Source organism: Fundulus heteroclitus, chromosome 11, assembly GCF_011125445.2.
Source record: "Fundulus heteroclitus isolate FHET01 chromosome 11, MU-UCD_Fhet_4.1, whole genome shotgun sequence".
Classification (NCBI taxonomy): Eukaryota; Metazoa; Chordata; class Actinopteri; order Cyprinodontiformes; family Fundulidae; genus Fundulus; species Fundulus heteroclitus.
Window position 1 is genome coordinate 1,237,790 of NC_046371.1, and position 70,578 is coordinate 1,308,367.

The following is a 70,578-nucleotide window of genomic DNA, read 5'->3' on the forward strand; positions in this document are numbered from 1 at the left end:
CCACGGCATTTGAGCCAAGTTGTGATGTGGCCTTTGACTGGACCATTACAGAGCTTTGATCCTTGTTTCTATCAGCAGTTATGCTGCAGATCTGCTGCTTTCCTAAAGCTGAAGAATCTCAAAAGATGGACTAAATTTTGGACTCTAAACTACTACTAACCTGACTCCGCCAGATGGATTTGCTCCGCATTTCCATCTGGAAACCTTCCGTTGAAGTAATTTTGGGAAGGGGCGAAAATACTGGTTAGCTGATTGGTCAATGTTGGTGATAGACGGGCCAAATAAACCAATCAGATCAACGAAGCATATGACGTACTAACAGCGACGACGAAAACACAACCACAAGCTCTTTCTGAAACCAGTCGGGAGAAGAGCAAAAACATCTTTTCCTCTGAGAAAAGCCTCCAGAGCAGTGTTTTGCTCTTCTTTCAGTGAAGAAATACTCTGTAATTCCGATAAAACTTGCTCGATAGCCACGCTAACGCTAGTTTCATCGGCTGAAGCCGCCATGTTCTTTAGACTGAACTGTCGCGCTTCTCGTTGCGTCACACCTCAACCCGCCTCAAAGCCAACGCTGATTGGACGTTCGTTTGGTGAACGGCTCCACATTTTCTTTAACGGAGAGTAGCCAGACTGATCTGCGAGTGAAACCTTGAAAGCTCGCGAGATCAGGATGGTCTCACCAGGCTAGAGGAGTTCATGGTCCAGTCGATGTCTGCAAGGTCTCCAAGTCCTGAGGCTGCAAAACAAGCATCTCACCGGACACCACTGTATTTCATAGGATGAGGTGCTGCGTCTGGTTTACTCCACCATGGTTCCTCCATCATGTTTCCTCCACCATGGTTCCTCCATCATGGTTCTGTCCATCATGGTTCCTCCACCATGGTTCTGTCCATCATGGTTCCTCCATCTTGGTTCTGTCCACCATGGTTCCTCCATCATGTTTCCTCCACCATGGTTCCTCCATCATGGTTCTGTCCATCATGGTTCCTCCATCATGGTTCCTCCATCATGTTTCCTCCACCATGGTTCCTCCATCATGGTTCTGTCCATGTTGGTTCTGTCCATCATGGTATCTGTCCATCACGGTTCTGTCCAGAGGACGTTGTCCCAGCAGTCTGGTCCATCATCCAGGGGACTTCAGTCCTGCTGCCATCTTGGTTCTGGAGAGAACAGACTTTCTCTCTCAACCCACTAAGCAGCCATCCTGGTTCAGGGCCATGACCTTTAACCTGCTACCTGCTACCTGAGCGCTGTAGACTCTGAGGTGGAGCTCCTGGGTTCTGCTCATTTCTCTGAGCTTCCAGCTCTGACCTCAGGCTGAAGCTGCTGGAAGTCCATCCTGGAAGCTGCTGAGATGTTCTCCTCTCTGCAGGATGATGGACCTCAGACGATCAAACATTTTGAAAACAATGTTTTATTTTCCTTCCACTTGACAATTATGTACTTGTTTGTAACATAAAATCTTCATAACATAAATTAAAGTTTGTGGTTGGAACATGAACGCGTGAAAAGGTTTAATGATGTTTCTATCATCGTCCACATGCTGCTGGTCCTTAAGCTTTTATATTTATGTGAGTCACGGACATAACAGCCTTACAGTAACGGGTGAAAGACAAGGTGACAGCTGACTGGGAATGAGGCTGGAGATGTTCCTTCAGTCTTTGCTTCCCCGTGTGATGTGAGTGCTGCTCACTATTCATGTTTTCACCTCTTCTCTTAATGCGAGCACTCAGAATAGCCGGCTGTTTACGAATCAGAGAGGACATCAAATACCTGAATCCTTTCAGCGGACACGCAGATGAGCCGTGGATTAAAGACAGCAGCGGCTTCAGATGTTCGCTCTGATTCCCTCTGATCTCTGCTCAGCTTAGAGCCCCAAAGAGCTGAAATGGAAACAGTCCAGCGGTCGTAAAGTGCTTTACAGCTCGCTGTGACGCAAAGCTGGAGGCTGCTGCATTAAAGTCATCTCTACAGACGTTTTACACACGGTTTACATCTGATCCTCTAAATGTTAGACTTGATGTTGTAGAGCTGAGCACAGGCTTTTATTTTGTTGAGATAAATGTATACCTGTGGAAATGTTCAAGCACAAAAAAAAACCTTGAGCTCAATAAATTATGTGAACGTTCAATAACCAAAGGGGGGACTGTGCTCCTCTTCATCAAGCTCCTCTTCATCAAGCTCTTGCAGATATAAATGAAAGAAGCAAGAGTTTTTTATGTAAAGATTTATTTAAAATTTCCTAAATGGACATAAATTAATGAAAGAAAAGAAAAACCTGTTGGATCTTGTATCAATATAACCAATAACTTACTGACAATGATTTTTTTTTACCAATGCTTTTATTTAGTGAGACAGACTCAGATAATGTGGATGCTGAGACTGTAATCTTTGACTACAGGTTAAATTAGATGTTTTATGATTCTACAAAAGGGAATTGCTGTCCAATTCTGACCCGGTCTCTACTTTAAAGGTGCATAGCCTCGTTATTTGACTTTATTTATACGTCAGCAGCTCACTCTGGTTACATACAATGTTTTTATGAAAGATTATTACATCCTGCTGGTGTATTAGTTGTCAGTTTTGTGTTTTATGCTTTGTTTTTGCTTAATTTGTTAGTAAATAAAGCCTTTTTTTTACTATATAAATAGAAGTACGTACTGTGCAGCAGGGAATAAAGCAAGGAAGGGGCTAACGGCGATTAGCATCTCCCAGCAAAACGATGAAGAAAGGTGCAAGATCCCGTAAAAAATAAAGCAAATCTATGTAGATCTTTGACTCTGTTTTAGAGACAGTGGCACTGAGAAGAGCTAGAGGTTGCAGAGATGAAGATGTTGAGGTTCTCTATGGGAGTAACGAGGATGAAGAGGATCAGGAATGAGTTCATCAGAGGAATAGCTCAGACTAGATGTCCTGGAGATGAAGACAGAGATGGTTGGACATGTCCAGAGGACGGATGGTGAGGACATCAGTAGGAGGATGCTGAGGCTGGAGGAAGGCCAGAGAGGAGATGTATGGATGGAGTTAAAGAGGACCTGAAGGTTGTTGGTGTGAGAGAAGAAGATGTAAATGATAAGGTTAAGCTTGATACATACTCTGTCAGAACAAAGAGAACCAAAGTCAGTCCAACGTCACCGGAGATTGATCAGGCGGGCGGGGCACAGAGAGCCGAGCACGGAGCTAGCAGAGAGCTGAAAACTGAGGAGCAGATTTGTCCACGGTGGTTCTGACGCTATTTGGAAAGTCTGAACACCGGGGACGTGCGCTGCTATGGGGGTGGGACTGCCCTGCTAGGATAATTTATAGAGTAAATGCTGCAGGTGAGCAGAAGTAGCATGTTTGACTGCTTAGACCACCAGAGTTGACCTGCTTGACTGGACGACTGCAGTTCCACAGATGTGTGAGAAATTTCTGTTTCTCCAACTTAAAGATGCCATCTGAATCATGTCCAATCACAGTACAGCAGTCAGAAACCCACTGAGATAAAAGTTCTTCCCTGACGTGTCAGGACCAAGCAGGTAGACCCTCTAAGACAGAGCTAGGAGAATAAAATGACATCATTCTCTGTGGGAGTGAGACAAATTCTGTATGTGGCGTTCTTCAGGAGTCAGAAGACTTGTTGTGGTGACACATGAAAGGGAAAAGCTCGAGGAAGAAGAAGAAAGAAGAGAAGAAGAAGCTTACTTTGATGTTCCTGTCAAGTATTTGGTATGTGATGGACGGTTGTAGTGAAACTGTAATTACAGTGCAAATTGTAGTTGACAATGAAGATTGATTAATTGATTGATTGATTGATTAATTGATTGACAATTGTATTTATTACACTTGCTGCTGTCAAGGTAATCAAAAATTCATATTTTGGACATTCTGGGATGCTACATGCTTGGAATAAAGATTATTTTGACAGGACCTGCAGTTTTACAAAGGACATTTATAAAGGACCTGAGAACAGCTGAAAGTTTACAGTGTTACATAAATATATCTCACATACTTTAAAATTTTAATGAAAACATACAAATAAAAAATGGGATAATTTCTTAAAAGGTCTGAGATGGATTTGAGTCAAAATTTCCTAAGAGGAACAATCAAAAAGACATCAAAAAAATAGTTATACAATCTCAAATGTAAGGCTAATTGAAGCAGATTAAATAAATCTAAACATTTTGTTGATTTTGTTCTTATTTGAGGATTTGCCCCTGTGTCCTCTTAAAGCACATCCCTTTCAGTGGTCCCCGGATATGATTTATACCAGAACACACACATGCACACAGGTCAGGTTATATTAAATCAATATGGTAGAAAAATATTTTATTTTGAGCTCTAAATCTGCAGCAGCGCTGAAAAGTCAATCTGAAGCGTTGTAGGTGGACCATCCTCCTCATGATGTGGGAGATCTATTTTCTGCTCTGTTGTATAAGTTCTCTCTCAGGCAGAGAAACTTTTTCTCTGCTTATGATTTATTTCTTTTCAGATCAGACTTTCCAGAAAAACTTTGAAAATTATCTGTTCTAAATTTTTCATACAAATGTAAGATAAATGATCAAAGAAGCGCATTTTGCTTATCAACTGGACAATTATAGTACAAAACATCAAAAGTTAAGATTTCACAAAATTCTACAGTTTTAAAAAGAATTAAAAAAAAGATTACAAATTTTACATTTGGGTCATTGATGGTAAAGGGTGTCACAATGATTGCCGCAGCAGACATAGTTTCAAGGTAAATTGTTGGTTTGAGGAAACTTTGTGACTTTGGACTCAGTCTGACATGGATTCTGCAGCATTTCAGTCCATTCCAGTGTAGACTCTGGTTCTCTTCCTTCACAACAACCAAACCTTTAATAAACTCTCCTAAACGAAGCTCCGTGTGTGGTGTGTGTGTTCGGGTTCATCAGGACAAATCCTGACAAATGTAGCCTACATATAGATGAAGCAGAGTAAGAAATTAAGTTTACGTTATTTATTCATATTGAAACAGTGGGTTCTTTCCGTCTTTCCAAACACCGATAGCTTAATGCAGAAAATATGATGTTTGAACTCTGATACTAAGGTGGATGGCGGAGAAACCTGCAAAACCAAAAAGCAAACACTTCGATTAAACTTCACTGCAATCGGGTAGAAAGAAAACCTACAATCAATCAACACTGAACACTGCAAACCATCAGGTTCAATACAAAGTCATCTGCCGGCTGACAGTATTACTAAGGGAGAGACCAAGGGGAACAAACAAAGACAGACAGATGAACATATATATATATATATATATATATATATATATATATATATATATATATATATATATATATATATATGCAAATGTGAAAGTTTTTATTGACTGATTGATTGACTGAGTGGATTTCTAGAGAAGATTTTAAATACTGAGGATGTTGGCCAAACACAAATGGTAAATAATAATTTTGTTACAGACATTGGACATTAAAATATCACTAGGGATCTATTTAAACCTTACACACAGATATGTAATCAATCCTTTTGGATAAGAAATTGTGACATTTACCAGCTATAGGTTAACTTTTCTGCTTTCTCGATTCTGACTAATTGCATAAAAATGTAATCACAGACTAGAACAATTCCTTGAAATAAACCATCTTTAATGTGATAAACAATTCTAGAGATTAAAGTTTAGGATTTTAAAGAGTTTGCATCAGGTTTTTGAAATAACAATCCACCGAAAAGACAGCAATGTATTATTGAACTGTAAAGAATTAAAATATTCTAATAAAGGATCAAGCCAAAACATTGTTGCATTTTAATGTTCCCCTCATTGTTTCTATCAAGGCAAAAACATGAACCAAAAATAAAAATAAAAAAACAAAACAAAACAAAGCATATTTTCTGTTTTCATCTTTCTGGTTTTATTTTTAAAGCCTCAGGGCATATAGGACTGTTTTATGCAGAGCCTGAGCTGTGGATGCAGTATGAATGGGAATATTTTTATAGGTTATCAGCAGGAAATATTTATTGTTCAACCAATTCCCTTAAATCTCTTTGACAGCGTTGGTTCTTTAAAATAAGGGGCTATGGATAACACAGAATGCAATATGTACTATGAGCTGTGAGTTTTATGGTGCAAGTCTCTGTTTTTTTGTCACAGGTAAATGTAAACAAAATAAACAAATGATAATAAAAACAAAGATAAAGATTGACATTGAGAAACAAATAAAAACAAATTTCTAAATGATTTCATTTATTAAGGTTAAACAAATCTATGCAAACAAGCTGACCCTTATATATAAGGTGAGAAAGTAATTACACCCTGTTCCTCTCCCGGCAGCAACAGCTGCCATAGAGTGTCTCTGATAGCTGGTACTGAGTATTTAACATCTCTATGGAGAAATTTTAGCCCATTCTGCTTTGCTGGAAGATTTTTCTGGATAAACAGACAGTTTAAAGGAGCAATAAGCGATTATTCACCACCAGGTGGAGCTTGAGTCTGTAGACCAAAAGAAGATGTGAATCAAGCCACGCCTCTCTCTACCAGCTCCAGCACTCGGCACTCATTTCCCTTCTCACTCATCGGTTGTTTTACACATATTTACAAAGGATAAAAACACAACAGAACAGCTTCATCTTTCTGAGGAACATGTCTTGTGAAAATGTGATTAACTCATAAGTTTATAATGCAGTTAGCAAGAGCACATTTTGATCCAATGGCTGTTTTCTAAGGTGGCATCACAAAACTATTTTTTGGTTCTTCCTACCTAAAATAATGAAATTTCTCTTATTGCTCATCTAAGGTCAGACTAGAACATCTCAGTTGGAAATGTCTGCCCACTGCAAAACCTTCCTTTTGCTTTTTTTAGGGCAAGGCAGAGCCGGAATTGTTGGTATGCTTTGGATCCATCACATATTGCAGAACCAAGGTGAGTTTGAGATTAAGATCACAAGGTGACTCTCTTTCAGTATTTCCTACCAAAGAGCAGAAACCATGGGAAATCATCCAGGTCCTGAAGAAGCAAACAGGCCCAGATAATCACACTACCACCACCATGTTTGACAGTAAGTCCAATTTTCATTCTGTCCAATCATGGCTTCTGATCTTAACTGAAGCAGTGATGCCTGCAGAACTTTAGATGTTGTTCTGGGTTCTCCTGGATGAATCACTGATGAGCTCCTGGAATGGTTTTGGTTGATCTGCCTCTCCTGGGAAGGTTCTACGCTGTTCTCTGTTTTCTCTGTTTGTGGATAATAGTGTCTGCGAAGAACTGGTGAACTCTCCAGAGTGTTCCTCGCCTCTCGCCCAATGACTGCTGGAGATGGGCAGGTTCTGCATAAGTGATTTTATTTTTTCTGAAGGTCTGGCCTGAGAGTGGCTGTTGAAATTGTGAAATATAATGATGTAATCACAGTTGATTTCAGATTTTACTTTTTAAAAAATAGCACTGGTTGGAAAGCATTTGCTCCACAGATAGATACAATCCTCTTTTAAAAACACCAATTTTAGTATCTCTACAGGTTTTGGTTCTTTAATTTAAAGATATTTTCATCATCCGAAACTAGTACAAAAAAGATAATTAAATCTACAGTATACCTAAGTGATTCCACATTTATCTGTTTTCAATCTTTAAACATATGTGTGTAATAATCTGATGTCTTTTATGACACTAATGATTCAAGCAATGATGAAACTGATTTTTTATTTGTTTTTCAATTTAAAAATTGTGCACATAAAATATAAAATATTAATATTATTGATGTTGCAACAGTACATAACCCACAAAGTAATGATGTACTGCATATTTGTTAATGAGTTTGATGACAGAGGGAACCCCCAGAAACGCTCAGCATCATGTTCCAGGCTTCCAGTAGTGTTGCCAGGTCTGGTTATTATCAGCAACTCTGAGCTTGTTCAGTTACACTGTCTACACTTCTAGTAAGAACTGACTACACTGGCTGCCCACATTCACTCAGTTTTCTGACTGACTTCTGCTAAACATCTCCACATAATCCCACTACTTAATTAGTGGGATGGGCGAGTGTTTGTGTGCGTTTGTTGTCATATGAGCTGAAAGCAGAGGAACATGAAGAAGCATCCACCCAAACGATGACTGAAAAACACGACTTATTTGGTACAAATATTTATTCGCCATGCTAGCTCTCTGAAATTTACTCGCCAAATGGAAAATTTACTTGCATTTGGTCTCTGGCGAGTGTTCATTTCGGACCCTGCCTGCTTCCTTGGGATTTATTTTGTGCTGTAAGACAAAAAGGGGCTAAAAATATATGAGGCCACATTTTTCACATTTCTATTTGCAAAAAAGTTTGAAACTGTGTATAATTTTTCTTCCACTTCACAGTTAAACAGTGCATTTGGTTGGTCTGTCACTTAGAATCCCAGTGAAATACATCTAAGCTTGTGGTTGAAACAGGACAAAATGTGAAAAGGTTAAGGGGAGTGAATACTTAATGATGATGGTCCTCAGAACATGATGAGGACTAACGTGTGTGTGTGTGTGTGTGTGCGCCTGTAGACGTCTTTCTAAGCAAAGATTTAGATGAAGGATTCAGATAGAGATTAATAGTTTTAAACTCTGCAGCAGCCTCTCCTTCATCGTCCACCTGCTGCTGAACCTCACCATCCTCATCTTCTTCACTAAATCTGCTGCCTCCTATTGCCGCTCTGAATCATGCAGTTATGTAAGAACTCAATCTGCTCGACAATCAGAGGAAAGAACTCACCTCCTCTGTTTGTTTCATGTTTAGGCACCGTCCTCTCCCTGTAGCTGCATCCCAACAGCAGCATAAACTTTTAAGCTTTTCTCTTTTAAAGGTTTTTGTCTGTTCACATTTTATCTGAACACCTGTATCAAAGCGTCCTCCGACCAACCTTATATTTGTCTTGCAGCTGAGCTCACCGTGTGGATCTCAGGACGTCCTCCTCCTCCGTCCATCAGTGGTGAAACTCCCACCAGCTGCACAGGCGGCTGCTGAGCGCCGCCGTAACTCAGGTCCAGCTGGAGCGGAGGAGGAAGGCGCAGTGCCTCAGAGAGGAAAACCAACAAACTTCTCCCAAACTCTGAGACGGATGCACTCATGCATTTCACTTTAGAGACGTCCAGAGTACAACTGAGAGGTTCAAATAAAAATAACACGGAGTCTGTCAGTGTTGGGGTCGTGTACGTTGCTGAAACTGAGACCGTGACGCTGATTCTGCTGCTGTTTGCTTCCCAGCTGTCACACAGCCGAGTGTCCTACGCTGAAAACTGCAATCCCAGGAATGTGGTGCTGAAATTTAAAGGGACATGCTGCTGTTTTTAGCTCGGTTAGCAATACTCCAGGGTCAGAGAGCACAGGAGCTGCAGGCGACTCTCAGAGCTGGCATGCAAACAGATTCGTCCCAAAGCGCTGATGGACCCCAGAACAAAATGAAATGTTTCTGCTGCAGCTTTCTTCAGATTGACAATGAGGAAAGAGCTCATCTCTTCTATTTAACTCCATGTTTGTGTCTCCACCTTTTATTTAGTCTAAACCTTCCTTTGGGCCTTATTTCTTGTTTGTGTTGCATTCTGGTATTGCTCCTATGTTCAGTTGTCTTAACTTTCTGAACCCTCCTTTCAAATGTGTTGCTTCTACTCACACTGGAAATCAATGAAATCCTTCAAATGCATTTCAATATTTTCAAACCACTGAAATCTCTAATAATTTTACTGAATATCTTAGAAATTGTTACAGATTTTGCATTGTAAGACACTACTTTCCAGACCTGCTGTTCTTACCACGTTCTCTGCAGCAGAGGAACACTTTGAATTTAAAGCAGGTCGGTACAAACGTCCTTCGTTTGAGGTCAGAAAATCAACGCGACACTGCAGGTGATTAGTAGGTAAATTATCTAAATAAGCCGACTAAGCAAAAAGACTTCTGGTCCACTCTGCTTTCAGGTCGTTGAGGTTTCTCCACAGCTCTCTGAATCTGAATCACAACATTTCAGTCAGATTGAGGTCTGGACTTTAACTGGGACATAATGTTCTCAATTCAGTTCAAAAATACTTTATTAATCCCAAAGGGAAATTAAATGCTGGTGTAACTGGACTTGCTGTGGATGGTGATGGCTGCAGGCAGGAAGGTTCTCCTCTGTCTGTTCTGTTCATGGTCCAGTTTTAGCTGTCAGAAAGATGGACTTATGTTAGAATATATGGACTTATAGGGAATATTCTGCTCTAACAGAGGTCCACCCACTGACTTAAAGGTACACAGGTCCTGTGGCCATCATTCCTTCACCACCGTGCTTTACTGCTGGTAGGAGGTGTTTGAGCTGGACCGTGTTTGCTTCTCTCCAAACATGATAAAAAATCCAACTGATCCGCACTAATCAGATCAGGGGTCACCAAACGTTTTCATACTGAGAGCTACTTCATTGGAGAAGATTCAGAGTTCACCTTACCTTTATGTAAAATAAACAAATTTTTCTTGCTTTGTTATAGATATTGTCATTTTAAAATCTAGATAAATACAAATGTGAATAAACGGGAAGAGTAACGGAATAAAATAAAGTTTTAGATGCAGCTCACTGGTGGGTTGTGCCATTTTTAGAACGGGCTCATGGGGGCCACACGGGGGTCCTTGGGGGCTACTTGGTGCCCGCGGGCCCCATGATGGTGACCCCTGCAGTAGATAATACTTGCAATATTTCTCTGGGCAGTGAACTTAGTTTTAATGCTTGATGTACAATCCCAGTTTAGGATCTGGGACATTTATGTGGGATTTAACTAATTTCCCCACGCCGGTTTTTTTTAGCACCTTGAGTTTTTTATGTCTTGTTATCTAAAATCTTTGAATCAAAATGTCGTACACTATCTATTTATCTATTTATTTTTCTGCTGGGATCACACGTCAGGAAAGCTGTGGTGTGTTGAACAAATTGATGCTTTGAAACACATTCGATGAAGAGCGGCGAGGCAGAGACCTGATCGCTGGACTTCAGCCAAAGACATGGAGATGTTTGTCAGACGGGTCAATGCTTCTGAACAGAACCGGTTTGTAATGGATCATTTGGAGCGTTGGCCATCTGCCGCCGCCAATATGTGTTGCTTTTAAGAGGTTAAATTGGGTAAAAGACATGCTTTGTCAATGCTAAAGCGTAGCATGGCACGTCGCTGAAAGGTGTGTGAATCTGTTTCATTGCCCGGCTGTTGCTGATGAGTAATCGCCTCATATGAGTTTTATAAGTTAACTTCTTGATGTGCTTTCTCTATTTTCCTTTTCTCGTCCATCCCTCGTTTTCTGCAGGAGGAAAACAAACCAATCTGTGACAGCGCTGATGGTTTCAGACCATTCCTTCCTGTTGAGACCTGTGAGACACCGTAGCCTTCACTGGAAATAAGAAAGTACACCCTGTTGTTCTTCAAAATGTAAAGTATCTCCATTTGTTTCTGTAGTTGTTTGAGTACTTGAAGTTAAATTTAACTTTTTTACCTTAGAAAGACCAGATAATGTTACACCATGAAATTCCCATTGAGGGGTATAATATTATTATACCATGACTGTATCATCATATCCACAGAGGTGAAGAAAGTGGTGAACCATCTACTTTCTGATCTCTATCTGTGGTTTTGAGATCTGGATCATGACGAGCAGAACGAGATCCTGGATGCAAGCGGCTGACCAGAAGTTCCCACCTAGGATGGCTGCATCCTGGCGTGGAGCTCCATCATCCAGGAGGAGCTTTGAGTTAGGATCTGCTGCAGCGATGTCGTCTGCAAACGTCTAGAGTTTCCATGTCAGGTCCGCTTTCAGGGAGAAGTAGGAGATGGCAGCAGTTCCTGGAGCTTTCCTCGTCTTCTGACGGAAAAAAATGCTCAATCTGTGGTCTGGGATGGGCGAAAGATGATGGTTTACACTGATTGAATGTTTGCTACTTCAAAACTGATTACTTTTCAGTCAAAGTAACAGTTGAGGTGGCGGTGGGGGGGGGGGGATTACATGCACATGTTCTCATATTGTTGCTGATGTTTTATAAAACAGTGGTGATGTAGCGGAGAAGCAGTAATTAAACTTTCTGCAAACTGCTGAGTGAGTCCATCCCATTTTCTTTGGCTCCGGTCCACATCTGCCAATCCTGCCTTCAGAGTCTTGCTTCTCAGCTTGAGTCAGCAGCCGAAACCAGTCGACTTCATCGCCTGCAGGAATATTAACGGACTGACGCTTCCTTTTGGACTCACTCTGAAACCGAGGGGCGAGGCAGGAGAGAGCCACCCACGCAAGCAAACACAATCCAACAAACAATCCCACGCAGACACGAGCAGCAGCGTTTGAAACTGTGCTGCAGGTCTGAGCTCAGCTCACCAAACTTTTTGTCATGTGGGCCAAAACCGTCACGTCAGAAGGCAAAGTTACCAGAAAAATATATTGTGATTTTTTTTAAACTTGTTCTAAGCATGCAGTATCATAATTAAACAAAGTAGTCAAATGTTTTGAGAATAGATAATAATAGATCATTGTAGATCCCAAACATAAAAAGGTTTTTCACATTTGCTTTATTAAAAGAAAAAAATCCAGTTTGTAAATTCTTACTGGCTCGATTGAAGGATTTAGATCCTTTTTTCTTTGAAAACAGTGGCTGTGTTTAGCCAAGTTTAATAAACTAAATGAAAAGAGTTTTGGGTGCAGAGAGAGGCAGAATGTGCAGGCAGATCCAATAAGGCGAGGCAAAGGTTCGGTTTCCAGACGCAGTCCAGGTCGTGTCCAGAAAGAACCGGAGGAGCCGATGAGGTTTAAGACGACTCAGGGAAATCCAGAGAACGAGAATCTTGGTCAACAGCCAGGCAAGGCAGGCTAGGAACACTGGACATCTGCTCACTGAAGACCTTCAGCAAACTGGCGCTGGCTGACAGCAGAGCTGCAGTATATAGAGGCAGGAGAGCAGGGGAATGGGTCGGTGCTAATTGCTGCTGCAGGACGATCTTCTCAGTCAGAACCATTACAAAAAAAGTAAAAAAAAAAAAAAAAAACAACTGCACTTTTACCCGAAGTTTGAAGATGTTTCGCTTCACATCCAGAAAGCTTTCTCAATTCAAATGTCTGGAGTAGTGTGGCTTTCTAAGCTTTATATTATTGCCTTATTATGGCTTAGATAAGATGCAGATTGAACCAAAACAGGTCCACCCCTTAGTAATGGGGAGTCATTAAAGTCGTTGTTGGCCTGGTTTACCAGAGCGATGTTTTGATCACCTGTATGGAGGTGAGGATTGAGGTGATGATTGGAAGGAATCAACCCTATAACTGTGTTATAAGTTGGAACCTAGGGTAAATGTCTTCCTTCTTCCCCTTTCAAACCATCTGTCTTCTTTGTCCAAAATGTGGACATGTTGGTCCTCACAGAGTGTCCTTTGTCCTTTAGGTGTAGGTGGACAGCAGAGTCTTGTCCTGAGGAGGTAGCTCTCCTGTGTTGAGCCATGCGTCTGTGGAGAGGTTGTTTGGTTTCTCCACCATGAAGATCAGAACATTCCTCACTGACTGAACTGCAGACACCACTCCCCTCATCTTAGGTTTGGGGGTTTTGTCCTTGGGATGCACCAGCCTCTGTCTGAGGGTCCTGTTTGCTTTGAAATGTGTTTAGAGAAAGTCCTCTTGAGTTTTTCAGAGACTCCAGCAACATATGGGATGACAATATTTCTGCGTTTATTCTTCTCACCGTTATGTTCTGCAGCGGGTCTTTTGGATTTTCTTGCTGATTTGACAAAAGCCCATATAAGGTACACCTGGTCTGGCGTTCCGTTAGCTGTGACATCATCAGGGGAGGCAGATCATCCTCTATTACCATCTAACATAGAAAGTACTCCTGGGTCAATGTGAGCTTCTGTGCTTTCTGTGTCTCTGCTCTGTCTTCTCTAAGCCCCAGTGGGTGGAGGCAGAGGAGCGTTCACACTGAGCCTGGTTCTGGTTCTGCTGGAGGTTCTCCTCCCTGTTAAAGGGGAGTTTTCCTCTCCACTGTCGCTTCATGCATACTCAGTATGTAAGGAATGACCATGACCTGGATGACTGAGAATCTGCACCGGCATATTGCAAGCCATTTTGGGAAGGACACCCTTGAAGTAGTGCGTGAGTATGAGACATCGCTTGGTTAAATCTGCATGTTATCTAAACCTTAATAAGGACTTTGTTGGGCAATAATATAAAGCCTGGAGCTCCACACTAATCCAGACATTTTGAATTGAGAAAGCTTTCTGATTGGGAAGCGATACGTCTTCAAACTTTGGAAGTTTGTTTTGTTTTTTAACTTTTTTGGAGCATTAATGAATGTTGGTTGAAATTAAATATAACATGAATAAAATTAGACACAATAATCACACGTAAAATTGAACCTTCATGTTTAGTTTTAAACTATAAATGTGAGGTAATGTTGATCTGGGTTAAGATTCTGACATTTATAACGAGGGTCAACAGGGGCCCGGCTACTTTGCCTCTGGGCCCCTCAGGAGGTTAACGCTGAGACTAAAAACTGCAGTTTTCACTTTTTATCTGCGTGAGACGTTTTCTTCTGGTAACACGGAGACCCCGGAGGTCATGGGAAGAAGCCAGCGCCGCTCTATGCTTAGTCCCCCTAAAACCCTAATAATCGTTTCTATTTGTGTTTTGGATTAAAAGGATAATTGACATGTTTGAGGGTCTGAAAGCAGAGCCCTGAGTGGAGGAGGAGGTCTGCTAGTCTGTAACATCTGAGGCCGCCTCAGTGTTCCCGTTCCTCTTGCTCTCTGTGGTCTAATTGTGTGGATCTGCTGCTGTGTGCGGCTGAAGCGCTTAAGTCTCCCTGCAGTTGAATAATGAGCAGCATCACAACCTTTTAAAAGCACCATCTGCTGACAGAGCGTTGGCTCGCTCTCAGACGGGCCCTGCAGATATTATTGAACTAATCATAGTGCCAAACGCACACACTGCGACATCGCTGTGTTCATCAGAGCGCCACCAGCTTCACCATCAGTCAGCGGACAGCGGCGATAAACAACAACACGGAGCGACGACACGCCCCCCGATCACAGGAGATAAACCTGAAAACAGCTGAAAAATGCAGCAAAGAGGCAAAGCGGGTTTATTTATGGAGCGCCGGTCATCACAGGGCAAATAAAAAGGGCTTTACAGAGGAATGAAATACATAGAGAATATATAACAGCTTAGACATGAGGCATAAAGAGACACTCACCCACATTTCCTGGCTGATAAACTGTTAATATAGATGTTTTATATCGCTCCTGTCATTATGTTTGACAAATTACTGCATATTTGTTGAACTACTGCTGTTAAGGTGTGTCTCACAGTTAAACGTTTAATTAGTACTGAGATTGGCGTAGTGAGTTAGAATAATGAGTTCTACGATATCTTATTGATTTCTTATTGATTTTCAGGTTAGCAATTTATTAGCTTAGCATTCAGTTATTTAGCATTAATTTAGCTTGTTCTAGTGGCCCAGACCTCAACCAGGTCCACCGGGCCCCGCCTCCTTTAAAATATTAAATCTAGGCTCTGATACAGAGGCCTAGAAGGTCTTTACAGGAAAATGTATACAGATAATAAATAAAAGTAAAAACGTTGCTAAAACCAACCTTTCATTAAAGAGTGTCCTTTGTCACAGTTTTGTTACAGTTGTCATTTCTATATAAGTGTTGTTGAAAGGCATTAGGAGCCACAGTAGGAGGGCTACAGAGAACCGCAGGCAGTAAACCAACCATCCGTCTATACAGTCTACCAACCACTACACCTACGGTTCCTGTAAACTGACTGATAAAAACTCGTCAATAAGAGAGAAAGTAAATATGAATTAAAATAAAGTTTTCACCAGACCCAGGTTCAGAACAACTTTAAAGGAAAGATGTATTTCACTCTCTGGAACCGTCTTGACTGTAAAGTTAAGGCATCTGAGTCCATGTATGTGTTTAAAAAAAGATTGTGATATTGTCAATGTTACAAAAAAAATTTCTGCAGAGCAGCGGCTCAACTTTTGTTTACAATAGTGGTTAATGTTATATTATGATATGATAATAGAGCTGCGTGTTAGAGAGCTAAAAGAACTGGAACTGTGAATAATTTTGTGCTGACGGGGCAGATATTATGAGCCACTGCTTCTTTCTGCTCCTTTTCATTCATGAGAAATGCGGCTGTTGCATTTGACTTTTAAATGAATTAAATAAACAAATGAAAATAAATGAATAAACAATAATCTAACCTGCAGAATAATCAAACAAACAACAACCACAGCGACAGTAATGAACAGTTTAATGAACCAACCAATGATTTACACTTTGGATTAAGGCTGGTCGATATAAAATAGAAATCATATTGATCAATATCGATAGTTATCAACAAATTCTAAACATATATTTTAAGTGCAGCCCTGACCATTTTATGCTGTTGCTTAATTACTTATTTTTAGATACAAACACTGTATTCAAACTTAACCCTTTATTCAACCAACTTTTTACCAAAACTATGTGAGCTTTGAACTCTTTGAAGGGGGCGGAGCTTGGTGACGGAGGTTCCTGGGTCTGGGCTGTGATTGGTTGGAAGGATGTAATGATTGTAGTGTTAACCTACATGGCTAGAATGCAAAAAAAAAGGAAAACCTTTATTTTATTTAACTTTTTAGGGTAAACTTTTTTATTGACCCTTTTTTCTATATTCGATATATATTGTTATTGAATTATCATCCAGCCCTATTTCTTTCTGTTTCTTGTTCCCACACGCAGTCAACAGGTTTCTTTAGTGCTTGAATGTTTAAAACACATATAAACCTAAAGTTTTCAGCTCATATCACACAGTCAGAGGTCCGGTAAGAAAGCCAAACCAGAACACGGTTGGGTCGGCATTCCCAGATCCAGTTTCATGCAGAACTGTATTTAGAAATTAAAAAAAGACAAAGAGGATCAAATTTCCTGACCCTGTGTTTGAAATGTGTCTGTAAAGATGTTATAATGAAGATAAAAACCAACCAGAACTGGATGTGTGGTTGGTTTAAACGTCTCCAGAACCAGCACCGTTGTGTGTTTCTGTTCTGGATCCTTCCTCCATGTTAACCTGCAGCAGGACGGCCCCTCAGAACCATTTCACTAATAATAATAATAATAACACACTCAGTTATAGAGGCTTCCAGAGATAAGCCCCCCACCGGGGAATCGATAAGCGACTCAAACGGAGACCATTAAAGAGCTCCAGAGGGGGAACGAAGGACCCCGATGACATGCCTGGTCTTTTTTAGACCCTGGTTCTGTGAATGTTTACCCCCGGCCTCCTCATCCGCCTGTCAGCAGCAGATTTAGGGAGTCTGTGTCTGTGCTGACGTTGTCTCACCTCGCTCTGACTCACACTCCTCTTCCTGCGATTAGAAATCACTCCACGCCGCCTCCCGACACAGACGGATGGCTCCCGTGTGGAGCTCAGGGTGCGTTAACGTCAGGCCGATGAAGACGTTGGAGATCTCTGGGCGCGTCGACGTGATTCATCAGGATTCATCCGGAAGGCATTCTGCCGGCCTCAGAAATAACACCAAGTCAACCTGAAAGCTTCTATAAGCGGACCCGACCCCCCGCGGTGCCCATCGTGACTCTGAAGCCTCCCACCTGTCGATCTGCGCTCTGATTGGCCGCAGCTCTGTCCGTAACACCTCCATGCAGCTATTGTTGTCGTGCTGCCGACATTTCCAGCAGATCTGGAAATAGATCCCACTGGGCTACTTATATCACCTGGGAGCAGGCGACCTTGAGAGCCGGTCCGGATTCTGCTCGTTCCTCTTTGGTTCTGGACCCGCTGGTGGTGGTGGGGGGGGGGGGGGGGGGGGGTCGTGTTTCTGAGTGAACCCTGACCAACAGGGATCAGCATCAGATTGTTCCGGTTGTTGCAGAGAGAAACCAGACACATTAAATCGACCCATTAAATCATTTCTGTGTTTAAGGACATTCACCGCCAGAATCAGCGCTTTCAGGAAATTTATTGGAGTTGTTAATGGAGCCTCCAGGAATGAAGCGGCTGCTGCTGGGTCGGTGGACGAGCCTCCTGGGGGGGCCTGGCGTGACCTCCGCCGTGTCTCCCAACCAGACGGCGCTGAAGTCGGCAGCCATTCAGACGTAAACTACCAACATCTGCAGCTTCTTCGGCTTTAGAGACTCGATCCCGTCGAAGGCCGGCTTCAGTTTGCGTTCATGTTGGCCCCCTGATGATGGATCTGGACTGGCTGTGATAATTATAACGCTTATAACAGCAAGACTGAATTTACCCACACTAATATTTGATTAAACATACCAACAAGCTTCTGGCATCGTTGTTGTTGGATTTCTGACCGCTCTGCTCTGCTGCACAACGCTGGAGTTTAGGCTTAGTTTATCCATTTTTAACACTTAGAAGGAATTCTGGAGGCTTAATGTTCCTCTGCCAGTTTAGATGTTAGTTTGGGGTCATTGTCCTGTTGGAGACCGAACTGTCTCCAGGTTTCAGCCATTAGCTGTTAGTTCCAGATGATGTTGGAAGAGCAGGAAGTGGTCCTCCTCATCATCCATCCCCAGGTAGTAACAGGGAAGCAGACCTTCAACACGATGCCACCACCATCCTTCTTAAAGGTTGGAACGTTGTTGGTGGGTTTTAAAGCTTTACTCTGACTCCTCCAACCAAATATCTGCTCACTGTGGCCAAAAATATGTAAAAAAAACTCTACATGTGAAGCTAAAAATGGGCCAACATCGAGAATCAATCAACTTAATATCAGAAAAAGTGCATTAGGAGTCGTCGACTTGCACATTTTCTTATCTTGTAAAAACATAACCGCCTCTTCTCCACTCCACACCTGCATCAACTTCTTCCTACAGACATATTTATTTATAATAAACGCAACCTCAGGTCGTTAAGCACACCTGTATGAATCTACTGATATAGTAATAGTAAGTAATAGTAAGACAGGAAGGTTGTTTTGCCCCAGAATGATCCATTTATCTGCACATTTATACCAATTCTATCATTCTGACTTATGTAATAATCAATAATAATTAAATAATAAACTAAATCTACAATATATTTAAACTTGTTCATCGGATTTGCATGTTTTTAGTTCTACAATATATAATTGATCCAGCCTGGAAAAATAACCATTGAAATTAAATCGCTAAATTTCCTTAAATAAAATATTATGCCTATGATGAGATGATTTAAACCTAAATAATTATTTAAGTTAATATTTTAGGTGCCTCAGAGAGTATTGAGTTTAGTTTATTCTTGTGTTTCAGAGATGCTTTTGTGACATTTTCCTGAGGGATTGTTTTAAATCTTGAGCAGCTGTTTGGATGCATTTTATAAGACGCCTCAGGTCTAAATATATTATTCAGTAACTTCCTTTATTTGGCTACAAGTGTTTTTATTATAATTTTATGGCAGACATTAATTAGAGAAGGAAATAACTATGAAACACGCTGATGATTAAAACAACTGCATTCAATTAATATAACCTTGCCTGAGGCTGTTGGAGCATCAATTGTCAAAATGTGCATGAATATTAACGCGGCTCGGTAAAAACAACTTTAAACAAATAAAAAGAATGAATCTAAAGGATGACTTTAAATATTAGATGAATTGATAAAAAAACAAACAAATTGAGAATATATTTGAAAGTCTTTGGAGTCGGTGTTGCTGCTCTCTTAGAAATTAAATGAACTTCAGGCTAAATTATTACTTTCTATAACATGATGGAGGAAAACGTTCTCCATCTCCACAGGGGTGATGAGAACATGATTCATGAGGACGTCCCTTCATCCGTTTAGTTGATGGAGGGGAATAGAAATCACATTTTTCCAAGTTAGAGGAGCAAAAAAAACTGCTGTTACTGTGTTTCAGTCATTTGGGCTGAACCACTTAATTAACAGTTTAGAAACTATAGAGATCTGATTTATTTAAGCAACATCTTCATCAGTGTAAATCCATATAAAATAAAGAAAAAGCAAACTAAACCTCACCCTGGTGGCTCTCTGGTTCTTCACCCAGTCTGGGAATATAAGACTCAATAGGTGGTGGCAAAACAATCTAAAAATGAAAGAATTAGAGTGTTAGCAGCAGTTTAAGGCTTTTCTCTGGCCAGATGTTTAAATCGCTATCTTCTTCATCACATCAGTTAACATCATGAGTCTCTTTCTCTGGAGCCAATTACAGTTCCTGAATTATTCAGCGTGTCTCTGCAGAGATCAAACTCTCCGGAACGTTAAAAACAGTTTTTAGGGTAAGACGCAGAAATGCTGGCTGGATCCAGGGATGGTTCCTGGGTAAAGAAACTTTATCACATGCCAGAGAGGAATGCAGCTCATTAAATCAGCGACAGCCAGCGGTTTGATGGGTTGCTTCTGTTTATTTAGGTCTTAGGAAGACAAAAATACGCTATGCTGGTTTTCTGATGCCTTGGATTACAAAGATAAACTTCCGAAAAGGCGCAAAACTGACCGACCTCTGAGCTAAAGCTCCTAATTCTGTGTTTCTCTCAGTTATTGCTTATTTCTTATAAAGTTATCAGAAAACACAAACCTCCACCATAAACCATTAAACACAGCTCGTTGTTTTCTAAAACTAAGCCAGCTTCAGATCTAGCCAGGATAAAACCATCACACATGTCTTGGTGCTTCGCTAACCGTTCATTAGATGCTATATTTATGCAGCCGTTAATTAAAATTAACCTGGACTGCATGTTCTACTTTCATTATCCAGCACCAGTCGTCTGGACACCAACTATACACATACATTTATTTTCTTTCCAGATGAACTACCTTGCAAAAATATTTATTTCCATTAAACTCTGCTTATTTTGTCTTGTCCCAACCGCATATTTTGACGTATTTTAATTGAATTTCATGCGATAGATTAAAGGAACTCAGATGGGTCCCCATGCAGAGGCTCAAAGCAGGATCAGGATTTTACAACAAATCCAGAGTTCTGTTCACTCCATGGTCTGGACCTGCAGAGAGGACCGCCTGCAGCTGAGAGGACCATGGTAACTCTGGAGGAGCTGCAGAGACATCCAGCTCAGGTTGGACAATCTGTCCATGTGAAATCTGTTAGTCACTAAGAGCTGATGTTCTCAGATGTTCTCCATCCAGTCTTCCAAAGAGGAAATGTTTAGTGCGCAGATGTTCAAACCTGTTTGAGACAAACTATAAAAGACCTGCAGCATAAAGCCAGGCGTACACTGTACAATATTTTAATCATTGTACTCAGAGCTCAAACTGTACGATGAAACCTCAGGATTTAAAAGTTCTCCATCTCTGTTCTGTGCGGCCTAAAAACCACGTCAGCACCGTAGAAAGATGGCGCTACTCGGACTCGTCTACCTGGAACTCAAACGTAGACAATAGAAGAAGAAAAAGACGGAAGTGTCGATGCTCTCTGTTAAACATGAGGCTCACTAGAACGAAACGCGCTGCCTTGGTAATATATATATATATATATATATATATATATATATATATATAAAGGAGTTGCTCCTCTGTAGTTGACTCCATGTCACACGTACCGCCGCCATGATTCTCTCCACTCCTACGTTTATATCTGAGAAGAAGAATAATTCCCTTGTCTGCACATGCTCAGTGTGAGGTTGGGGGAAATCGGCTCGTAGCTCTGCTTCACCAGCAGGAGGCGCTCTCCATCACCTCAGGAGGACCGACTGGATGTCAAACATGTTTGATATTCATCCGATGTACCATTCCTGATTGGGGGGCTGAGAGGCTGATCGCCCCTCGTTAAGCCCGAATACGACAGGACGCACCATCCTGCTGAAGCTCGGCACGATCCAAAATAATGTTTGCACGACTGAAGAATCGGCCCAGAAAGAGCAAAGAATGGTGCAGTGTAGCCCGGCTTAAAGGCATACTATGCAACATTTTTAAGTTGATTAATGTGCTCCATACCGTTTTGGATGATTAAATGAGTCATTTCAGGTCGAACAAAGGTTTTCTCGGCCGCCCTGGTGGTCTGTGGGGGAAAATACCGTACTTGCAATGGCGTACCGCGCATGTGACGTCACCGTCTCAAGAGCAACGCCCCTTTTGCCGCTTAGGTAGGACATACAGGTAGAGAACGCGATACGAAACAGCGATATGACCGACTTTGCAGCCATTAAACTTTCCCAAGACGATGTTCCAGGCGCACGGTTTACTGGTCGCACTGTCGAAGAACACACCAACCTTCAGCTCAAACGATGGCTTGAGTGTTGAGGGCTTAAAAAAAACGGAAAATGGGCCGACTTGATCGAACGGTAAGCTTTGTTTTTTTTTCCTGCGCGGCGTTCATGGCGTCGTCGGCCGTTTTTATGTTTGTAATCACCGTCCAGGAATCGGAATATGTTTAATGTTTGTCTCATTTGAAATGTTTTTGAGTAAGCTATCCTGGTAGCAGGCTATCATGTTAGCGCCTGCTACCATGATAGCCTATATGCGATCATGGTAGCAGGCGCTACTTTATTAACATGTCGGCCACCAAAATACTCTTACCTTGACTTGATGTCGCTGGAATTGGGTCAGGATGTTCTTCGGTTGGGCCCTTTCCTCCGACAAAATGCTTGCTACATATGTACTTGAATTTGGTAACTTTTTCCGGGTTGAACTGTTGTGTAGGCCGACCGCCCCGGTCCCAGCGCACACATTTCTCCTTGGCAGTGTTGAAGAAAACATCCTTCATATGCGGTCGATCAGCGTAACTCGAGTCGCTGCTCCGTTTAAAAACCATGGTCTTAGATTTGGAAAAAGCAGTAATTTTAACGAGTAAAACCTAGGCTAACGCACGTCTCTTTTACAGCAAAACAGCGGCGGACTATGCAAGCTTGCCCTACTGCGTACCACGTGATGTGACGTCATCGTGACGTTACGTTTCTAAAAATAGCTCGCTCGCGGTACGCCATTGCAGGAGCCCTCGGCCTGCACCCACAGGCTCAGAAGTCTGGTGCACCGCGAGAGTCGGTCTTGCTTTACGGCGAGAACTGCTACATGCCCCCAGTGAAAGGCATGCTCGTTGCTAGCGCAGTGGCGATATTTGTGCAGTTATCATGGCGGAACCAGCGAGAAAACAGTGAAAGCCCATGTCGGAGCAGGCAAGAAAGAGGAAAAGGGCTCTGGACAGAGAGAGGAGTCGTACACGGGTGAACATCGGGCACGCTTTTTCAGAATGGCGAGAGCCAGAGCCATAGAGAAAAAGAGTTGCGACACTCCCATTGGACTCTGTTGTACGCTTTTTGCCACCAATAACAGCTGAAAAAGTAGTAGGGTGTATATTTATATATATATATTTACTGTTAAATAACGCAATCACTGCTGTCTGTCCCATAGAAGAACATGAAAGCCAGCGTATGTTTTGGAACTATAGTGGTTTACACGAACCACGTGGCTGCTCTGGCGGTGACATCAAAGAGTGTCGCAACTCTTTCTCTCTATGGCTCTGGCAGGAGCTAAAAGAAAAAGAAGCCTGCAAGGCTGACGCGGATCTCGCGTTTCTGCTGATGCGATTGTAAATAACATTGGAATGGTTTCTCTCTCTCTCTGTGCATGTTCATACCTTCACTGTGTTAGTCATTGTTTGTACTGCCGTTTTTTCCACTTTTCGTTGCATTCGCCTGTCTGCTAAGCTCAAAACAACCGCGCCTGGCTTGATGGAGAAACCAGAACAGCTGAGCATCTTTATGACAGTGCACTTTTACTTTCGCCCTCTGGGGGGAGCCTCGCTGGAAAATCAACCCTGGTTGCATAGTATACCTTTAAGCGGGTTCTGCATAGTACTGACTCAGAGGCAGTGGTGGAGAAAGTACTCATACAATGTACTTAAGTAAAAGTACAAATACACAGACAAAAATTTACTCAAGTAAAAGTCAAAGTACCACATTATTATTTTACTTAAGTAAAAGTAAGAAAGTACAAGCTTTTAAAACTACTTAAGTATTAAAAGTAAAAGTACTTGCCAACCATAATACCTAACGGCTTATATAATGTCATTAAGTGTACCTATCGTATTTAGTTTTAATAAATCAGTAATGTACCATTTTAATGAGCAATGCTGCAGATAAAGCATGTTTTTATTGTGTTTACCCCCTGTGACAGTTTAGATTTAGATATTTTATTCTATGCATCAGAATTCCAGGGATCGATATCGACAGCGTTTAGCAACTTAACTTACCTCAATATGTTTTTTCAAATTTGATAGTGAATTTTTGAAAGATAGAATTTCATGCTTTCGGGGAAGGCAAAGGCGGCATTGGAATCTCCAGGAAGCGTTTTTTGACCCAGTTATTTCAAAGAAATCTTTTAAATAAGGCCATGGGTGGGGCAGGTCTTCTGGAGGATGACTAAACTTGGACTCCATTCTGGGAGTTAATGATTCTGCAGGTCCTGCGTACTGTGCTGCTTTTCTTGAGGGAGGGCCTAATGGTTATTTCCCGCTTTGGATTGGTTCAGCGGACTGATTCTGCTCTCGCCATTGGATACTTTGAAACTAATGAACAAATCAAAAAACTGAAATGCGTCTTGGATGTAACGAGTAACGAAACGCTGTATAGAAATGTAGTGAAGTAGAAAGTACAGATACTTACTGTTAAATGTAGTGGAGTAAAAGTAGAAAGTATCCATTATTAAATCTACTTAAGTAAAGTACAGATACACGGAAATTGTACTTAAGTACAGTAACGAAGTACTTGTACTTTGTTACTTCCCACCACTGCTCAGAGGGGCTGAATTAAAAGCACACCGCACTTTTCAGATGGTCTAAAACTGTAAATCACCGTCCCTCCCCAGCGGCTCTGCTCGGTCCGGGTCTGTCGCATAGACTAAAAACATGGCAGTTCGGTTGTGACGCGGCGTGAAGAGCGGTTCTGCTGACGCTGCACCTTCACAGCGTGTCATTTTGGGTCGGACTCTGAGAGAGAGCGACGCAGCGGTGCGTGTTTCAGCGGCTTTGCGTTTCCCCCCCGCATCTTTCGGAACTTTCCCACATTAGACGCGTGGACCATAAAAGGACAAACACATCCGCTTCCTGCGCCGCGGTCTGCGGCTCCGAGCCGAGGAGGAGCTCCGCGGGGCCGGCGGGAGCCTGCCCGCCCGTCCGGAGACCACCAGACCGACCCGAAGCAGCCCGAGTGGACCCGAACGGACACGAGCCTCCACCTGCTGCTGCGCGGCGCGCGCCTCCCGCTCAACCCGAATTCAGCGCGAGCGCTGGGCTCAGCCCGGAGCTTTAAGCAGCCGCTAATTTCTCTTATTTCACAGCTTTTCAGCTGTTTGTTCTCTTATAAAGTAACGGAACCGATGCGGTTTGGACTCTAAACCCACATTTAAAGAGTTTCCCCCCCAGACTGGATCAAAAAGTCCAGCTGCCCCTCCAGGGACCGCCCGTTTCTCCAGCATCTTGCCGGGATGAGTCTGCCGGATAACGGCTCCCTGGCGGAGCTGCCCGCCCCGGACTCCAACTCCTCCAACCGGACCCAGCACCCGCATTCCGCCGCCGCGCCGCCGGACCTGAGCCGGGCGGTGCCGGTGGGCATGGTGCTGGCCTCCTTCATCATGTTCGCCATCGTGGGGAACATCCTGGTCATCCTGTCGGTGGTCTGCAACCGACACCTGCGGACCCCCACCAACTACTTCATCATCAACCTGGCCATGGCCGACCTGCTGCTGAGCACCACGGTGCTGCCGGTGTCCGCCACCCTGGAGGTCAGTGAACGCATCACCGCCGCAGCTGCGCTCCGAAGAATCCCCAAAAAGATGGGAAATTATGTTTATTATAATGTTTTTTATAATTATAATGTTTATTCTGCTTAAAGTGGCAAAATTACAGCGGCAGTGATGATGATAGCATTAATTACAGAAGAAGCGATAACCTGCAGGTATTGATGCTGCAAAGATGTTTAGTTTCCTCTCAGTGTAGCTGAGAAACAAGACTGGGGAGGCAAATTAACACAGTAGTAATTATATATATATATATATATATATATATATATATATATATATATATATATATATATATATATATATATATATATATATAGATAGATAGATAGATAGATAGATAGATAGATAGATAGAAATAGATATATAGCACAGTTTAGTTACACATAATGATAAGGGGGGTGATATGGGCTTGAAATATTATCACGATATTTAGTGGTACTGTTGTGAAAATTATAAAAATGACCATAAAATGTTTTGTAAAGCGTCTTTGAATGTCCAAAAAAAGCGCTATATATGTTTGATGTATTATTATTATTATTATTATTATTATTATTATTATTATTATTATTATTATTATCATCATCATCATCATTATTATTATTATTATTATTATTATTATTATTATTATTATTATTACATCTTGGCTGGGCCTGCATGTCACTGCAGTCAAAGCGCCACAAACACAAATAATAAAACAGATTTGTTATATAATAGAGTTCTTCAGCACACCAGGCACACAGTGTGTGATTTTTATCAATAAACTGCAAACACTAACTGCATATAAACATGTTTGTGAACAGTAGAGGCAGTTTGGGGTGTTTTTAAAAAGTAATTCAGGATGAGATGAATTTATAAACACACACAAAGCCATTAGTTACATCTGAACCACAGGAACACGTTTAACTGAGATGGACCTGAAGGCAACATAAATAAACACAAGCGGGGGAAATAATAATGAAAAGTGCTTTTCTGAGGATTTAGGTCGTGTGAAACAATCCGGAGGCGCTTTCCTCTGAAGCGTCTTCATGGGGAGCGAAGTGGAACCAAAGTTTTCTGGTTTGTGTCACAAACTGAGCGACTGAAGCTGATTTGATTGTGACACCGGTGGCCAATAAAGTAATTAGTGCGTCCAATCAAGGCTTGAGAAGAGCAGGAAAAGCTGCTGAATATTTATTTATCCTGATGAAAGTAGATGTTCTCTGACTCTTCCTCTCCTCGCTCTGAGCGTTTATCAGCGCTGCTCTGGAGTCGCTCCAACATTACAGCATTTTTCACTCAGTGCTCTGGGTTTTATGTCATTTTCTGTGTTTTACTTCTAAAAGCAAACATTTCTAAAATGTTAAAACTAAGGAGTTTCATAAAGATGGCAAAATCCTTGGTACATTTGTAAAGACATCTGCTGTGGGTCTTTCTTTCTTTTGTTTATATCGATATCGGAATTATATCATATCGACTAAAATGAAGAAATATATCATTATTTAAGTTTTGGCCAGTTCTGTTATAATCTACCATAAATTGTCTCCAAGCAAACCTTTGCTATCTCAGTATTCCACATATTAATAATGCAATAACATCTGCATTTCCATTTATTGTGCCACTTTTGGAATAATTACATGAAAATGGATGTAACTGCATAAAATGTAATTTAATACTAATAGATGATATTATCAGCTCTGTAAGGGCAGCGATAATAAGATTAATAAGAAGAATAACGGAGGAAAATAAAAGAGCTGCAGATTTTGGTTCAAACAAGTAAATCAGATTCTGGAGTCGCTTATTTCTGGAGAATTAATTAAAATAATCTCTCCTTGTAGTTTCTCTGGGTCAGATCTGTTCTCTGGTGTTTTGTTGCTGACGCTTTCATCACAGCAGACAGAACAGTTCTGGTTCTGGAACCTTTATTCAGCTTAAAGGTCCGTTTCAGAGTCTTTCAGCTCGGCCAGTTTCACCATCAGCCGTGAAATAAACGTAGTAAACGTAGTAAACGTAGTAAACGATGTTTAACTGAGACGTTACCATGCCAACGTGTTACATTAACACAGAAATAAATTATCTGCACGTGTTTGCTGGTGTTAGACGCATCGTCACGTCTGCTGTGAAACTTTTCCCACGCCGTTAAGATTAGTAAATCTGAAGCAAACAGTGGAGGTCCCTGCTGGATGAAGGAACCTGCCTGTTGGACCTGGTTCTGGTTCTGTTGGATCTTAAATCAGACCCAGCAGAACCGACCTTCCTCCATTCAGCTCTGAGAGAAGGAAAGTTAGCAGGAAGAAGATCTGGATGATTCTGCAGGGAAAAGTCAATTCAATTCAATTAGGTTGTATTTCTATAGCACCAATTCACATCATATCATCTCAAGGCTCTTTCCAAGGTCAGACTCCATCAGATCCTCCAGGTTGGTGAGAAAGTTTCCTCTCTAAGGAAACCCAGCAGGTTGCATCAAGTCTCTCCAAGCAGCATTCACTCCTCCTGAAAGAGCGTAGAGCCACAGTGGACAGTCGTCTGCATTGTTGATGGCTTTGCAGCAATCCCTCATACTGAGCATGCATGAAGCGACAGTGGAGAGGAAAACTCCCCTTTAACAGGGAGGAGAACCTCCAGCAGAACCAGAACCAGGCTCAGTGTGAACGCTCATCTGCCTCCACCCACTGGGGCTTAGAGAAGACAGAGCAGAGACACAGAAAGCACAGAAGCTCACATTGACCCAGGGGTACTTTCTATGTTAGATGGTAATAGAGGATGATCTGCCTCCCCTGATGATGTCACAGATAACAGAACACCAGACCAGGTGTACCTTCTATGAAGAGAAAAATGACAGAGAACAAAAAGTTAAAGGTTGAAATAACAACAAACAATGCAGATTGGAGAGCAGTAGGAGAACTCAGCAGAGAGAGAGAAATAGACCCTGATGTCCTCCAGCAGCCTAAGCCTATAGCAGCATAACTATAGAGGTAGCTCAGAGTAACATGAGCCACTCTGACTAGAAGCTTTGTCACAAAGGAAAGTTTTAAGATTAGTCTTAAAAGTAGACAGGGTGTCTGCCTCACGGACCAAAACTGGGAGTTGGTTCCACAGGAGAGGAGCCTGATAGCTAAAGGATCTGCCTCCCATTCTACTTTTAGAGACTTTCACGGCTACTGGTGTGTAAATGTCCAGAACCAGGCCTGCAGACTGGTTCTAAGAACATCTGTGAGAGAACGGGTTGCTCTCCAGCGTGGTTCTGAGACCAGGTGTACCTTCTATGATTTATATTAACTGAAATTAACCAGGAAGGTAAAATGCTTCCCTGCACCAATTAACCGTTTGTTTGATGTTCTTTAACGAGACACTGGAGGACGTGCTGCAGGGACAAGGTTCTCCGCACCTGCTGCTGCTGCGCACCGCCCGTCAGCTGGCCGCACAACCTGGGTCTCCTAAGCGGTTCTGGTTCTTGTCGTCCGCAGGTTCTGGGCTACTGGGTGTTCGGCCGGATCTTCTGTGACATCTGGGCGGCGGTGGACGTGCTGTGCTGCACGGCGTCCATCATGTCTCTGTGCGTCATCTCCATCGACCGCTACGTGGGCGTCCGCTACCCGCTGCAGTACCCCACCGTGGTCACCAGGAGGCGGGCGCTGCTCGCCATGCTGGCCGTCTGGATCCTGGCCTTCGTCATCTCCATCGGCCCGCTGCTGGGCTGGAAGCAGCCGCCCTCACAGGTACGCCGACCCGGCCGGCCGGCGGGGCGCGGGTCAGAACCAGAACCCAGGCAGCCGGAGCGCTGATGGAGCTTCATTAAGCAGAGACGAAGCTGTTTGCTCAGTTTATTCACCGCCGGGTCCTGGTTCTGGTTCTGCTACCCAGCAGCAAGACTCATGACCAGTTGGACCGGTTCTGATCGGTTAATTGGACTTTGGCTGCTTTAGTTCCTGAGCACTAAGCTCCGTGTTTCATCTCAGAACCCAGCAAAGAACCCTGTCGGACCGGCCCAGGTCCATCAGAACCTCCATGATTGTTCTGAAGTGACTGGATCTTGGCTCCTCCTCCTTCACGCCAACATGTCACCAGGTTCTGGACGGTTTGGACCAGAGGTCTGTGCAGCAGGAGGCCCGGTCCAGACGGTTCTGTAAAGGTACCGATTCCATTAGTGTCAGCTGCTTGACGCGGCGCTACAGAACCTTTACAGAACCCCAAACCGGGCCGCTGCTCCTTCAGAGCCGTGCAGGTGTTTCCAGAACCACACGGTACAAGCAAAGTTCTCCAGAACCGAGTTGTGCTGCAACACTGAACCATCATCCCCTGACGACCAGAACCCGAAGGAACCCGTCCATTCATGACCCGCCACAAGGTTCTGGGTCAGAATCAGTGAGCAGTGTACAGTATGATCCTGAATCAGAACCTTTGTGGGTCGTGGTTCCTGTTTGTTGCCGACATCGTCTGCTGGGGGGTAGACGCTTTGGACCTCGCTGCTCTGGGCAGAACCGGAACCAGAACCTGAACCGGAACCTGAACCTGAACCAGAAACCAGCCAAAAGAACAGAAAGCTTGTGGTGACAAAGTTCTGATTAGGTTCTAATGGACCCGATTCTGATGAAACATCAGCTGCTTCATTCCAACAGAATCTGAGCTCTGAAGTATTTCAGGATTATTTTAATTTAATAAAATTATAAAATAATCTCCGTCTATGAACATCAGAGCTCCTCACAGAAAAGTTTCTACGGGTTCTGATACGTCGTTCCTTCACGTCGGCGCCAGTCCGATGGGTAAAGCGGGTCACTGAAGGCTGGAGAAATATTAATAAGCCATAAAATACTTATTAATTAATACCACAGATTAATATGAGGTCTTGGTATCAGATTCTAACTTTTTAATTTTTAATTCTGGTTCTTTGACTTTGATTCTCTCTGCTGGTTTCCTTTGATTTAAAACTTTGGACCGACCCTCTAGAGATAAAATGTAATTTAAACAGAACAACAGCAGCAGATGAACATATTAATAATAAAAATAAAACTATTTACTGTGTTTGTGAAAGCAGTCAAAGCCTCTGCAGGACAACCCTGATAATGAAGGGTTGAGATGCCGGTACGATTCCCGTAGAAGCCGCCCTTAGGCAGCAGGAAGGATCTGTTTGTCCATCACACACCGAAAAAACTAAACTAAAAATAAGTCAAAGTTTCTAGAAATTAGTGTATTTGTCCTTGATCTGAGCAGTAAATTACTATATAGTAATTACTAAATTACTATATTATTAAATAATTTTTGCCAATGGAGATTTTTACACTTAGAATAGGAACAACTCGTCTCCAGAATATCTAATGATCTTATTTTAGGGGTAAAATCCTCGTTCCTATCGCCGTCGCTGCGTTCCCCTCCACAAGATCTTTCTCTCTCTTAACCGGATGTGTTAGAGTGGAAATCAGAATAAAGTCACAGACACTCCCCTGGATGACACTTTATTACTTTATTATACTTTATTATTAATCTTCTACAGACGGTTCTGCTGGTTTCAGCACACACTGCCAAAACTACATTTTTTCAAGTACATTTTTTCCTGAAATGAGTGTATTTATACTTTATTTGAGCAGGTAAATAAAATAATCTGTCAATGGAATAAGATTTTTACTCTTAAAATAGGAAGAACTCATCTCCATCACCTTATTTCAAGTGCATTATATCTAAATATCTTATTTTAGGGGTCAAAATACTCATTCCATTGGCAGATAATCTTATTTACCTGCTCAAATCAAGGACAAATGCACTAATTTCGAGAAAAAATTACTTATTTTTAGTTCAGTTTTTGCAGTGCAACAAACGGTTCTCCGTGTGTTCCGTCGTCTCTCGGTTCTGGATCCATCTGAGGAGGTTCCTCCTCCCTCACAGCCACGTTCTCTGCTCCTAACTCGTTCTTATTCCACCAAACTGGCAACTGGATAAAAAGTTTCCTCCATCCTCATATTTGCGGTGCAGATAAAGGTCTAATTTTAGAGAAGCGCTCTGGTTCTCCTGCGCTGGATCCCACCGCGCTTAACGTGATTTATGACGGGGAACCACGTGACCTGCAGCAGTTTTCCATCCCTCCATCTCGGCTGCAGACTCGTATTATTTTGGGGCTTTCAGGGATTTCCTAGCGGTGATTTTTCTCCAGGGAGGGAATATAAATGCAGCGGTGATGATGACGCCTCATGTCTGAGCTCATCCACATGGCTCACATGTTTACATACGCGCTGCGATGCCGGGTTCCTTCACCTGTTCTCTGGGTTCCTCCTGCAGGACGACACGGTGTGCCTGATCACGGAGGAGCCCTTCTACGCCCTCTTCTCCTCCCTGGGCTCCTTCTACATCCCCCTGGCCGTCATCCTGGCCATGTACTGCCGCGTCTACGTGGTCGCCAAGCGCACCACCAGGAACCTGGAGGCCGGCATGATGAAGGACAGCGCCAAGGACTCCGGCGAGCTCACCCTGAGGATCCACTGCCGGAACCAGCAGCAGATCCACGACCTGTGCCCGTCCTCCAAGGCGGGCGGCGCCGGCGGGGGGGCGGCGGCGGGACGCAGCGCCCTCACCGTCAAGCTGCTCAAGTTCTCGCGGGAGAAGAAGGCGGCCAAGACGCTGGGCGTGGTGGTGGGCATGTTCATCCTCTGCTGGCTGCCCTTCTTCCTGGTTCTGCCTATCAGTAAGTCCACATCAGCAGCACCGGTTCTGGTTCTGTTGCTGCAGAAAGTTTAAAAGTGAGGCTGCAGATCCGATCTGGGCTCACCTGGAGAACCAGAACCAGAACCATTTGTTTCTGAAGCGCGGTTCAGCAGTTTGGATCTTCATCTTTCAGCCGTTTCTAATAGTGCTGCACAATTAATCGCATTTTCAATATAATCACAGTTTAAAAAAACACAATTTCCAAATTGCAGAGGTCAGCAATTTCTGGCTACGTAACAATTAATGGATCAGACGTCCATTAGGTGTTGGTAAAACGTTTAAAGTGGGTTTGCCTCCACATGGAAGGGAAGAGAGCTGCAGCAGTGAGATAATCTAACTTTATTACTTATTTTAGAGTTTATATAATCATAAATAGCATTAAGTACTGGTCAATCAGTTTGCACTTTATGTTCAACAAGGATCAATGTCCAAATCAGTTAAAAGCTGTTCTCTTGAATAATATTCTGATTAATAGAAACATTGAAAGTTCTTTTAAATAGTCATTGTCATTTTGGTTGAAATAAATCGTAATTTCTGCTCCGATTTGAGACGCTGTGGCTCTTTTAGCACCCGATCTGCACAGCGAGGAAACAGATTTATTTGTTGTTTGTATATGTTGAAAAAGACATGACAAATTAAACTGGGGGGAAAAAATCGCATTAAATCGCAATATTAAGATTAAAAAAAAAATCGCAATTAGATTATTTGCCAAAATCGTTCAGCCCTAGTTTCTAATCAGGACGTCCATGATGCTTTCTGGACCAATCAGAGACCGCCGGCGGTTTTTACTTTCTCGTGTTCCAGATTCTGAAAACGTTGCAATCGCAGAAACGACAAAAAGATTTGGGTTAAAATGTCAAACATGCAAGTTTGATCAATTTATTAAAAAATAAAAACACATCAACTCAGAAATGTTCCGGCGGTTCAGAAAGCAGCAAAGTAGCTCATTTATGGTGCTGATGTGGCTGGAAGCTAATAACAGCTAGCCTGTTAGCTAACATCGACACATTTAAAGCTAACGATGCTAACGATGCGCTGGAGAAACTCTGATGAAGCTTTTAGCTTCTTAGCATCTCTGGTCTGCTTCCATCCTAAACTACAAAGACATTAACACTTTAATTTTTTTGTATTCATCACAATTCAGATCGTTATGTCCACAATGACTAATATTATCGCAGCTCTTCCTAACAACCTGCAGCAAAGCAGCAAAGCTGATGGTGAAGAGATGAAACTCTGCGGCTGATAAACTGCAGTGAATCATCTGAGGAGCAGAGAAACAGCAGAAAGTTCTCACTTCCTGTTTGTTGATGCTTTGCATGGCAGAAAAACACAGAACCGTCGGATAAATGAGAATATTTAACGTTTATTTCTCCACCACTAAGTTAAACACCAGAGGAATTAAACAGACTGAAGCTTTTAGGCATTTATTCCTGTTAGTTATGATCATTTTGTGTTTACAGCTGATGAAAACATTTAATTATCAAATCAGTTTAATAATCAAACATTTTAATGCAAAAATGTCTGTTGCCAAACATGATGGCTAAAGATGCTAAAGCTAATTAAATCTGGTGGGAACATTATAGATAAATTCTTTATTTATGAGGCACATTTAAACTAAAGTGCTTCAGAATTATGCCAATAATCTTAAAACTATTAAAACCTTTCATAAAAATTAACAAAACAGATTTAGGTTAATATTTTAGTGCTTATTTAGCGTCTCGTTCTCAGCTAAAGGCAGAAAATGTTTAGATGTTTCTGCGCTCTGAGCGGAGCCGACACATAAACCTCCATCTTGGTTTAATTAAGGTTAAAACAGTTTAATAAGGTTGTCGGTGCTACGCTGCCCAGGTCAGCCGGCCTATAGAGCAAAAGGTGTGAAGGAGCAGCAGTGGACCGGGTCAGAACCTGCTGATGAACCCAAAAGGTTCTGTTGGGCTCATTCCCTCCTTAATGTTCTGCTGCTGACCGGGTCGATCAAAGATCTTCTATTCGCCCGACGCTCCGCCTGTTTCACAGAAGCTGCTTCTGATCAGCAGAACTCTGGTTTTCCTCCAGAGCTTTATAAGTCGGAACCGCGGCCCGACTAAACAGCAGAACCTGTTTAATTTGATCGCTATCGGCGGCTCGGCGCTCACATCTGGACCCGACGCAGCAGCTGGTCCGGGTCAGAACCGTCACGGCGGATCCCGGCAGCTTCATTAAAGGAGAAACAGGAAATCCAGCTGAAAATCGCTCCGACACGCCGACCCTGATGAAGCCTGAGCAAACAGAACCGTTCTCTGCTGTCAGCGCTGCTGGCTTTGGACCCGCCTCCGGCCCACAGATCTGTCAGAACTCCTCCATGAAACCAGAACCGCTTCTGGGACGGATGCTGAGGAACGGTTAGAAATATTTGGAAGTTTATCAGGGATAAAAACCCGAAAGGCTTCCAGTTTCCTCAGGTTCTGCCCGACCCGGTTCTTTATTTCCCTCAGACCCGGCTGATCCGGCCCGACCCGGCTGATCCGGCCCGACCCGCAGCCGGGCCTGATCTGACCGAGAGCCACACCGCTGGTTCTGAAGAGGTTCTGCCTGGTGGTTCTGAATCGGACCCGGATCCAAACTCAGCAGCAGAGAGTTGGGTGTGACTGGACGGGCTGACTCCAGAACCACGGCTCATACCAGAATGTCCAGAACCAGGATCAGCGGGTCACTGGTTGACTGGATCGACCTTCTGGGTCGGTTCTGACTACGAGCTGCTTGTGTTTGCCACATAAAAACTCCTGAACTGAATGGAAAGGATCAGAACCGTTTCGGTGATGTCATCGACCCAAACCCACTCGGAGCAGAAGTCCAAACTGCTCCCAGCTCTTTCTGTCAGACTGGACCAGAACCTTCATGTTTCTGATGAAATCGGCGACCGGGTCTGCAGGCCTCGGCCCGATGAGCCGGTACCGACACCAGACCAGAACCGGCCCATCTCCAGATCTGTCTGCAGGTGTTTGGTCGGTTCTGATGATTTCCTGCCTCCTGGTTGGATCTGACCGGACCGGACCGCGGCGCTGGACGGTGACTCAGAACCTCCGGGTTTCTGCTGAGTCATGATCTGCACTGCGGCGCCGCTGCAGCTGCACCGGTGCATCAAACAGAGCTGCAGCTGACTCTGTACAAGCAGAACCACCAGAACCATCAGAACCATCAGAACCAGAGCGCTGGGTCAGAAACAGGAAAATAAATGAATTAGTTTGCTTTAAACGTCCTTAAAGGCGTTTTTATCACAAACAGTTTCACTTCTTTCTTTATTTAAATAATCTTTTTTGCTTTTCTGTGGGACTAAAAATCAGAAATTGTGTTTTTTGTGGTTCAGGATTATTGTTCAGAGAGTTTTATTGAGATTATTTAGTCAGAAAACGGTGATTTAAAACATCTCTCCCAGTTAAAGTCCAGACTGAACTTATTTAAGACGAGAACCTGGAGCAGAAACACGTTTTTATTTATTTATTGGGGAAACTATAAGATCTGGAGGTCTAAGCTTCCTGCTCTAACGAGTTATATGCCCCTAACGAGCTGCAGGGGTCTTAACGAGCAGACCTGGCAACCCAGAGCCGCTCAGTGACCTCCTCCCTGGTGTCTGAGCATTCTGGACGTCTCGCTTTCATCCTCGGTTCTCAGACTTGTTGCTGCTGGTGTTGTGACTTCGGTCCTCTGCAGCGGTTCCAGGCAGAGATCCTGGGAGCAGCTGGGAGACGTGGCAGAAAGCCCAACCGTCCCAAAATAACCCGTCCTGCAGGCCCAGAGGAGCATCTCCAAACTTGGGGGGATGTTGGGCTTCGGATGCACGGTGGGCAGGTGCCACGTTTCCGTCCTGCTCCACCAGGAAGCTCCTCATATAAAGGCAGAGATCAGAGCCTCGGGCGCAGGATGGCCTTACAAGTCCATGTGCAGCCGCTCCGCAGTCTGTGGGATTGGAGGGAAATCCAGAACCTGATCCCCCAAATCCACCCGAGTCCAGGAAGATCCGCGGACACGCAGCGGCGAGGAGGAGGCGTTCTCCAGCGGAACGTCTCTCTCCAGGTTCCATCTTTCATTTAAAACCTAGACGTCACACCAGAGCCACAGGTTAGGGTTTCATGAACCTGCCAAAGATCTGCTGACATCAGCCGCTGATCGTCTAGACGGGCAGAAATCAGACATTTTTATTAAAACACAGAGAAAAACTGAATTTTTAATGGATTCTGTTGGAGCTTCTCGTTTCACTTCCTGACAGAAACAAACTGAAGATAATCTTACAGCTGAATGTGCCGGGGGTATGAATATTTCTGGCCTTTATTTGTCACTAAGCAACAGAGCAGCCAGCGTTCATTAGAATAATCACATTCATTTGGTGTTTGAATGTTAGAAGCATTTCTATCAGAACCTCCTCCTGATCTCAGACCAGCTCGGCCTGCTGCTGCCGGGTCAGGACCACCTTCTACGCTCCAACAACGCTGAGAAGTTCTGGACGGTCCGATTCAGACCCAGGGTGTGCTGCGGCGCTAGGCTAACGTTAGCGCCCCTTCTCTCAAACAAACTACATTACGTCTCCATTTGTTACAAATCAAATTTATTTTGTCAATTTACGGTTATTTTCCTGTAAATTAGTCAAGGCATGAAAACTTTTAACATCATTTTGGAATACTTGTGTGGTAGTCTGACAATTTAATCGGTAAATTTAATTCCTCCAATTTTTTTTTTAAAGTTGTGAAGGGAAACTAAACCATAAACTCATTTCATTTTTAATAAAAGTCAGCAGCCAAATTTAATTTTATCACGGCATTCATCATTTTAAAATCAATAACGTTCATTCCTCCTTTTTGTACTGATGTTGTTCTTTCTGATCACATGTTTTTTTATTATTCCAGATGAAATTGTGATGAATTTGATTATTTTTTTATTGTGGTATTTGGTACATTTAAGATATATGCTGGAAAATTAGTCTGGCTATTCCCTTCCATTTTTGTTAACAATATTCTTCCAAACATTGAGCCAATTGTCAAATATTTGTTGATTTTTGTAAAATGGCTTGAATATTTGTTCAAGCTTTAAAAAAAGAAAAAGAAACCGCTAAATTAACTTAATCTAAATTAACTAAATAAAATTTGTTACAAATGCAGACCGCGGGCTCTATGTAGTTTGTTTGAGTGGTGTTGCCATAATGTGACGTCATCAGGAGGCGCAGGGAACATGGAGAATTTCTTCGTAAAATTGTCCGTTTACAAACCGCAATCCCGCTCTAGAATAAAACCTACACCCCGCTATAATTACTTTAGGAATCTGTCCAGACCAATTACAATATTTTGCGCTATTGTGCAAACGTTAAACCAATCATGTATAGTGATGTCATCAGAAGGCGCAGGCCCCGAGTCGATCTGGTACCTACAGCGGCTTCACGGGTCTCACCGGCAGAACAGCAGCCGGTTCTGGAGACAGCGAGTCTGATGGAGTGCTCCTGCAGCCGGGGCGGTTCTGGTGGTGACCCGCTGGGCGGTTCTGGTGGTGACCCGCTGGGCGGTTCTGGTGGTGACCCGCCGGGCGGTTCTGGTGGTAGAACTGTGTGTGGTGGACGTGTGAGGCTCCCTGATCATTTACTGCTGCAGCTTTATGCTGAGCTGACGTCTAGATTAAAGCATTCTGAGGCGTTTACTGACACGCTGAGTGAGTCTGAGGTTAGGGCAGCAGAGCGAGGACCTCCTGACCTGCCTGGTCTGTCTGTCGACTCCTCAGGCTCCTTCAACAGCAGCCTGCGTCCTCCTGAGACGCTCTTCAAGGTCATCTTCTGGCTGGGATACTTCAACAGCTGCCTGAACCCCATCATCTACCCGTACTACAGCCGCGACTTCAAGCAGGTAAGGCCCCGCCTCCTGCTCGCCTCCTGCTCGCCTCCTCCTCCTCCTCCTCCTCCTCCTCCTCACCCCCTCCTTTCCCGCCCGCAGGCCTTCATCCGGATCCTGCGGTGCCGCTGGAAGACCAAGCGTCAGGGCTGGCAGGCCTACTACAACTACCGGTGCCAGCAGGGGTCAAACACCTCGTCCTTCCTGAACGGCAGCCAGCAGACGCTCTCCTCCGTCAGCCACAGTCCCTGCTGCGTCTCCTCCAGGCTCCGCCCCCCGCCGTGGCCCTCCGCCGCCAAGCACCCGCTCCCCGGGTCGGCGCCGGCCCCGGGCCCCCTGTCGCCGCTCACCAGGGATGCCGGGATGCGGCGGGGGGCGGAGAACAGCGTGAGCATCACCAGAGAAGAAGAATGAGGCCGAGGCGCCCTGCTGCAGGCAGGAAGTGATGTCATAGACACTGGGATCCGTTGACCAATGGGGTGCTCGGCCTCGTGGACACACCTGTGGCAGGAGGCGGAGCTCCTCCCCCTCACAGGTGCAGACGCACCTGAACACCGGCTGGGTTCCAGGAGGAGAACCGAGCCGGAGCGACAGAGCAGAACCGGGTCTTTGCTGACCAATCAGCTGCCAGATAATTTACCAACATGTACATATTTACACAGATTTTACTTTTATACCTTAACTACAGATTCTGCTGTCGTTTATTTATTGTTTTGTTTACGAAAACTGTTCTTTCAGCTCTTATTGTGAAGGGCTGTGGCTTTAGCAGGACTTTTATTGTGAAAGTCTCTCCGGTGTTCCTGTCTGGTTCTGCTGAGCCGGTCTGTCAGCGGATGATGAGGTTCTGAAGCATCAGCCGCAGTGACGTCACCGTGACGCAGCCCCTGGTTGGAGGAAGGCGGCGGTCATTCAGCGCCACCTGGCGGACTGTAGAGGAACTGCAGCGGGTCTGCGAGAAGCGTTCACCTGTTTGTTTCAATAAAAACATGTTTGCTGTGTTGAAAAGTCAGTCTGAACGCGTTTATCGCCTCTTTGGGATGAACTTTGAGCCTTAGACACTTTTTATTTAAGCTTTATTTACCCAGGAAAAGTCCTGGACACCAAAGGTCTTTTACAGGTAAACGCTAAAAGTTCTCAGGTTTTCTCAGACCAGTGTCTTTCCTTTGTAGGGCTGTCACCATAAAAACCATCATAAAATAAACGAAGCAGAATAAAATGTAATTTATGCTCCTCTCAGACATGAGAACAGCGGCTCCATGCTCTGGTTCTCAGTAAACCGGAGGCACAGAGAGAAACGCGCCTGTAATGAGCTGAACGCTGGAAACATCACAACCTGCTGAGACTCCTTCAGCCTGAGGAGGAGGAGGAGGAGGAGAACCCCTCTGCGCCTCAACCTGGTTTCATTGAACATAAATGACGCTGAGCAGGGGCGGTTCTAGACAGGGGCCAACAGGGGCCCATGCCCCTGCAGAAATGGCCCTGGCCCCTGTTATGGCCCCTGTACTAAAAGCATGATGTTAAATAAACTTCTCATAACTATTTGCAATGGCAAAGAAACCATAACTTATTGGTCATTTTGACCAATATTATTTTTTACCTATACAGCTTTACTCTAAAATTAATTTAAAACTTAAGATGTTTCACTTTTAGCTTTAGCCGTATTGAGCTGGGGGCAAAGTTTTCAACTTCTAGATCAGGGTTCTGAAACCTGCAGTTCCAGAGCCACAAGTGGCTCACTTAATATTATTACACAGTTAAATATTGCCATTTTATTGTTTTTTGTTCTGTGCCCCTGTGAAAAAACATTGGCCCCACCTTGGCCCCCCTGGTAAATTTGGTCTAGAACCGCCCCTGACGCTGAGATCAGACCATCAGGTCCCTAATAGCCTGTTAGTTCTACAGCCATCCAGGCTGTAGGAGAGGGAGACGCAGTGAAGCGCAGAGCCTAAAGAGATGCGCCTCTACAGAACCTGGGATTACGGTAGATAAATAAAAGTGCTATTTCCTATATTGCTATTTCCTGTAAGACTAATGTTAGTGGGCGAAAGGCAAAGCAGGAGTCCAGCTGAGTCCTCTTGGAACCCAAACATGAAACATCTGCTCGGAGAACAGCTTCAAACTCAGCCTTCGGCGTAATTACGCATTTGGAGACGCGCTGCGCAAACACGGTGGATAATGTGTGGTCAGGGTGGAGGCTGAGATGACAAACCCTGGTGTGATAACTTTTAAAAACCTTTGTGGTTCCCTTTATGGAGCATAATCTACAGGAGCAGATCAGAGGAAAACTCAGCAGCTGGATCCTGCGTAAAGACGCAGCGGAACCCACTGAGCTAAAGCACTTTACGCATGCGGCCAACCGAATTTCCTCATTTTTTTACTGTTAACTCTAATAATGTGTTTAATAACAGAAGTTTTCCCTTCATTTAAAAAAACTGTTCCTGTGTCCTGGGCGTCTGGGTCGATGAAGCAACGGCGGCTGTTACTGAGGGACGTTTCATCAGAAAAGGAAAAACTGACGCTGACAGGCTTCCGTAGTTTAGTTTTTCTGCCGTCAATTGAAGGATGTTCTCTGGAACAGAGAAGGTCTTCTCTCCTCCTCCCCAGCCTGCATCTCCACAGTGAACCCACAAACGTGCCTCTTATAAATAAACTTACTTTCAGCTAAAGTTATTTGGCCCACACATTTTTTTATTAGGCCCGGCCGAAATGCATTTTCTGGCTACGCCACTGACTCAGATACACACAGTTACTCCCTGAATTATGATCCCACCTGCAGGTTTGGGTCTAAATGTTCTGAATGTAGCAACAGGCTCGTTCTCCCCAGGAAGAAACGTTTCCAGCGGCCCTGGATACTTTCTGCTAAAAAAATAAAGGTCTGAGCTGAAGGTCATGAACTTCCTGTTTGGTGGTTGAGCAGATCAGGGTGGAGACCACAAAGAACCATGGTCACGGCTCCAAAAGAGATGAATCAGAAGAGCAAAAAAACATCAGATACAAGAGAAGAGGATTAATCGTGTTTCCATGTAACTGTTGGGTCAAAGCAGAACTTCAACATGTCACTTACCGGGTCAACCAGAACCGTTCTCCCAGTCATCATCACTAAAACATGGCTGCAGTCACCTCACACTGGGACGACATTTACCAGAACCACTGGGGTATTTATTTGGCTTTTCTGAGGAGGAATCAGAATAATTATGTCCAATATAAACTGATAGCATGGTCTGGTTCTAGAGGTCCTGTAGGTTCAGAGCTCCGTGCTGCAGGTTCTGCAGGTTCCTCTGAGCCGAAGTGAAGATCCGAACGCTTCAGAAAAGGCTGGAGAGAAAGTTCTGGCTCAGCGGAGGATGAAATATCAGCCACTAAGTCATATAAACTGACTTCATTAAACATTACATCTCTCAGGAAAATTGTTTAATGATTCACTAAAGTGTAAAAAGGTGTTTTTGGGAAAATTTGACTCTTTCGAACATCTGGCTCTCCAGGTAAAGAGCCCGGTACGAACTATGTTTCTGAATGTTTACAGGCCTCCTAAGTCAACATCAAAGTTTTTTAATGATTTCAGTGACCTGCTGTTTGTGATATGTGTTGACTATGACTGTTTAATTATTGTTGGAGACTTCAACTTTCACGTTGACAACCCTGAAGACAGAAGTGCAAAAGAACTGTGTGACACACTTAGAAACTTTGGTTTAACTCAGAATGTTAAACAGCCAACACACAAGCAGGGGCATATTTTAGACTTAATCATCACTAAAGGTCTAAACATTTCACAGGTCAATGTAACTGATGTTGCCTTATCCGATCACTTCTCCGTTACCTTTGAATGTATCATTTCCAGTGACTCATTTAGCCAAAGGGACATCGTAAGAAAACGCACCTTTAAGGACAATGCCACAGAAACTTTTATTCAAGCTTCCTCTGATACTTCAACCTTGGGCTGCAACTCAGTAGATGAGCTAGTAGATAACTTTCAGTCTAAAGTCTCAGACATCATTGACTGCATTGCTCCAGTTAAAGTGAAAGTTCTTTACGGGAAGAAAAAATCTCCTTGGAGAAATGCTCCAGCAGCTAGAGGTGAAAAAAGGGAATGTCGGAAAGCTGAACGCAGGTGGAGAAAAAATAGACTCCAGGTTCACTATGACATCTATAAAGAGAGACTTTACAGATATAACTTACAATTGAAAAATGCAAGAGAATCTTTCTTCTCTGAGATCATTAAGAAAAACATTAATAACTCTCGTGTCTTATTTGCCACAGTCGACAGGTTAACAAATCCTCCTGTGTCCGTGGCTTCAGAACTCCACTCCACCAGGGCCTGCAATGAATTTGCTAACTTCTTTACTGAAAAAATCCTAAAGATCAGAGGATCACTTTGTACATCCACACCAACTCTAGAACCAAAGCCGTATTCAGCTGGAACTTATCCTGACAAAATGTCCCAATTCAGCCAAATAAACTCCAAAAGCTTAGTCCCTAAAAACAGCAATTATCAAACCACTGCTGAAAAAGAACAATTTAGACAAACTTCTACTCCAGAACTACAGGCCCATCTCAAACCTCCCCTTTATCAGTAAGATTATAGAAAAAGTTGTATTTCAACAATGAAACACCTTCTTAACAACGACCAGCCGCTTTGATGTTTTCCAGTCAGGTTTCCTCACCACAGTACAGAGACCGCCCTGATCAAGGTGTTTGACGACATCCATAGAAATACAGACTGTGGAGGAACCACAGTGCTGGTTCTGTTGGACCTCAGCTGATGTGTACCGGCAGTCGAAGCGGCAGGCGGCTCGGCTGGTCGCCGAGGCAAAAACTCGGGCGTGGGAAGAGTTCGGAGAGGCCATGGAGAAAGACTTCCGTACGGCTTCGAAGCGATTCTGGTCCACCATCCGGCGTCTCAGGAGGGGGAAGCAGTGCAGTACCAACACTGTTTACAGTGGGGGTGGTGTGCTGCTGACCTCGACTCGGGACGTCGTGCGTCGGTGGGCGGAATACTTCGAAGACCTCCTTAATCCCACCAACACGTCTTCCATTGAGGAAGCAGAGCCTGAGGACTCTGGGTCAGGTTCTCCCATCTCTGGTGCTGAGGTTGCCGAGGTTGTTAAAAAGCTCCTCGGTGGCAAGGCCCCGGGGGTGGATGAGATTCGCCCTGAGTACCTTAAGGCTCTGGATGTTGTGGGGCTGTGTTGGTTAACGCGGCTCTGCAACATTGCGTGGACATCGGGGGCAGTTCCCCTGGATTGGCAGACTGGGGTGGTGGTCCCCCTATTTAAAAAGGGGGACTGGAGGGTGTGTTCCAACTACAGAGGAATCACACTCTTAAGCCTCCCTGGTAAGGTCTATTCAGGGGTTCTGGAAAGGAGGGTCCGTCGGATAGTCGAATCTCGGATTCAGGAAGAGCAGTGTGGTTTTCGTCCTGGCCGTGGAACACCGGACCAGCTCTATACCCTCAGCAGGATTCTGGAGGGGGCATGGGAGTTTAACCAGTCTACATGTGCTTTGTGGATCTGGAGAAGGCATTCGACCGTGTCCCCCGAGGGATCCTGTGGGGGGGTACTCCGGGAGTATGGAGTACCGGACCCTTTAATAAGGCTGTCAGGTCTCTGTACGACCGGTGTCAGAGTCTGGTCCGCATTGCCGGCAGTAAGTCGGACTCGTTTCCGGTGAGAGTTGGACTCCGCCAAGGTTGCCCTTTGTCACCGATTCTGTTCATAACTTTTATGGACAGAATTTCTAGGCGCAGCCAAGGTGTTGAGGGGATCCGTTTTAGTGGCCTTAGGATTGCGTCTCCTTGGATCTCAGAGAATAGACTTTAAAATCCTTCTGTTAGTCTATAAATCCCTGAATTAGCACCTAAATCCATCACAGACTTGTTATCAGGGCATCAACCCTCCAGACCAATCAGGTCTTCTGGCTCCAGCCTGCTCTGCAGAACCAGAACCAGAACCAGACATGGAGAAGCAGCATTTAGTTCCTATGCTCCACTGATCTGGAACAAACTCCCAGAAAAGTGCTGAAAGCCTGAGTTTCTTTAAATCAAGATTAAAAACACGTTTATTTAGGATTATCTTCGACTGTTAACGTTGACGTTTGAGTCCGGCTCGTCTGATATCTTGACCTGCTGCTCTTTCACTGCAATCTGCTCGGTTTTGCATGTTCAGCACTTTGTTACTGAAAAGTTCTTTAGAAAGAAACCTGCCATGCCGTAAATCAGCTGCTTTGACTTTAGGGAAGTGAAACGCTGTGAGCTGAAGACCATCATCCACCAAGTCCAGCCCTAAAGTGGACTTATCACGCTCTTTGGCCAACTCTGTTCTTGCAACACATTTCCTCCATGAATGTCACCACCAGCCGTGGTAGAATGAACCAAACTGCTGTGGCGTGAGTCCCAGGAGGAGGTGACCTCCATCAGGAGCGCCTCCTCTTTACTCCAGCCAGTGTTTAAATCTCCCTCCGGTCTGCAGCCGACTCAGCTGCAGCGTTTAAGCGTCAGGATGAAGGTCGCCCTGGTTTTCCTGCCGTTCCTCCTCCTCCTCCTGCCTGTTTCCATGATGCCGGCGGACTCGGACAATTGGATGTCTGCTGACCTGGAAGCTCTGAAGCAGAAAGTCTCCTCTCTGGAAAGAGAGAACAAAGGTGAGCAACGCTTTCTGTTTCCAGATCACAGATTAGAGAGGAGTAAATCTGGGTACCTGACACAGGTGATGCAGCCAAACCGGGCTCACAGCTTTTAATCCTGGTTTTTAGAGCAAAGAGAAGCAGAATGACCTGAACAGGAATGTTTCTGCTCCTTTTCAGCCCAAAAAGTGGCCTTTTCAGCCTCTTTGTTGGCTGAAGGTTCCGGCTCTATCGGACCATACGCCACCTTCGTCGGCCTGGTCTTCAGACACGTCATCACAAACGTCGGAGACGCCTACAACTCGCACACAGGTAACAACAGACACAACGCGGCAGCTGCTGTTCACGCTGTCGTAGCCAAACTGGAGGCTTTTCTGCTCGTGCTGCAGGTATCTTTACCGCCCCGGTGGCAGGAGCTTACCGCTTTGAGTGGTACATCGGAGTCCAAAGCAAGAAGCAAACGGCGGTGGCCCTGGTGAAGAACAACCAGCGGGTTTTCACCGCGCTGGAGGGCGAGGAAGACGGCTCCAGCACCAGCTTTAGCAGCGCCTCCAACGCCGCCACGCTGCTCCTGAAGGCCGGAGACGTCGTCTTTGTCCGTCTGTGGCCCAAATACGTCGTCTTCGACAACGAGAACCACCTCTGCACCTTCAGCGGTCATCTGCTGTTCCCCATGTGAGCCCAGTCGCTGGAAATCTTCTGCTGGTGAATCCAAATCTGGGTCCAGATGTTCAAAAGAAGCTTTGCAACACTTTGTGTAGAATCTGTAACCCTTAGTTAATCTTCTGCAACATTCTTGCTCCTCTGCTTTCTCTGCTTCAGATAATAAACTGATGATCTCACAGGAAGGCTGGTTTTCTGTCTGCTACAGCGCGTCCGTGTTAATTAGTCAGTCAGGACTTCTCTCTGAAACCTCCTGAGGTCCATGTGGAGGAGAGCCAGGCCCACAGCATCACACCTCCTCCCCCATGCACGGTGGAAACGAGGCGCTCTCTCCACAGCTACACTAAAAAACTACAATACTGGTGTTAATCTAAGTTTGCCAGATATTAATGTCCACCTCTGTGGAGAAAGACGAGACATGAATTATTTTAAACTCCTTCATGGTTAAAAATGTTTCACCTTTAATATGACACCCAGCAAAAGGTGTTCATGGACAGGCAATATAAATTAAACAGAGTTTCTAAAGCTGCAATATGATAATTCAGAATCTTTATCGAAAAGTGTAAACTAAGATGTGAAAATATTAAAAGAAAGAAACAAATGTTTCTTTCAGATTTCCATTCAATTACAAAAATCCAGAGACTGGATCAGCTCTCAGCATCTGGAAGAAATAAAATCCCAAAATTAACATCCTGGAATCGTATTATGAGCCTTTGTCTGAAAATCTACCGTGAAATCATTAAATATTTACACACATCACTTAGTCCCTCAAAAAAAAAAAACAAATTTACCAAAAAATATGCAATGTCTCCATATTTCTTTGCTTGACTGAATATTTTCAGACTATATTTTCAATATATTCAGCCATTTGCTTTCTGATGTGCCCGTTTTGTTCTGTACCTTCTGCCTCTTGGTGCAGGGTTCTGATTGGCTGGTTGGTGAATGGAGGTTTTACAATAATTACTCTGATTGGATAAAAGATTTCTGCGATGGATTGACCACAGACATCTTATACGTAGACACGCAGGTTCGCACGTCAACGTCACCGCCATATTGTATGTGGCAGAAAACAGTAAAGTTCTGTCATTGTGAACGTGGATCAGAGAAGATGCCTCATTCCTGTGCTGCATAGAAATGTATTCTGGCTGATTTCACTACTTGTATCTGCCTTCTATAAACTAAGGCTGCGCCATGTTGCAAAACTGGACACACTAAAGCTGCAGAGTGGCAACACAGGCTATATATATATATATATATATATATATATGTGTGTGTGTTATGAAGATAAGGATCAATTTGTTAAATCTAAACATTGTGGTCTTCATTATTTCATAAAACCGTGTCACATGTGAACCTTTAGGAACAGACTTTTTGGGGGAGTATTAGAGAGGTATATTTAATAATATGAGAAAAAAAGTCCTAGGTCAATAAAGTAAAAACCACAAAAGTGATAATGTTATGAGAAAAACGTCATATTATGAGAATTTATGAGGAAACATTTCCAGAATAGTCACAGTTTGCAGAATTATTTCACTCCTGGAGTAATAGGGCCAGGTTAGATTATTTTAATTATTTTTATTCTTTACGAGAATAAATTCAGGAGAATGAAGCTAAAGGGATACGAAAATAAACTTGTAATATTACAAAAACAAAAATACTACGAATAAAAAGTATATTCAGAGTCCCTCTGATACTCTTTAAGTGACTGAGTAACTGCAGATTTGCCTTATTCAACATGGCGGACGCTCTGACGCATCGCAGCATAGGCAGAACCCGCCCAATGACGCGTCTACGTATATAAAGCACTGAGCTATATAATGTTCTGGATCCATGGACAGCAGATAAAGCTGAAAACACCAGGGAGACGCCGCCTGTCTCCACCTGCTGGTAAAACACGGTTACTGCACCGGATTTCATCAATTTCATCAAGGAAACAGGTTTTCCCTCCAGTCTGTTTTAAAACAATTATAATTTCTCTTTTTGTGTGCATCACACACTCCCTGACAAAATGGCTGCCGTTTCACAAACCCTTTAATCCTCTTTTCGGGGTCCGTGGTCGACGGTCCTCGGTTTCCCCACGGCGCCGTAAGCAGCAGCAGCAAATCTTTCAGTCTAACGGCGCTTATGTGATCATCTTTAAAGGCGCAGATTTAGGTCAGCAGACACTGAATGAATAAATGAGCTGAAGGGTCCAAAGACACACCTGTACCACACGTCATAATAAGGTGCTGTTTATTTATTTATTCACATCTCACATTAAAACCCCCCACAGCTCAGACTTCTCTACTGTTCTGTAATACTGACCTCTGACCCCTTCTCCCTGGACTCCAGCAGCCCAGGGTTCTGTCCCAAACCCGAACCCCCAACGCTCCGCCCCGGGTACTGTGTTGATCCGCGGGATTAATATTAAACCTTCAAGTCCGGGACGTTTGGACCCGTCAGGACAAACTGGTCCAGCAGAAACCGGCGGTTCTGATGCTCCTCAATGTTTTATTTTCATCTCCAAACGATCCTGATTTCCTGTTTTAACGGCGTTAATTAATGCAGATAATCTAGAATAAATTAGGATTAAAGCTGATTCTAAATAACTGAAATCAAGAAGGTTCTGGTGCGTTCGAGTTGTACCGGAAAGTCCAGATTTGGATCAAATTCTAAATGGCTGCCAGAACCCTGCAGAACCAAACGGGTTTTTTCTGCTGCAGAACCGTAGAACGATCCTTTACTGTTTAAACCCACAACGTAACGCTTGGTTCCGTTTCCCTCAGAGCCCGGTTCTGGCAGTGACCCAGCAGGATTTCCTGGCTACCAGGAGCTGAGCGGTACCAGCGGTACCGTCTGAATAAATCGGTTTATTTCTGCATGCTGGAGGCGTGGCGGCCATATTTGACCCGATTACAAACCCAGTTCAGCGATGTGCCGCCGGCACCGGATGTGAAACCCGATCCGTTTCCATCATTCTGGTCCAGAACCAGCGCTGATGCGTCTCAGTAACACAAATTAAATATTTTTTACATCCGTTTCTGTTAATCCTGCAGCAGAACTCCTGCAGACGGAACCCAGACCCGGAACTGAGTCCGGCTCTACAGAACACTTTCTGGGCTTAATGGGCTCAACTTTCTCTGAATGCACCAGAACCAGCAGAAATAAGCGTCTAACCGGACCGGCGCCGACTGATTCAGGGTTTTCTGATTTAACGAGAAGAATCAGAACCAGGTTCCTGCTGCCAGACCAGCAGCTCCATGTTTGGGTCACCCTGGGTTCTGGAGTTCTGGGTCCGCAGGCAGACAAAGACAGAGGTTCTGACTCGCGGGCCTCAGGTTCTGGTCCCTGGTACCCGGGGCCGGGTCAGGGTCTGTGTTCATTAAACGCTGGGAATGACCCGGACGGATGAGTCGGATCAGCTGTTCTGAACCGGAGGAGTCGGGTCAGAACCGGGACGGCCGGGTTGCGTAGCAGCATCACATCTGAGGAAACATGGCGGCGTTTCAAGTTCAAGTGGTCTGGATCTGGGTCGGACCGCAGAAGGTTCTGCAGGTTCTGGCCCGCCCACGTCGTGCGATCCGGAACCGGGAGCGTCTGTAGAGGTTGTGGCGACCCGGCATTCAGAACGCGGCGGAACCGACCCGGCCGGACAGCTGCAGGCTCCCCGCTCAGAGACGGCTCCTGTCGGCGGAGCAGAAAGTTCTGGTGTCGGTCGGGCCCGGCCCGGCCCGGCGGGTCGGCGGCGCTACGCCATGTAGATGAAGGTGTTGATGTCGGTCTCGTCACGCTTGATGTACTTGTGGTCGATGAGCCACTCGATCTGCTCCTTGATCATCTTCTTCTGCGGCAGGAACATGTTCTTCAGGATCTCCACCAGCTCCGTCTGCAGCTGCGCGTTGTTGATGCGCTTCCTCATCTTCATGATCTGGATGATGGCCTCCTGCGGGCGGCACGGCACGGTAAGTCACACGGGCCGGCGGTTCTGGTGCCGCGGGCCCGGCCGGCGGCGGCGGCGGCGGCGTACCTGGGTTCTGAGGATCCGGAGCTGCACGATGCCTTCGTTCTCCTCCTCCCTCATGCGCTCCGTGGTCAGCTGCAGACGGCCAATCAGGTTGATCTTCCCTCGCTTCTGGACCTTGGAGTTTTTTCTGGGAACACGGAGGTGGAACCGGGTCAGAACCGGGTCAGAACCCCCTCAGTAACACGTTCTTTTTCTTGTTGGTTTGATTGGTTGAATTGTTTGATTGATAAATCGAGATAGGACTAACAGACAGATGGACACTCTGAGGTAAAAAAACAAACCCAAATAGCTTCCAGCAGTAACAGTAACTTTTTCCAAATTAAAATTCCAGACTTTTTCCAGACTTTTTTCAAACTGATATTTTTTTCCCCAAGACCTTAACTTTATGTACTTGTATACTTGTGTGCCTACTTCATTGGTTGAGATTGTACAAACTGTTTATTAGAAATGTTCATTGAATACTAGCCTATAAAAATTAACAAATGCATTATTCACAGTAAATTATGCTTTTACTGATTAAAACGTTTAAAAACATGAAAATCACAAGTACATGAATTTCACATCAAACAAGTGTTTGATTCCATTAGGCTAATACAGAACGTGACCAGTTAGTGAAATTATAGTTTTATAGCCTACCTTCCTATTTCTCATTTCACAATGCCTTTGAGCATACTGGAAAATTCTACCATACATTTTTTTCCCATACTTTATTAAGACTTTTACACAAAATTCAAGACTTTTCAAGGTCTGGAAAACAGTGTTTTAAAATTCCATACTTATTAAGACTTTCAAGACTTGCGCAAGCACCCTGAGTAAGTAAATCCTCAGCCAATGGGAAACTCTGTGTTCCTTAACTTTTTACTTTATTTTACCCGTAAAACAGTTATTTGCACTGCAAAAAAGGAAACTAAAAATAAGTCAGATTTTTTGGATTTGTCCTTGAATTGAGCATGTAAATAAGACGGTTTGCCAATGGAATGAGATTCTAGCACTTATATTTGGAACAACTCATCTCTATCGTCTTATTTCAGGTGCAGTATATCTAATTATCTTATTTCCGGTGTCAAAATGCTCATTCCATTGGCAGATAATCATATTTATCTCCTCAAATTAAGGACAAATGCACTAATTTCAAGAAAATTTGACTTATTTTTAGTTCCGTTTTTGCAGTGTGATTCCCTGTTCGTTTAAATTATCAGCTAATTTACTTTATTTTATAGTTGGACCTTTCTGGTTCTGTGCTGCACCTCGATCCACTCGGCTGCTCGGTCAGCTACCCGATCCAATCATGCACTTTAAGGTTCTTACATTAGAGAGAACTCCTGGTTGACGTAGAACAAGGTTCCTTCGGCGAAGTCTTTGGGCGAAGACACCGCCGGGTCGTACGACAGAACCTGACGCTTGAGCTTGGGGAACGCCACCAGAGACTGGAAGGAGACCAGAACCCAGTTAGCGGACCCGAACCGGGCCGGGTTCTGACCGTGCGGAGCTCAGAGGAGCTTCAGGCTCTTTACCCAGAGAGTTCGCCGCAGCTCGGCGTCGGGCAGCTCCGTGGCGAGCTTCAGGTTCTCGAAGCTGATCCGTTCCCTCGGCCGCTGGTTCCAGGCGAACAGCACGGCCAGCTGGAACGTCGTCACCTCCAGGTCGTACTGGCCCACCTCGTTCTTAAAGGTTATCTGGAGGAGAGACCATAGAAGGTGCCGAATGATGAGCAGCTCCTGGGTCAATGTGAGCTTCTGAGCTTTCTGTGTCTCTGCTCTGTCTTCTCTAACATAGAAAGTACTCCTGGGTCAATGTGAGCTTCTGAGCTTTCTGTGTCTCTGCTCTGTCTTCTCTAACATAGAAAGTACTCCTGGGTCAATGTGAGCTTCTGAGCTTTCTGTGTCTCTGCTCTGTCTTCTCTAAGCCCCAGTGGGTGGAGGCAGATGAGCGTTCACACTGAGCCTGGTTCTGGTTCTGCTGGAGGTTCTCCTCCCTGTTAAAGGGGAGTTTTCCTCTCCACTGTCGCTTTATGCATGCTCAGTATGAGGGATTGCTGCAAAGCCATCAACAATGCAGACGACTGTCCACTGTGGCTCTACGCTCTTTCAGGAGGAGTGAATGCTGCTTGGAGAGACTTGATGCAACCTGCTGGGTTTCCTTAGAGAGGAAACTTTCTCACCAACCTGGAGGATCTGATGGAGTCTGACTTTGGAAAGAACCTTGAGATGATATGATGTGAATTGGTGCTTTATAAATAAAGCTGAATTGAAAAATGGCTAGAATACCTAGTTTCCATTATCTGGATGGGGAGTGAATACAGTGTAGTTTGATTTAAGCTTGACCCTCAGCAAAAGTAACAGAACCTCTGAACCAGGAGCAGCGGCCCGGTTGGTGCCGGCTCTTTGACTGCGGGGGGGGGGGGGGGGGGGGGGGGGGACTCACGATGCCGTTGGACATGAGGTGATGCCAGTGGAGCTTCCTGCCGCTGTGGTTCTTCTTGTAGAAGTCTTCCACCTCAGGGATCAGGTCCTCCAGCTCGGTGGGCAGAGACACAAACACCTTCTCGCTGCTCCTGGACCACGCCCCGGCGTTCAGGATCTTGATGTTGACCGAGTCCGCTGCAGGGAAGCAAACACCACGTCTCAGCTCACCACCACCACCAAGCTTCAGGGACACATGGAGAGGCTCACAGATGGAGGCTCTAAACCTCAGAGCCGTCAATAACAATAAAAATTCTGCAAAGATTTATCATATTGTTGCACATTTCCTCGTAGTTTATGGATTATTGAAGCCATTATTATCCCGGCTGCACATTTCCTCATGTGGACCATCAGGAACCGTGCAGAAGGAGCTCCAGCGACTGTTCTTCACGATGAGCTTTCTGCTCCATCAAGAACATCCTAACATCCTGCATCTCCACTGCAGCCCACAGAGAGATGGAGGAACTCCTAAAGCTGGAGGATAATATGCAGGCGATGCCTCAGGAAGGATAAAAGCTCCTCATCCATGGCAGAACCTATGTGAACGTCTGAGAACTGGAAGGAAGATCAAATCCCTCCAAGCAAACAAATAAGCTGAATAATAGTTTTTCCTGACACCGCAAATATGTTCATTTCTGCTTAATCCTGCAGCTTTTAGCGCCCCCTTCAGGCCACTTCACTGGAACTTCACTGGAACTGGGCCGGTCCAGCCTCCACCGGCCTCAGCGTAATCGTTTTTATTTTTCCCTCTACTCATTATCACCCACAACCTTTTATTTAAAACGTTAATTTATCGTCTTTTATTATGTTTTTAATTCATTAATCAGCCAAACGTTTAACTCTATGTTGATGACAATTACCATCTGTGTGACTTTGTGAAATGTTTTCCAACTTTAAACCATAAGTTTGAGAGCTAAGCTTGAATCAGTTTATCTGTATATAATAATAATAATAATAATAATAATAATAATAATAATAATAATAATAATAATAATAATAATAATAATAATAATCTAGCCAATGTTACATATCTGAATTATTGTTCACAGCAGGAAGCCGGCAGAGAGGCGTTCTTCTCGCCTAAAAAACGTTTTGTTACTTTTATGTCACAGAAAGTGAAATAAATCCAACTTTATTCACAGCTTTTCCTCCCCTCCACCATCGCTGTTTCTGTTTGACCCGCAATGCATCATGGGACGGGACTAGTGATGAACAGCGGACCGTCCTTCAAATCAGGACAAAGGACATTTAAAGGAGTCTAGGAGGGATTGGTGAAGGAGGCCTTAGTTGCTGCGCTGCGTCCTTAGAGGGAAGCAGCCCTGAACTCAGACTTCTGATTGGTCAGAATCCACGATTTAAACTTTGAAAGAAGAAGAAGAAGAAGAAGAAACGCCTTGACCAGCTGACCTGCTTGTGCTGTAATCTGACATTGTGATTGGCCAATCAGCTCAGAGTTCTGCTGATTGTCCCTCCTTTCCCTGAACAGTTTCAATGGGAGCAGAACCAGACTGATAATGTGCAGAACTGGTTCTGGTTCTGGTTCTGGTCTTACCTGGCAGGGCCAGCTTGTTGTGTTTGTGCATTTCCTTGAACGACTGGTTGAGATCCTCGGACACTTTGATGTCCTGGAACATGCGGGCCAGCTTGTTGACGTAGTCCGCAGGCATCCCCACTTCCTGTGGAGAGAGAGACGATGAAGTCAGCGGGTCCGCAGCCGGGCTCAGAACCGGTGGCATCAGAACCGGTGGCATCAGAACCAGGCGCCGCGTATCAAGAGAGTGTTACCCGCAGCCACTCCACCATGTTCTCCTCGATCTCGCTGTCGGCTGAGATGTCCAGGATGAGGCGACGGGTCAGGTGGGCCTTGTGGTACCGCATGAACACGTCTTTGTTCTGGACGTACTTCAGAACCAGGAGCTACAGAAGGAAAAACGGGTCATTAAGTAGGGATGTTGCTGTAGAACCTGACCAGAACTTCCTCCCTGACCCGTCTGCTGGGTTCCCTGGTCTCCATGAAGCTGGTGGTTCCTAGAGTCTGTAAAAGTAGAATGGGAGGCAGATCCTTTAGCTATCAGGCTCCTCTCCTGTGGAACCAACTCCCAGTTTTGGTCCGTGAGGCAGACACCCCGTCTACTTTTAAGACTAATCTTAAAACTTTCCTTTGTGACAAAGCTTCTAGTCAGAGTGGCTCATGTTACCCTGAGCTACCTCTATAGTTATGCTGCTATAGGCTTAGGCTGCTGGAGGACATCAGGGTCTATTTCTCTCACTCTGCTGAGTTCTCCTACTGCTCTCCACTCTGCATTGTTTGTCGTTATTTCAACTTTTAACTTTTTGTTCTCTTTCATTTTTCTCTTCATAGAAGGTACACCTGGTCTGGCGTTCTGTTAGCTGTGACATCATCAGGGGAGGCAGATCATCCTCTATTACCATCTACCATAGAAAGTACTCCTGGGTCAATGTGAGCTTCTGAGCTTTCTGTGTCTCTGCTCTGTCTTCTCTAACATAGAAAGTACTCCTGGGTCAATGTGAGCTTCTGTGCTTTCTGTGTCTCTGCTCTGTCTTCTCTAAGCCCCAGTGGGTGGAGGCAGATGTTCACACTGAGCCTGGTTCTGGTTCTGCTGGAGGTTCTCCTCCCTGTTAAAGGGGAGTTTTCCTCTCCACTGTCGCTTCATGCATGCTCAGTATGAGGGATTGCTGCAAAGCCATCAACAATGCAGACGACTGTCCACTGTGGCTCTACGCTCTTTCAGGAGGAGTGAATGCTGCTTGGAGAGACTTGATGCAACCTGCTGGGTTTCCTTAGAGAGGAAACTTTCTCACCAACCTGGAGGATCTGATGGAGTCTGACTTTGGAAAGAACCTTGATGATGATGTGATGTTAATTTAAGCTATATAAATAAAATTTTATTGAATTAAGGGTCTCAGAGGAAAGAGAGTCTGCAGATTTTTCTCTGAATATTTTCTTTCTATGGATCACCTGAGATTTCCTGAAGGTTTTGTTTGCAACAGGACAAACTGAACGGAACCAGCAGGGTGTGAATACTTTAGTGCGGTTCTGCAGGAACACGGAGGACTAACCACTTCCTTTAGTTTGGCCTCGATCTCCTCGGAGGTGAGCTTCTTGCTCAGCGGCGTCTTCCTCAGCAGCATGTCGCAGTAGTTGGCCAGCAGCTCTGGACACTTGGACTCTGGCTGGGTTTTCATCCCCACCCTGTAGGCATGAAGTCAGTCAGACATCAGCGCCGCTCCGGATCAGAACAAAAAGCAGAACCTCAAACCCAGAGGTCCACTTACCCTTTCTGTTTCATGGGAAGCTCTAGTTTAAATATGGTTGCATCATTAACTACGGCTTTATAGGCCTGGAGAAGAGAAAAGGGTTAAAAAGGACAAATAGTTCACGGTCTGGATTTAAAGGCTCGGCAGAACCAGAACCAGAACCAGAACCCACCTTGTCTCTGGCGGTGAGGAAGCGCGGGTCGTCCTGAAACGCCTCCTTCACCAGCCGACTGAAGCGGTTAAACAGGGTCAGCAGCTGCTCCACGTACTTCTCTGAGTCCTGCAGCAGAGAACCGGTGTTATAGAACACGTTCTGTTCTGCTGCGACGGAACCGGTGTTTTAGAACAAGTTCTGTTCTGCAGCGACAGAACCAGTGTTATAGAACAAGTTCTGTTCTGCAGCAGAGAACCGGTGTTATAGAACACGTTCTGTTCTGCTGCGACGGAACCGGTGTTTTAGAACAAGTTCTGTTCTGCAGCAGAGAACCGGTGTTATAGAACACGTTCTGTTCTGCTGCGACGGAACCGGTGTTTTAGAACAAGTTCTGTTCTGCAGCGACGGAACCGGTGTTTTAGAACAAGTTCTGTTCTGCTGCGACGGAACCGGTGTTATAGAACGGGTTCTGTTCTGCTGCGACGGAACCGGTGTTATAGAACGGGTTCTGTTCTGCAGCAGAGAACCGGTGTTATAGAACACGTTCTGTTCTGCAGCAGAGAACCGGTGTTATAGAACACGTTCTGTTCTGCAGCGACGGAACCGGTGTTATAGAACAAGTTCTGTTCTGCAGCAGAGAACCGGTGTTATAGAACAAGTTCTGTTCTGCGGCAGAGAACCGGTGTTATAGAACAAGTTCTGTTCTGCTGCGACGGAACCGGTGTTATAGAACACGTTCTGTTCTGGAGGGACGGAACCGGTCCCCTGCCAACCGGCGACTGGATGTAACTGGGTCCAGCAGAAAGCGCGGCTCCAGTTTGTTACGTGACGGTTAGTTTTCTCTCTGGTCCCTGCAGGAACATCAGAAGGTTCTGGCAGAACCTGCCGTCAGGGATTTGGACCAGAGACACCCGGACCTCAGGGCTAAGGTTGCCCGCCTCCACCCTAAGACCGACTAACAGAACATTTTATTTCTCAGATGAGAGTTTTTCTAAAGGCAAAAATGTATTTTTAGATAAATCAACACAACCCAATAAATCTTAAATGCTTTAATCTTTTTAAAATAAAGTCTCTGAAAACATTAAGTTCTGATGTTGGCCGGTTTCCAGACCCGAAAAGCTCCTCTGGATCAGCGCCGACCCAGAACCCGCAGGTCAAACACAGACAAATCTTTTCTGTTCATTAAATGCATCAAAGCTGAAAATTCCAACTTCTTCTCAGTCCGTAAACGCATCACAGTAGCTGTTTAAAGGGACAGCGCTTTGGTGCTGAACACATTCATTTCCTCGTTCCTCAGTCGGACCTTTAACTGAGACCAGGGGAGCAGAACCTTCAGGTCCATGAAGGTTCTGGTTCAACATGAATGCAGTTCGTAAAATTAATCCATGCAAACGTGAGAGAGCGCGGTGAGGAGAACCAGACGATTAACAAAGCTTTTTGTTATAAATAAATATTAAATAACGTTTAGCATCCCTGGTGCAGCTCGGTGCTGCCTAGCGGCGCCGGTCCAATTAGAACCGGATCCACATTCTCGTCTGCAGCAGTGATTAGAACTTTAAGGCTAATATTAATGTTTATTCTATTTTTCAGGGTAAATTATAGATTATTTGAGATGTTATTCTGTTCTGCTTCCTTTGGACCTGTTGGTTCTGAAACGCAGACGAACCCGTTTTAAAACGCTCCTCAGAACCAGGAAGCAGATCAACTAAAGAGCCACATGAACCGGCTCGTTCTAATCGGGTTCTGAGGGAGACGGAACGTTTACAAAGCGTGGAGGGATGGACCCGATGGAGGAGCTGACCGATCAGCCAACCGGACCGCAGGGAACCGTAAGATTCTGCAGGGCCCGGTTCTGAGTGAGGCGCTCACAGAGGTGATGGTCTCGGCCGAAGCCACCATGTCGGCCAGGCCGGCGCTCATGATGTGGTCCTCCAGGTCCTTCAGCATCGGGTCGATGCCGCTGGGAACTTTGTCCATCAGGGAGAACATCAGGTGTAGCCCTGCGGTTCAGAGAAAACGGACCGGGTCAGTTTCCAGAGCCGATCAGAACCTCAAACGTCTCTTATTTAAGGCATTTCTGAGAACCAGAACCAGAGATGTTGCTGAATTTGTGGCTTCAGCAGCTTTGCTGCTAAAACCCAAAGTCTGCAACGAAAGGTTCTGATCTCCTCGGAGGTTCTGGTCCTGAACGTGACGGGTCACGTGGGTTCTGGACTCACTGTCGGTCTCGTTTCGTTTGATCATCCCCGGACACTCGGCTAAGATGGTCTCCTTGAACGACGTCACCAAAGCGTTCACGCAGCACTCCATCAGCTGGGAAGACAGCAGAACACGGCGGGAAGGTTCTGATAGAACCGCATCATTCAGGTACCGGAACCAGAACCTCACACAAGGAAAACTCACAGCCTGGACGGAGTTGCAGTCGCGCCTCGTCTCCAGGTACCTCAGAGCGCGTTTCTCCTCTTCTCTCAGCTTTGAATCCGCCTGGAAGTTTGACAGCCAGTTACAGAACCAGAACCAGAACCAGGTTCCCTCAGTAGACATCTAAAACAACCTTTTCCCCCTCTGGTTCTGATAATAAGACCCGTTTGATGAGACTAAAGGAAACCAGAACCAGGAGGAACCCAGCCGTGGTTTTCTGCTGTTGTCGGTGATGGACTCACGTATTTCATGAAGTTCTGGACGCCGTTCTGCTGGAGGTACGACGGCGCCTGGGTTCTGTAGAACCTCTCTGTGGAGTCCATGTAGGCCTTCTCAAAGTTGTCCCGGTAGATCTGCAGCTTGTCCTCCGGGTTGGAGCACAGGTTCACTGCTCACAGAACAAACCCAGAAACAGGGAGACGGGCTTAGACCCAGACGGTACCGCCAGCGGCGCCGGAACACGGAGAACAGCAGGAACGGCGTGAAGTGGGTCGCACAGAACCGCTGCAACAACCGACCCGATTCCCATCAGCCGCCCAGGAGCCACAGAGCAGCACTGGAGGGGTTCAGGGTCTATAGCAAGCCCCACGCTCACATAATGACAAGTATGGCAAGCCACTACTGTATTTATTCAACAATAATATCATCAGAAAGTTAATTTACTGCAGCATTTTAGTTTAAAAAGATGAACATGCATAGAATAACTTGTTTGTGTGTTAATTTCTGGTAATTTTATGGATTCTGGTTTAAGATTGAAAGATTGTTTATTGTCACCGTGCGTTACCATGGTGACAATCCTTTTTGGACACAAACAAACAAACATTAGGGCTGGATGATAATTCAATAACAATATTCATTGATCGATAGACGTATAATGAAGAGAAAGAAAAAAGACTCAATAAAAAGTTCAGTAGAATAACAGATTTCCTTCTTTTTGCATTCTAGCCATGTAGGATAATATTACATCATTACATCTCCCAGCCAATCACAATGCAGACCCAGGAAGCTCCGCCCCCTTCAAAGAGTTCACGTTCTTTTTTGTTTTTTAAAAAGTTGCAGTTTTGGTAAAAAGTTGGTTAAATAAAGGGTTGGGTTTGAATTCAGTGTTTGTATCTGTATCTAAAAAAAAAGGGTTGCTAAGCAACAGCATAAAATGGCCAGGACTGCACTTAAAATAAATGTTTTGAATTTGTTGATAAATATCAATATCGATCATTATGATTTCTATATGCTCAGATATAATCCCAGCGTACTAACAGAAAGTTGAGTGGAAGGAAAAACTGGAGTAAGCAGCCTGCAGCTGGCGTCAAATCTCTCATCATCAGCGTAGAAAGGATCTATATAATAAACCACATTTCTGAGATAAATTAACCGCTGATACTCTAATTTATTGTGATGAACCTTTAGGATTTAAAGTTTATTATTAGCAGAAATTCAACAAAGGAGAAAAACTACAGCAGAGGTGGAGAAGATTCCCCAGCAGCTGAGAAAAGAAGCGGTTAGCCTCTCACCGTAGGACTCTCGCACCCCGATGACCAGCTGGGAGTCGAAGGCCTCCCCCAGCCTCTCGGCGTGGACCAGCTTCATGGCGCTGTCCTGAAGCCGGTTCTTGATGTTGGAGAAGATGGACTCGTTCCACGTGTCCAGCATGAGCTGCAGGAACCACGAAGAGAACACGATAAATCACAAAACAATCGCTGGTTCGTCCCGAAGCCCGGATGTGAGCTGGGTCGGCACCTTCCGGACGATGCTGTCCTCCACGCTGGACTTCTTGTTGCTCCCCTGCTTGCCCATCAGCGTGATCTCCAGCTGGCAGAAGGGCTTGGGCAGGATGTCGCACTGCGTGAAGAACTTCCTCCACTCCACGATGTAGGCCTTCAGCAGCGCCGTGTCGTCCTGGTGACTCAGGACCCGCTGGGAAAAAGGCCACGAACACACGAGAGAAAGTAAAGGATCAGCACCAGCAGTTAAAGGTGCAGCCATGCAGTGCACCTTTAAAGGTGCAGTTAAAGGTTATGTTAAAGGTGCAACCATGCGGAGCACCTTTAAAGGTGCAGTTAAAGGTGCAGCCATGCAGTGCACCTTTAACCGGACCCATCATTCACTTCTGCATCAGCTTTAATCCTTCATGCATGAAGATTAAACGTTACTTAATGAGCCCCATCTAGACCTCAGGAACCTTTGTCAGGGGGCTGGGTCACTTTCCCACCAGAACCATGACAGAGCGGCCCGGCTGTAACGGGTCCATGGCCTGGTTAGGTGGTGGTACCTTTGAGGATGGACCAGGCAGTATGGGGACCTCCTCAGTAACTTTTCATCCCCCCCAGCAATCCCCCCCCCCCCCCCCCCCCCAGCATGATGCTGCCACTGCCGTGTCTCAGCGTGGGGATGGAGGGTTCAGGGTGTTCGTTTTCGTCCACAGGGCTTTCCATGAGTTCTCCAAAGCTCTGGTTCTGGTCTCGTCTGATCGGAGAACCTTCTCCCTCATGTTTACTGGGTCTCCTACACGGTTCCGGGACATCTTCTGCCTTTCTTTTAACAATGGCTTTCTGCTTGCCACTCTTCGTTAGATTGGTGGAGAGAACCACTGACAGCTTTCCTGTGGACAGATCCTCCTGAGCAGCTGATCTCTGCAGCTCCTCCAGAGCCACCATGGTCCTCTTGCTTCTCTGATCAATGCTCTCCTGGTCCAGGCTGTCAGTCCAGGTGGACGTCTGATATATTAAATTCTTTTTGCTCTTTAACAATGCATTATGGGAAAACCTGCTCAGTTATATAACTTGTTTTTTGAGTTCACATAAACTAAGAGCAACATATATGCTCATGCTCTGAATTCCGCCTGTTATTTTGTTTAACCACACGTGTTATTTTGCTATAACTTGTTTTAACTTGTGGTGGGAACCTATGACAATGTGTTGTGGGAAAGACTGATTTCATGTGAAACTAGAATTGTGTTGTGCTTCACACACTGATTTGCGCTATTTCTCTCATATTATTTTGCTTCACACACTGCTGAGACGCTGGGAACGGTTTCTGTTTTGGAAACATGTTTTGGCAAACAGGGCGGCTGTGGAGGGAGAGGTGGCCATTCTTTCTCCACACTTGGCCTTTGTTTATAAGTATATAAAGGGGAGAAGTCTACCGTGGGTCCGAGTTGGACGCCCGGCCGCATGGATTGTGCTCTTACCGGACTGACCGGCATCCCAGTTCTGTTCCATGGTAAGGGGTGGAACATCACGCTTGTCTGAAAGCAATGCTACTTTGCGTGTGTGAAGAGCTTGCTGTTTTGTGTTGCTGTATTCTGTGGGGGATAATAAATATGGGCACTATTATCCTAATAGAAACAGTGTTTATGTGTTTATTTGTGTGTCGCCGATCTCTTCCGAATCTGAATAAAACTTTCATAAAACAACGTCCATGTCCTGGTAGGTCTGCAGGTGGTCCACATGATGATCAGAACTCTGGATGTTCTTGTAGAACCTGACCCAGAACCTCCTCCCTGACCCGCCTGATGGGTTCTCTAAACTTCAGAAGACAACCGGTTCCACTGGATTCTATTCACACGCATCAGAGTGACGCGGCCCGAGAACAAACGCCTGCCGCACTTTTAAGATTTTATTTGTAGCCGCCTCAGAAAACCGTCATAATCTGTGCAAACATTAAAAAAATAACAAACATGCTTCTTCTTACTGCTTGGGCTTGTTTGATGAAATCTAAGATGTCCTCTTTGAGGGCCTGGTGGATCTTGGCGGGACCTTTGTCATCCCACAGGCAGACAGCGTGGACGTCTCTGCAGAGACAAGGAGACACGTCACCCTGCGCCTCCAGGCGCCGAGAAGACAGGCGGCGGAGAAACTCACGAGAAGAGGTCAAACCACTGCTGCTTGGTGACGGCCTCCTGCCGCAGCAGCTTCAGCACGATGGGCCGCATCAGGTCCCATTTGTCCTCAAACTGGAGGGAGCCTTTGTTCTGGAAGCAGAGGACAAGCGGACACCAGGTCAGTGATATTCTCCCGTGTCCGTCCACAGCTTCTTTTGATACTTTAGTAACCGAGCAGAACGCCTCAGAACCCAAAACACCGTCTGTTCACAACAGAACCGGTTCTAAAATGTGAAAGCATGAGAATCAGCAGAGAATATATGATCTACACTGCAAAAACGGAACTAAAAGGTAGTAAAATGTTCTTGAAATTAGTGTATTTGTCTTTAAGAGCAAGTTTAAATTATCTGCAAATGGAATCAGATTTCTGCATTTAAAACAGGAACAACTCATCTCCATTATCATCAGCTGCATCATGTCTAATTATGTAATTTTAGGAGTAATAATACTCATTCCATTGGCAGATAATCTTATTTACCTGCTCAGATCAAGAACAAATATTCATTTCAGGAATATTTTACTTAATTTAGTTCCCTTTTTGCATCGTATGCGGATGATGTTGTGTTTTTTATCCTGATATATAATCCTGCGCCTGTAAGCGGGGCTGTTATAATCTGTCGACCTGAAGAGGACAAATAAATCCTATTTCCCAGAATTCAAACTGTCAGACAGCATCAATGGTGTCAGTAAAACTTAAATCTCTTAATGCAGACGATCTGACAGACGATGATGAGATCAGCGTCTCGTGTTTTACGCTCAGCAGACGTTCTCCCGTTCTGTTCTGATGAGGCAGAAATCTCTCTTTGTGCAGCAGATAACGGACGAATCTCTGCTGCACAGCGGAGGTCAGAGCAGAAAAACGTCTGAAGAGGTGAAACGTTTGCCCAGCAGGAGTCGCTTCTCTGCAGCCGTGTCCAGAACCCAAAGCTATCAGTTTATATGTCGCCTGAATCAACCTGAGAACCGGATCAGCGACTCAGTGAAGCCACGGCTGAACTGTTGATGATGACTGCAGACGTGTCGTTACGCCGTGGCCTGGTTCCTTATCATTAGCTGGACTCTGAGTCTGAAAATGTTTCTATCTATGGATGGTAGATGATTAAAAACAGCAGGTCGGCTCCTTAAAAACCGTCTAGCTCTCCACTTTGTTGTCTTTGTGAACCATAAAACCGCCATGACTGCAGCAGCTGCAGTGAAACCCACAAAAAGGCCAAAAGATTCAAGTTTATCCAGATTTGATTTAGTTATGTGAAGCTTGTGTCACGGCAGAGCTGCAGAAATAGAGACTATTAATGTTTGGCCTGAAGTTTAGAGCCTCGGTTGTTCAGCCAGCAGCACATTTCCATCCAGACCGACTCATTATTTAGGCTACAGACGCGTTTTACAACACATCTCTCTGTGTCATGCCAGACTGGGATCCATCTCTTCTACAGAGGAAAACGCTCCGGGATGAAGGACGACGTGCTTCTAAGCTCGGACCCGACACCTTCACCTGTTCTGCTGGTGTCCAGAAGGTCCAATCCAGGTGTGAATGCGCTCTGCGGTAACCTGAACCTGAACCTGGACCTCCTCGTCGTTCTCCTCTGACCCGACAGCAGTCAGGTGGACGGCTACAGCGAGACGTTCAGCAACGCTGCACTTCTGAGTGATTCTTGCTGCAGCAGCGGCCTCACAATAAAACAGGGAGGGGGGGGCTGTGTGAGTCTGCAAAAAACCTAAATCTGACTAAATTAACCTTTTCTCTGCATTAACAACAAGCAGCAGAAATGGCCGCTATATAAAAGATGTTTGTAAAGAAGAACCATTAAAAACAAAAAAATTAGCTGTTTTTAATAATGAGTATCTTATTATTGAAGGAAATAACTTGTTGAGCTGGACGTCGATCCTTGTTGAACCTAAAGTGAAACCAACAAACCAGTCTATGTATTAAACAGTTTGACCGCTACTTAATGTTGTGGTGAGATTCCTTAAGGTTTCTGCTAAAAAGTCTGATTATATAAACTCTAAAACAAATAGAACTAGATTATCTCTCTGCTGCAGCTCTCTGCCCTTCCATGTGGAGCAAATCCACCTTAAACATAATTAAAAGTTGGAAATTGTGTTTTAAAATTGAGTTTATACTGGAAACATGATTATTTGTCAGCCCTAATATGAGGAAAACGCCGCTGCTTTCTACGCAACACAGCGCGCTACTAAAGAGCCAGTTTGAAGAGGAACTTTTCCACACAGCCAAGTTAATATTTCGTAGCTATAAGCCAAACATCTGCTGGCAGATCAGTGCTGGTTTAGCCCGTTAAAAGGTTGAAAAATCATCATTTAAAATACGTTTTTAATATTTTTGGGGTCCATATCAGAATTTTACTCATATAGAGATTTCTCATTGTTAATTTTCAGTAGTAAATATATGCTGCTATAGAATAATAAATGTGCCTTTTTAGCTAAAAAACGTTCAACTGCAAGTCCAGGATTGGGTCAGAACTATTCTCAGGTTTCAATGTAAACAGAGGAGCAGAAATAGACCCAGAATTACGCTTTTATTTTATTATTTTAGCACCCAAACATAAGCTTAGTGTTATTTCCAAGGTGTTTAACCAGATGAAATGTTTAGTTCAGCCCTGCTGGCTGCTGGCTGGCTTTACGGAGCCATGTTGGCCAGGCTGACAGCTGCTCCATCCGTGGGGAGATGCCTCCTTCAGGGCACGGAGAGACGGGAGAGGCCGGGCGGTGCTGCTCCTCCGTGGGGGCAGAGGACCCACCTCCATGGAGGAGCAGCTGGCTGACAGCTGAGGAGGGCTGCGGGCGTTTTAAACCGAGTCGGAACCAACAGTCCGCCTTCCATTCATTCACCGGTTCTGGGCCTCATCGGCTCCCGTTGTTTCTGCCTCTGTCTCCACAGTTAGCGCCGCTGTAGCTCCTGTGTTTAGCAGCCATATCTCTGACAAGCGGCTAATGTTAGCCGGATGAGACTAGCCTCCTGCCCGCTAAAGCCAGACCCGAACAGCGCGGCCGTGTCCCGGTTCTGTGGGCGGTTCGGTGCCGTCAGACCCAAACACCTGCGCTGCGCCACAGAACTGACAGCTACGGGTAACTGAATAGAGGCTCCTACCTTCAGCAAATTAGACGGCGCCGCCATGTTCCCTCAACTCATCCTCTCGGGATATCTCGCGAGAACGTCAAAGAGGGAGGAATATGCTGCGTTCGCGTCGCCTCGGACGTATAAATTGCATCGGAGAATGGCGCTAATGAGGCTAATCTAGCCCTGTGAAAGGTGTTGTTCCTTGGTTGTCCCTCCGTAATATGTTCACTTTAAAACTGAGACAAACGAAGGAGAACATATAAACAACTAAAAGTGTGATGCGTTTTGTTTCGACCAGGATAAGTTTTTTTTATTCCATGGATAGCACGCAGGAAATCATTTTTTCTTTTTTTTGTTTTGTTTTACTTTATTTTAACCCACAAAATACACAGTATATACATAGCTACATTATCTATGGGCAATAGAAAATAAATATTATAACGTTAAAATCAAACTGGTGTTCAAGGGTTGAAATAATCTCAATGGCTTTGGCGTTCATACTTGATTGTAAAGGCTCTATGTTAATTGTAGATAATACAATCTGGAAATTGGGCTTTTGTAGTTAAAATTTGTAGGTGTGACTATGGTATTCACTTTATTTCCTTTTTTTTTTTTTTTTTTTTTGATCCAATGTATATATGTGGACACACTGTATATACATCATGCACCTTTTCCTCCTCCTTTTGGCACCTTCTTTTGATTATTGAGCCGATGTGACATGTGAATTTATCCACTGTAAGATCAATTAATCTTATCTTATCTTATATATATATATATATATATATATATATATATATATATATATATATATATATATATATATATATATATATAAGGTCTGCATTATTAAGATAATTTTCCCACATTCCAAACAGAAAAGTTCTGTTAAAATTTCTTCAACAGAAGAAGTTTGTCATATCTTTTCAAAAGATTCTAGTGTAGCAACAGTCCCAAAAACAGAAGAAGAATTCTTTCTTTATGAATTTTACAAAAATTATCCAACTCCCATTTACATATTTTTATCAAGAAAGATTTAATTGGATTTAACTGAACAATTGTGAAAAACTATTTAACAAGATCTCTCCAATTTTATTGGTATGCAGGAAGATAATCAAACTTACCATTTGTGAGTCGTGACAGTGAACATACGGGTCCTTGCTAAAAGTATTCACCACCCTTAGGCTTTTTTATTGATTTGTTGCCTCACAACCTGGAATTAAAATGGATGGAAAATTGAGAGTTTGCAGCATTTCATTTACTAAACATGCCAACATCTTTTGAGATAATCTTTTTATTGTGAAGCTTCCTGATTAATTAATTTGTTCTGGTTTGTTGTTTAAACTGGGAAACTTTTGCTAAAAGTTAAATTGAGTCTAATTAGAGATATGCTGTGTGGAGTTATTGCAGCTCTCCCTGTGGTATTAGAAGCATGGCCACACTTAGCAATAACACGCAATAACACAGATATCGCTCTAAGAGGTGACAGGCGTGTGGCTAATCTAGAAATATCATCCAGTTTTCTTTTTCTTATGTTAACATGTGGTTGATAATGTGAAACATAGAAGTTGGATAAAAATCAGACCCAACAGGAATCTGTAGAGGGATGTAATTACCTTCTGCATCCAGCCTCAGTTCCCCTGGATTTTACCCTCAGCGCTGTCTGGCAGGAGTCACAGCAACAGGCAGATTTTCACACAGATCACGGCGAGTCGGATGAGAGGCCAGAACGTCTCAGGGGCCGGTTCCTGCTCCGGCTTCACCGCGGTGTTTGTTATCTTGGTTAAAGGTTTCCCACGTAGGCAGGAGGGATTTCAACCGTCATACAAGAATAACAAGATAGGTTATCAGCAGGGATTTGAAAACAAACACAAATGTGGATTTTCAGAAAACTGGAGCACGTTTAAAAGATACTGGAAGTCTCCAAGAAAGGTTTAGAAGTTGAGATAGAAATAAATATTACATTAACAGGACAGGAGTCTGTTCCAACCTCCCTGCTGTGGCTCTGACTTAAAAAGAATCTTATTTCTCTTGATGTGGAGAAAAGTTTTCTCTCCTGGTTTGATGTAACAGGAGCTTTTTAAACAGACGTCTCAGGCCGTCAGCAGACCGGCTGGAGTCCTGATGCATGAAGTTTGTTATACAGCCACAGTTAGAGCGCTGCGTCCACGGCTTCCTGCTGTTTCAGCGCCAGAACTGGATGAAAAAAATGATGTTTGTGATAAAGCCCAGATGCTGGTTTTCTTGGCCGCCATTGTTTAATAAAAAAGAAAGAAAGAAGGTTAGGAACTTCTGATAATTAAAACCAGGTGTTAATGACTAGAGATTTAGGGAATATATTGACAGATTACAGAATAAACTCTAATAGATAGATAAAAAGGGATAGTGTGAGGGTGTGGTATATTTATAAGGAAGTAAACAAAAAAGTTTAGAAAAGAGAATAATTTTATGAATAATAAATGGTAGTAAAAAAATTGTTGCTAAACTATTAGAAAAAGATAGAGTATAAAATAAACATTATTATGAGTGTAAAACAGTATTGCAAGTAAATATATGCGTCATTTTGTTTCACATTCCATACCAGTAGGTGGCGGTAAAGCGCATTAAAGTCATTCGTCAACCGCCATTAAACATCAGGAAGAAGAAGCAGAAACATCACGAGGAAGAAAAAGAAATGAGATGACAGAGAAGAAAAAGGTTTGTATACATTTGTGTTTTCAAAAGTTTTCACTTTAATTCAGCCGTAAATAGTTTTTGTCTTAACTGTAAATCGTTTGTAATTTAACCGCGAATAGACTGAAAAAGACAGAGAAGCGCTGATCGATGCCACCTGTCTCGTGTTTATAGAGGACCAAACTTCACAGAAAAAGCAACAGTTTTAACACTTCTGTGGTTATTGTCAGTAATTAAAAGCCGCTTTAATGTAATAATTCACATTTTAAGACTCATTAGCGTTTCTATTAACGATCGGCGCTGTTAATTTAGAGTAAAGGTTTAAGGTTGTCAGGTTATCTGGTTGAGCAATGAGCTCAGATTGATTTATTTGGTCTGTTTCCTGAGGAGCACGTTTGCTGCAGAATTCCCATATTTCTGTTTTGCTATGACAGATAAAAACGTGTAGTTTTCCTTTTCGGCAGCGATAATCATTAGAAAGCAGAGATTGGTCTCGTGTTCTACTTGTCATGTCTGATGAAGGTAACTTTAAATGACTCTAACATGGTTAACTGCTCTGGGGCCAGGCTGAGCTCTCATGGTGATGGAGGAGCCCACAGAGGACAGCCTGTGTGGCAAATGGAGGAGTGGCTGTGGATTACACCGAGACAAGCTGAAGGACATCTTCTCATGGTGAGCAGCGTTTATTTCCTGTTAGATATTCTGTGTGAAATATTTGCTGGGACTGTTCTGCCAGAGGGATCGCGTGTCGGTGGTTCATTCATTCACATTTTGAAGAAAATGTTGCAACACTTGTTGTCATATTGTGAGCAATCTTGCACCGTAAGGGACTGTGTGCGTGTCTGATTGGATATTATGTTTCAGACTCTGCATGAAAGTAAAATGTTTGATGCTAAAGCTCAGATTGTGGTGGAAAAACACAAAATGTGGGTCCATCGTTATAGATTAGAGGACATTCATACCCAGTATAGATCAAAGCATGTTCCTGTGATAAAGTGGCCTAGTCAAAGTCCAGATTTAAACCTGACCAAGAATCTAGCCGTTATCTGCCCAATCTGACCATGTCAGAGCTGTTTTTCAAAGAATGAGCAAAGATTTCAGTTTTTGGTTAATCAAAGCTATGAAGACCTGCAGCCAAAGGAGGTTCTACAGAGTTCTGACTCAGGGAAAACGAGTTCCTTCCACTTAGAGGTATATAGCCACATTATATGCTTAAAAAAGACCAAAAAACATAATATTAATGTTTTGATGGTCCTTTTTGTAGATAAATAACCCCACAACAGGTGCGGTTAGCAGATATAAACAGATGTGGCGCCATCTAGTGACAGTATCACAGAACTACCATAAAGCCGGTTTACTTAATTAATAAATCACTAATAAATAATGTCAGTCTGAGCCTGATTCTCTGCAATGCCTCACAGTAAAGCAGCAGCTCTGCGTGATGAAGACCAATGTTAATAATTAAATAAACGATCTACAGCAGCTTTAAGAGCCTCATATCAGAATATTTACTCACGTCAGTCAACTCTGCGTCACATCTGAGCCTCGGCAGGTTTAGCTTCACTGAACACCAACATTCAGACTGGATTCCCAGAGACATTCAAGGCTTTTCCCTCTTTGAATGATATGTTTTGTGTTTTTCCACTAGATCTTGAACCTTTCTTCATTGTTTCTCTGGGAGATGCTAATAGCTGTTAGCCACTTCCTGGTTTAATCTCTGCTGCACATGCTCAGTACGTACTTACGTTGTTATTATGAATAAACACTAAAAGCTTTATTTACTAACAAACTGAGCAAAAATGAAACATAAAATACCAAAATAACAACTAATACTCCAGCAGGACGTGATAATCTTTCATAAAAACTTTGTGTGAAACCAGAGTGAGCTGCTGACGTATAAATAAAAAAGTAAAAAAAAACAAAAAAAAAAAACGCGGCTATGCGCCTTTAACTACTAAACACCACTTTGGTCGTTCACATAAAATCCTAATAAAATAAGATAATGGTAAAATAAACTTACTTTGGGTTCATAAGGACACAACAGATTTCCCAAAAGACAATAGAAGTAAATCCAGTTTCTGCTTCATATGTTCAGTCTTAATCATTTGGTCCTGGACGTTATAAAAATGACAGTTTTTCCCTTAATAATTAAAGTAGATAAAGGAAGTTCTGCTCCCGGTGCTGTGGGCTGGGAATGGACCGCTGTCAGAACGGCTGGACTGGATGCAGACGGTTCTGGACACGGCGCTGTTCACGTTCCCTCAGCGGACTTTCTCTGTAATTTGGTGCCAACATTAAACCGTTCTTCATTCTTTACTCCGTCGCTCCTCTAATAATTCAGCTTTTATTCACCTTTTATTGAGCATTCCTCAACGCTTCATTGGTTGAGTTCTTCCAGAGGCTTAAATGCTGAAATCTGACGGTTTGACTGATTGTGGCGTCCCGCCCCTCCAGGCGGCTGCTGAAGACCGTCGCCATGGGCCAGGTTCTGTCCCTGCTCATCTGTGGGACGGCGGGCAGCTGCCAGTACCTGGCCAACGCCCAGGTGGAGACGCCCATGCTGCAGAGCTTCCTCAACTACGCCCTGCTGCTGCTCACCTACACCCTGACCCTCTGCCGCCGCAAAGGTCAGACCGGACGCCCGCCCGGGTTCACCGCCCAGGGAATCTGGACTATTTGGATGTTTTCAGATCTTTTTTCCACATCTGCCTTTAACTTGTCCTAATGATGCATTTTAAAGGTTATTCTAGTAGTTTAGTGGAGGACAGCAGCCAGTCAAAGCATCGTTTAAATACCCAGCATGCTCTGCATGGAGGGCTGACGTGTCGGCCTCCGGCTGTGTTCCCACAGGCGACGCCAACATCCTGGAGGTGTTGAGAACCAAGTGGTGGAAGTATTTGGTGATGGGTCTGGCGGATGTGGAGGCAAACTACACGGTTGTGAAGGCGTACCAGTTCACCACGCTGACCAGCATCCAGGTCCAGAGAACCGCGGCTGAGGAGCCGCAGCAGTTTTTCTTTCCTAAAAGGATTCTACATTTTGATAATTCAGAAAATCTGCAGAAATTACTGTATTATGATAATAAATAATTGAAGATCTCTGTTTTTTTTAAGTAAAAAAGCAACATAGGAAACAAGTGATTCAGTCTAACATCT

At 44.2% G+C, this 70,578-nt stretch overlaps 4 protein-coding genes and 1 long non-coding RNA gene across 6 annotated transcripts in view; 3 read left to right on the forward strand and 2 right to left on the reverse strand.

The window, feature by feature from the left end:
* Positions 1-16,635: 16,635 nt before the first annotated feature.
* Positions 16,636-17,774, reverse strand: LOC118564493. Its single transcript, XR_004931880.1, has 3 exons — positions 17,299-17,774; positions 16,941-17,025; positions 16,636-16,841 (listed from the first exon to the last, which is right to left on the reverse strand). It is a non-coding gene; the product is annotated as an uncharacterized LOC118564493 (long non-coding RNA).
* A 6,974-nt stretch (positions 17,775-24,748) lies between these two features.
* On the forward strand, positions 24,749-39,206 carry LOC105929019 (alpha-1A adrenergic receptor). Of its 2 annotated transcripts, XM_036142703.1 has the most exons (5): positions 24,749-25,661; positions 29,123-29,374; positions 31,926-32,328; positions 38,091-38,212; positions 38,300-39,206. In XM_036142703.1, the coding sequence occupies exons 1-5, from the start codon at positions 25,365-25,367 to the stop codon at positions 38,609-38,611; spliced, it is 1,386 nt and encodes a 461-aa protein (XP_035998596.1). In that variant the 5' UTR covers positions 24,749-25,364; the 3' UTR covers positions 38,612-39,206. The 2 variants fall into 2 exon arrangements, with proteins under 2 accessions (XP_035998596.1, XP_035998595.1); XM_036142702.1 differs by having other exon boundaries at positions 38,091-39,206.
* Positions 39,207-44,546: 5,340 nt separating this feature from the next.
* On the forward strand, positions 44,547-45,659 carry LOC105929024 (caprin-2). The gene is made up of 3 exons (XM_012866617.3): positions 44,547-44,833; positions 44,996-45,127; positions 45,205-45,659. The coding sequence occupies exons 1-3, from the start codon at positions 44,692-44,694 to the stop codon at positions 45,492-45,494; spliced, it is 564 nt and encodes a 187-aa protein (XP_012722071.2). The 5' UTR covers positions 44,547-44,691; the 3' UTR covers positions 45,495-45,659.
* A 2,034-nt stretch (positions 45,660-47,693) lies between these two features.
* LOC105929006 (cullin-5) lies at positions 47,694-64,872 on the reverse strand. Its single transcript, XM_036142704.1, has 19 exons — positions 64,784-64,872; positions 61,658-61,767; positions 61,488-61,587; positions 59,535-59,711; positions 59,309-59,450; positions 58,040-58,185; positions 57,780-57,860; positions 57,596-57,689; positions 57,246-57,376; positions 55,395-55,502; positions 55,241-55,305; positions 55,025-55,157; positions 53,729-53,860; positions 53,496-53,619; positions 51,906-52,081; positions 50,996-51,157; positions 50,790-50,908; positions 49,485-49,608; positions 47,694-49,400 (listed from the first exon to the last, which is right to left on the reverse strand). Exons 1-19 carry the CDS (start codon positions 64,808-64,810, stop codon positions 49,206-49,208), a joined length of 2,346 nt encoding a protein of 781 aa, XP_035998597.1. The 5' UTR covers positions 64,811-64,872; the 3' UTR covers positions 47,694-49,205.
* Positions 64,873-67,326: 2,454 nt separating this feature from the next.
* LOC105929020 (solute carrier family 35 member F2) overlaps positions 67,327-70,578 on the forward strand; it is an 8,464-nt gene continuing 5,212 nt past the window's right edge. The window contains exons 1-4 of the mRNA XM_012866614.3: positions 67,327-67,447; positions 67,990-68,095; positions 69,878-70,050; positions 70,274-70,401. Coding sequence (XP_012722068.2) covers positions 68,001-68,095; positions 69,878-70,050; positions 70,274-70,401 — 396 coding nt within the window. The 5' untranslated portion in view covers positions 67,327-67,447; positions 67,990-68,000. The remainder of the gene's footprint in view (positions 67,448-67,989; positions 68,096-69,877; positions 70,051-70,273; positions 70,402-70,578) is intronic.

Excerpts from the sequence above, each read along its gene's own strand:
- LOC105929019 (XM_036142702.1), top strand. The coding sequence starts at position 25,365 with ATGAGTCTGCCGGATAACGGCTCCCTGGCGGAGCTGCCCGCCCCGGAC. Across the intron at positions 25,662-29,122 it reads CGGTGTCCGCCACCCTGGAG|GTTCTGGGCTACTGGGTGTT; the intron begins GTCAGTGAACGC and ends TGTCGTCCGCAG. Across the intron at positions 29,375-31,925 it reads GGAAGCAGCCGCCCTCACAG|GACGACACGGTGTGCCTGAT; the intron begins GTACGCCGACCC and ends TTCCTCCTGCAG.
- LOC105929024 (XM_012866617.3), top strand. The coding sequence starts at position 44,692 with ATGAAGGTCGCCCTGGTTTTCCTGCCGTTCCTCCTCCTCCTCCTGCCT. Across the intron at positions 44,834-44,995 it reads TCTGGAAAGAGAGAACAAAG|CCCAAAAAGTGGCCTTTTCA; the intron begins GTGAGCAACGCT and ends GCTCCTTTTCAG. Across the intron at positions 45,128-45,204 it reads CGCCTACAACTCGCACACAG|GTATCTTTACCGCCCCGGTG; the intron begins GTAACAACAGAC and ends CTCGTGCTGCAG.
- LOC105929006 (XM_036142704.1), bottom strand. The coding sequence starts at position 64,810 with ATGGCGGCGCCGTCTAATTTGCTGAAG. Across the intron at positions 61,588-61,657 it reads CAGTGGTTTGACCTCTTCTC|AGACGTCCACGCTGTCTGCC; the intron begins GTGAGTTTCTCC and ends TTGTCTCTGCAG. Across the intron at positions 55,306-55,394 it reads TCCTCACCGCCAGAGACAAG|GCCTATAAAGCCGTAGTTAA; the intron begins GTGGGTTCTGGT and ends TCTCTTCTCCAG.